The sequence below is a fragment of the Pempheris klunzingeri genome, chromosome 18, assembly GCF_042242105.1.
Source record: "Pempheris klunzingeri isolate RE-2024b chromosome 18, fPemKlu1.hap1, whole genome shotgun sequence".
NCBI lineage: Eukaryota > Metazoa > Chordata > Actinopteri > Acropomatiformes > Pempheridae > Pempheris > Pempheris klunzingeri.
In genome coordinates this window covers 10,274,188-10,346,276 of record NC_092029.1, presented here as the reverse complement: position 1 = coordinate 10,346,276, position 72,089 = coordinate 10,274,188, and the positions used below count along the sequence as shown (strand labels likewise).

The following is a 72,089-nucleotide window of genomic DNA, read 5'->3' as shown; positions in this document are numbered from 1 at the left end:
TGAAAAACTTAGCTTTTGAAGACAGCCAGGGCGAGGTTTGCATAATCTTTTTAAAGATTCCAAACTGCTTGCTCCAGTAGTGTGGGGAATTAATGTCAATACCCTGCAGGATCAGGAGTTCACATTGAATAGTTAATGAGTTGCGGGAGAGAAAGACTCAAATAATTCTGCGAATCGAGCATGCCATGCATACTGCCTAATTTAACATAACTGCAGGCAAAAATCCACTCAGGCAGGAAAATTATACTGCTATGATTAGTAAAAACAACATTACCATCCAACACAGAAATTGCTTATAGCTTTCTAACAAATTAGTTTACTCAGGTTGGAAGATAAACTGAGTCTATATTAAAGAATTTATTTTTGCTTTCAACAATAAATGCTGCACTTAGTTATTTATTCTGCACTGAATGTGTCATTTTAAATTGTGATTTGGAGCTAATAATGTTTTCATACTCTTTACCAATGGTACAATACCAGAAAGTGTTTTTTTCATGCAATGGCATGAAGGAAGTATCACTCACAACATGTGAGGCAGAAGTCAAGATATGCATGTGTCAAAACTACTGTCAAAAACTGCACTGCACTCAGTTGAAAGTTTCATTTGGTACACCTAGGTAGAAGTACTGCAGTCAAACACAACAGCTCAGCAGTAAAGACTGCCTTGAGACTGGAGGAAAATAACAGACTTTGCCAGGCAAAATTTTGCTGTTTGTTGCCTGAACACAGCTTTAGACTACTTAAGCTGACAAACTGACAACTTAGAGTAATTCAAGACTTTTAAAATTCAAAATTTTGGGAAATGTGCATATCGGTTTTCTTGCTGAGAGTAGGAAGAGAAAGATGATGCACATCTAAAGCTCACTAATTAATATGTCATATCTCGTTTTGTATGCGTCTCTGCTGGTTAGCTGGCAACCTCGCTAGGACAACAAGGCTCCAGGGGCCGGTTGCACCAACAGGGCTTACGTCTGGTCTTAAGCTAAGCTGGTCATGACTTGGTGTTCTAAGCCCGACCTAATAGTTCCACAACACAACTGAACAATGTCGAGCCTCGTATATCGATTTAACAACGAGTGGGTTTGCATGTATGGTAGAGAGTTATTAGGGTCAGAGGGAATCCATTGGGCATATACAATGATAAAATGACGAGGAGGTTTCAGTTCTGAAGGAAAGATCTATTTGAACTCACTGAGGAGCTGCCACCAGACTCGCACATTGTGTTAGATTACAATGCAGTCTTGTCACCCAAGTAGCAGCTGCAACTTTTTTACACGTGTGTTTCAAAACACAGTCTGAGACTTAATCAGCATCAACAAGTCCACTCCTGTCTGGCCATCCGCCGGGTGTCATTGGCACCTTGCCATTGTCGTCGGCTCGCGCTTTGTGCTCACCTCCCTACAGCTGTAATTAAAAACAATGATTCCACCACAAACAGCTACACTGATAGGCAATAGTCATGTGGGCACATGTACACACATCACTAAGAATGGGCGTAGGTAAAGCTAGCCTTAAGTTTGGTCGGTGCAACCATCATAACGTTCCTTCTAAAGACTGATCTTAACAAAGATAAACTTAGCAGTTAGGACGAGGCTTCGTAAGGGCCAGTTAGTGCAAACAACCCAAGGTAGTCACTGCTCCCTGCCAAGAAACTGTTTGGCACATAACCATAGAGTGTCGTTCTTACCCTATGGTTTTTGTGCAGATTAAACAAACAAGATAAAGCATGTTAACTTGTGAGCTTAAGACGTAGGTGGATTTTGTTAATAATTGGACAGAGCCAGGCTAGCTGTTTCCCCCTGATTGCAGTCTTTCTGCTAAGCTAAGCTAAACTGCAGCTGACTGTTGCTTCATATTGAACAGACAGACCTGTGAGAAGTATCATTCTTCTCATCTTACTCGTGGCATGACAGTGAATGAGCATATTTCATAAAATGTTGAACTATTTCTTCCACTGACTCAGTGAAGAGCGTCAACAAGCCTGCCCTTTTGCATTTTTTAATGTGTTGGCATGCTTATGCATTTGAATTAGTCAGCAAGCATGCTCTGTTGTATATGAAGCTGACTTTGTTCCCAAAATGAATTGCTATTAGGAGTCCCCTGGGTCTTTGGTAGCCTGAGGAATTAAGAGATAAAGATCACATTGCATTTAGCAGTTATCACAGGGGGATTTCTCATAGGAAAATGTACTTTTCTTAGATGTGAGTTTGTACCATATACTCTTTGTCAAGCTGAACATTAGCCCATGGGAGTTAAGCACAGTCTACATTGTGTGTGCAGTTGAGATTAGAGGAAGCCTAGCAACCCCTATATAGTAAATCAAGATTGATCTTCAAAGTTGAAATGGGAACAGTCAGCACCCCAAGATATTTTGCAGACGTTGCTGTAATAGGATCAACACTAACCTCTTATTTCCTCCACAGACCTCTTTCTAAATAGGTTGGCAATCTTAGCTTCTCTTTTTCACAAGGCCTCATTAATGTCTGAGAGGGTGACTTAAAGAAAAACAACCCTTGAGGGCCTTTCCAAATGGCCTGGAGCATCCGATGACTCACCTAATTCAAAGTTGTGTTGTGGGGGACCATAAATTCTTCCTTTCAATCCATGGCCCCGTCTTTCACCGGTCTAGGCACTTCTCAGAAGCCGATGTGTGTCATGATTTTGAAGATTTTATGTTTTGTATTACGTCACCCATCCTAGCTACAGGGATTTACATATCCTTAGTTTTCTGGGGGAGATGAGCGGTACACTTTTCTCATCCGTGAAATGACCTATTCAACTTTTTTATTTTGGCCTGTAGAGGATCGCCTGTGCTGTGTTTTTAAAGCTAATTGGATACAGCAGAACACCAAGCCAGGCTTCACAGCCAAGGGGAATAGTTCCAGGAAATAAAGCATAAAGGTATTGTCTCCATGAAAACAGTGTGCGTTCAGCATTTTAAGCACATCACCGTCACCGAAAAGGACTGGCAGGGAGAGCAGAAAAAAATGGAAGACAGGTCTGTGAATAGGGCAAAATCCCCTCTCTTCCTCTGAACACTGACACACACTCTTCCTCTTAGCTTTTATTCCACAGGATGTAGTATTATCATGCAAATAATTACTTTAGCAGGAAACGCCAAGGAGGGGATTAACATATGCAATATTCATTCATGTTAAAAGAAGTCCATAATGTTTGGGTATAAATCTTTCAAATACTGTTTAGCCTTGTTCTTATCATTTTGACATATTAAGTGCATGGTTGCTATTCTGGCACAATTAAGAGCTGAATACACTCCTCACAGAAAGAGAATTTTAAATCATAAAAATGCTGGGAACTTAGCTTTAATTGCATCTCGTTTATTTATTCAGCGCTGACCTATATAGCAACTTTTCCAAAAATCATTTATCAACTCAATCAATTATCCTGTCTTGGATTAGCAGACATAAAAGACCCTCAAGAATTTGACAACATCACCTCTCTGACATGGTTTAGAGATACAGCAACCAAAACCAAGTGAGCAGCTGCTCCTTTCTTTGAAATCTCTCACACTTGTGCAGCTTCCTGGGCAGCCCTGGTGTATCTCAGGGGGGTCAGCAGCTCTGAAGGATCTCCACTGTGCTGCTGAAGATTGCCTGGAGGTATGACAGCCGCCCTCTGATCTACCGGCGCGTCTGAAGATCTGAGGACAGACTTTGCCCATATCGTCAGTCGCAAGCGCTCCTCACATTAAAGCAGTGGCACTTGAGCAAGCCACGCAGGCACACAGCGTGGGCTCTGATTTCCACCGTCTTCATGGAAATAAAGAGCTGGAGAATGTCTAAGAGGAAAAGGCAGATATACTGTAACCAAGTCAGTCTCGGGCATGTTTTGAATAATTTTAAGGTTGTCTTAATTAGGCAGCCATTATCCAGCAGCTCAGTCGGTGCACACTAGAGTGGTGGTGCAAAGCATTTTAACGAACACCCACCATGCTTCACACCTCAAATTTTAGAATACACTGAATGCAATTTTGTACCCCTCAGCAGCGGCTTTGCTGAAATTTGTCAATCGGTGTTAAGCAGTGATCCAGTTACCACAGAGAAATTTTATGCCTGCGAAATTCTATTTTATGGTCAATTGTAAAAAGAAGGAGAAAGATGCATGACTGAGCTGCAAATTAATTTTACTGTCTTTACTCTGGCGTCTTTCCCCTTTTTCCCAGGGGGTTTGCTTTTTGGGTGACTGAGCCTTACACAGCTTTCTGTCACTGCTGCATACAGCACATGGGCAGCAGATGTTAGCAGTCTGTGTGCCAGAATGGTATTGGTACCGTAATACCCCTTGCACCTTTTCAACAGATGTGGTTTCATTTCAGGCAGAGCGTTTGAAAAACCAGGACCACCTGCTTTTGACGACCAGCACATTCCTGCAGCTTGCAGTCAGTGGAATTAATGGGTCGTTCTGTATTCACTGTTTGTGTAGGGGGAATGGCTATATCATTCTCCAAATATTGCTATGACAAAGATTTGAAGGCCGTATGTAGGCACAGCAGTGCTGTGCCAGTAATGTCTACATGCAAGCATGCTCTCTATGAAAGTGCTAACATGCTAATGATTAGCAGATATAATGTTTACCATTTGTTCACCATGTTCACCGTTTAGATGTTAGCGGGCACACATTGCTAATTAGCATTAGGTCTTTGGGGAAATATCAGATATACGTCTTTTCCTCTCAGCTGGCTGGAGGGGCGCGTCGGCGTCTGGGAGGCTAAGCACCGGCAGGGGAATGAGAGAAAAAAGCTTTTGCTGAAGCGCACAAGCCATGGCAGACAATGTCGTATTGGCAGTGGTGCCGAAGAGTACGGTCCACACCAGCATCCAAACAGACCAAAGTTATACTTATGCTGTTTTTTACTGTTAATATAGCAGAAAACTAATGTGGGTTGTTGTTCAAAGTGTGTGTCTCTTGCGCTGTATAGCAGGCTCTATTGAAAAGTTTTATATTTGCATAGAGGGAAAACTAATGGTATGTCAATTAATCACACACGTGGGATATTTATATATAACATTTGTGTTTAAGTCACTTAAGTTAGTTAAGTTTACTTTTAGGTATTACCAAAGTTATTACAATATATCCTGAGGGGGGCTTGAATGACTTTACCAAACTTCACAGCAATCCATCCAAGTGTTGTGACATTCTGAAACAACGTGGTCCACATTGCTAGTTTGGTTAATATTTAACCAAACTAGCTGTTACTTCACCTCAGGCCATGCCGTATCTGAGACATGAGACATGAAGTGGAGGTATACACAGTGATAAAAGCTAAAGATCAATGTCAAGTCAAACTAGCAAACTACCTGTGTTCAAAGCTTGAACATAAAATATGTTAACATAATGAGCTTTGTTCAGGACCTGTCTTAGGATTTTCAAGAAATGGCATCAAATATTTATGACGATGTTTCCACAGCAGATATTTCTAATTGTAAGAGATTTCTCCTCTGCCTAGTTAATAATAGAATACACCAGGAATGCACCTATCTAGTAGTAATGGCTGGAGACATTGTCTTCTGCTTAGAGCGTTTTTGTGCGGATGAAACGATCATCATCCAGGAGTGCTCACACACTCAGACAGCATCATGACAGCCATGCCTTAAATTCAGGAGTTCACAAAGGCGAATATGTCTCTGCCTGATCGAGAGAGGATCCGTGGATTTTGGAGGAGTTAATATGAGCTGCAGCTGGCTGGTCCTCCATAGCCAGCAGGCACAGTCAGTCTCCTCATCTTCCCCCCCAGTCACCATCCCAGGGGAAGCAGGAATTGACGTGCCATTAAAGAGGCTTTGAAGAGAAGCAACTGTCAGCATGACTGCCTCCGCTTTTTAGCCATGAAGGAATTCAGCACAGATCTGGGTGCAATAAGGACAGAGTGAACAGCTTTGGAAATACATCTCACTGTGTCTTGTGTGCTACAACGAGCAAGAGATAGGTAGAGCTGTCTCTGAAGCAAAAACTGTGTGGAGAATTTAAACTTTTTTCCCCAGACAAAAGATAACAAGAACAATATGACACACATCCAGAAGTTATGGACTGGTACCTGTGATTATTTTACAGCTATTTCAATTGAACACAGAGGTGCAGCTGTAAATAAACAGTGTAATCATATTGTAGTTACAGGAGCATCAATGAAGCATATTTTTCTTTCTATATCTTTCTTTCTAAAGCCATCATATTATAATTTAGACCACATTAGGAGTCTGCCCCATATTTCAGTTTTTCCATGACCTTAGTGACATCTCAAAGACATTATTACCCAACGCACACTACAGGGGAGCCAAGCGTAACCAAACCCACAATGACGTCATGTAGCCGGTAAAGTGACTTGGCAGAGGAGATGACCTCATTTCCTTTATGGTTGCCATGAAAAAATACGTTTTCGGGACTTTCTCTGTTAGCCTCAAAGTTGTCATTAAGATTAAACTTAGACAAAAAAACAACATGATGCATGTGTGCTTTGTGTGTCTTGCCTGTGTGAGCTGTTGAACTGTCCTTCTATTCATGCTAAATGAATGAATGAATTGTACAGTATGTTCCTTTAAGGCACATGACTGTACATAAAGAAACATGCCTTCAAAATGGCTTTTATGCATATGTTAAGAGGTGTAGCTACAGAACATAGTATCATTGAATTGGGTGTCATAAATACCCTTTTATGCATGTCATAAAAATAACAGCCAAGAGCCATCTTATCTCACGAGCAACGTTTTTTTGGAAATCACTACCCACATCAAGCAAGTCCATGCAACATGTCATAGTAAGCAATGAAAAAAATGTGCCTGGTTTCAGCAGCATTCGCACTGCAACCTTCACGCCTCATTTTGCATACTGTCCCTTGAATGATTTTGTTTGTCTGCTGAGTCTCTCTGAATAAGCATGTGCCCCACCCCTCCCGACAAGCACCACCGCCTGGTGTGGGATCAAAAGAAGTCTTGTAAACAACCCATGAAAAGGGTTATGTTACGGATGACACCATCACTTAATTACAGTGTCTTTTACACAAAGCCGAGTCTTGCTTGTCGTCTCCATGGAAGGATATACAGCCATGGACCCAGATGATGCCTCCTGTTACTGGGTGCCATATCTTTTTTTTATAGTCATGATCTGTTATAGTTTAATAGAGAATTAAAGCACAGTAAAATGGGTTATGATTGCAGTAATCACAAATCACTTCTGAATGAACATGAGATCCTGTATCTGATAATATGTTTACATTTATATAGCAGATATATGTGTGACTTTTTGAGGTCATGGCTCTTGTATTGCTGTCTTTTTCTATATACTTAACATCACCTGCTATCATAGAGCTTGTCAGCCTGTTGTGGTGTGCATGTTGTATAGATATGAGATGTTTTTTCAAACATCCTGATGTGACGAAGATTGTTGTAGGATCGAAACGTTGTCACAGTTAAACTATGACGCCCGCAACCACAACTTAAGTCACAAGTGTGCTTTAAATGCTGCAGGAGGATTGTGAGCCCCGAGGTCACATGCATTATCTGACCTTTGACCTTGTTTGTGTGGCTGTCCCCCTGGCATGGGATGAGATCAGAAGTGCTTGGCCTCATCTAGTCTCTCTACAAATCTGCTCAAAAAACAGATAAACCAACCTACTTAAGATTTCATAAGAGCTCTATTGCATTTCTTACTCACTTATATTGACCAAATGAAAGCAAAAGCATACACCGCTATTATCTCTGTCTATGGCAAATCATCATCACCTAACAGCGTAAATGACAAGTAATCGTCTTTGCTTTTCCATCACACATGAGGAAGTGTACTTTTAGAGGTTAATTACAGCATGTGCTGTGAAAACCTCATTAAAAACTGGAAGATGATGTTCAACACGTTTTTACTTGTCACTTGGTTGATTTGAACTTTAACCTAGTCATTTCAGAGCAACACCCTGTCATCAACAAACATTTAGAAAACTAAAAATGTCATAATTTATCTCACTTCTTGAATATAATTTTAAAGTGATCTTGTGGTAGTTATTTTTAGTGATGGTTTAATATTTCTATTCCTAGAGATTATCCTTCAGGGCAGCTACTTTCCCAGAAGTGAACCTCATCTGACCAGACTAGACATAAAAAAACTGCCACAACATCTACAACAACTGACTTCTTTTTTCCTGAAAAGCCCTACAGGTTGTCAGACTGATATTTTCTTAGAGCTTTGAAGTCCTCACCCTGATTTAGCAAGGGAAGTGAATGTTTGCTCAGTAGAAAGTCAAAGGAGAGGCACGCGGGTGGACAGAAATAGCTATGAAAACTTTCGCCCCTCTTTTAGGTGGGTGGACAGGGCTTTAGGGCAGCAACGGGGCAAACAATGACATCAGGATCACCTCCCACTCACATATACATACACACACACATTTCAGGACACAGCCTCCGCTCCTGTGGTGAAAGAGGCGTCGACACGTCAGGATTAAGTGATGTCATCCCCTAAGCAGCTCTTCTGTGGTCTCCCTCTGGGACCCCTGTGACCCCTCAGGAGCCACCTGCAGTTCATAAACATCACCCGTGTGCATGTATCAGGGGGAGTTCACAGGAAAGGCCACAGCCCAGATGGCCCACAATGGGCATCAGAGATGCAAAGAGCCTAAACCAGTGCATCACAGCATTCCTTTTACATGTTGTCAGCCTGGATGGGGGAAATCCACCTCAGGAACGATCACCACACTTGCTTTGGCGGTTGAAATCAGTCAGGTCACTGAGTGGGAGACTTATGAATGAATGATGATAGCCTGATAATACTACGGCTGTGCAAACCTGTTAGTTTTACACTTAATTTTCATTAAAGTGAAGGACCTCATTAAAACAGACTAATTCTATTTTAATTACCACTACTACTAACCCAGTAATGTCTTACTTAAAATACAACTGAGTGCCGAAGTTCATTCTTGGAATTAGCAACATGAGTTTGGCACACTCAAGGTCCACTTACTTGATTTTACCAGGGAATACAACTACAACTGAAGATTAAAAATAAGTGGATCTTCAATTAAAGGAATAGTTTGACATTTTCTGAAACATACTTTTCCTCTTTTTCAAGAGTTAGACAAGAACATTGATATCACTCATATTGACTGCCAGCAGCCAGCTTAGCTTAGCTTAGTTTAGCATAAAGGCTCGAAACAGGTGGAGGAAGCTAGCCTGGGTCTAGTCAAAGATAACAAATTCCAGCTCCCAGGACCTCTGTAGCTCACAAATTATCACATTGTATTTCGTGTTTAATGATTACATAAATTGAAGTATCAAAGCAACACATTTTGATTTTATGGAGTTTATGTGTCATAGTTTATGATTTCAACTTATGTTGCAAGAGGAAGAATGTGTTATTTTGTCTTTCTTTTTGTCAAAGATGTTAAAATATCTTTTGTTACACGATACGCAATTTACAGTAATAACCCTTCAATAAGAAAAAATATTTGGACCTTTGTTGCATGTCACCCCTCCACTCTTTCCTCTTACTATCTGTCATCCCTGTTTTTCAATCACTAAAATAAAGGCACAAACGGCCTAAAAACTATTTGAAAAAAAGTGTTTGGGCTGTCAGCTTGAAAAAAAACCCTAAATGGCTAGGTGTATGTATAAACATTTACAACTGGCAAGAAAACTAATGACCCTTTGTTAATGACCTCCTCATAAATCATCAAGTCTGCAGTAAATAATGTTAATAAGTCATTTAAAAAGGTCATGGATCTCTCACTTTCTAATAAACCGTAAAGATGAATTTAAAGGCCGGTAGAGGAAAAGAGGAGGAGGAGGAGGAGGAGACTGACCACTTACTGGGAGTTTCCTTTTCCTAAATCTGTTATAAATGTCTTCCAACTATACCAGATGGCCAATAGTTAAAACCTAATAAAGTATGCCTTATTAGAAAGGTGCTTAATTTTTTCCGTCCACAGAATTAAATTGATTACCTAGAAAGTCTCCCCCAGCAGCGCTGTACCTGCGCTGCACCTTATCTATGGGGAAAACAAAGTACAGGGGGGCTGAGAGCCTTTAGTCTTAGGTAGCTCAGTGACACCTCAGGTGCAGGAGAATATCCCCACATCTTAATTAGCGTAACTACTATCCATCCAGTGTTGGGAAACTGTGTCACAAACAGCCCATGGGTGATAGGAACAAGCCCACTGTACAGACACTAACGCGTGTCTAATGAGTCCATCAGCCTGACAGCACTGCGTCCTGGGGGACCCTCCGATCATGATTACCAGCGTTTCACAGATGAATGTTCTTGGATTGAGAATGCCATCTGTCATCACATCTGAGTGTATGTTTACCACACAGGGTTACGAGGTAATTCATGTGCAAGTGCACCTGTTTGTTGTTTTGGCAAATTAAAACAACTTCCCATCACATGTCACATCTCTGTCACTTCCTCCATATTCTCCACAAGTCAAATGTGTGTGTGCGTGTGTATGTGTCTGTAATAGACAAGGTCAGGGCCATAAAATGTAAGTCTGTGTATGTCAAAAGCCACCAAAATATGAATGATTTACCAGCCATACCTCAAAAGCATATGCAGTATATTAAGGTTTCAATAATTGATGCTACATTCCGTTAGTCACCAATGCAATTTTCACACATCAGGAGAGGTGGTCAAACTGAAAATGATGTATATCAACATAACTTTGCATTTCAGCATTGAAAAAGGGTCCCTGAGGACACACAGGGAGGTGGAATTACTCAAGTAATATGAAAAGGCTGTTGCACGCTACACAACCTTTTCCGCACTCACAACACTTCATGCTGAATGGTTTTAACTCAGAGTCTGTCAACACTTGCAAAATGCAAGCACTTTCCTTTTCACTCAGAGCACAGTAAATATTTCCACCATGTATTTTTGGCTATGAATCTGCACCCTGAAGAGAGCTTTTCATCAGTCGACATGACTGATAGCATGTAAACATCACATTACATGTCATCATTCAGTAATTTTCTTTTATCTCGCACTATGTACAGGTGCAGCTCTCTCTACAGCGGTGCAAAATCTTAAAACCAGGTCAATAAGATGAAAAAAAATAGTGTATGTGTGAGTGTGGGTGTGTTTGATTTCCCAAACATGATTTAAACAAGCACACTTTAGCTCTTAGACATCTCACATAATGTTTACATCTCAAACATGTATCTATAAAAGACACTTTGAAACCAAGAAAGCTAATCCTGCAGCCTTCTTATTAAACATATAGTCAGTCATTGGCTAAAACCTAATATCACTGTATTACTGTTATGTAACATAAAACATTTTTTAATGCATTTCTAAGGCTTTGCATGCATGCTAATAGTCTCCCAGATACTCAATATGAACCTGCTGATGTTTAATGTACTGCAGTCCACTCTATACATGAAAGGATATGATACAGGAATAATAACTAAAGAATAAAAGAAATCATTAGTACATTATGAATTTTCACAGCTACAGTTGGCTTGTCTTAAAGACTGAATAATAGTGTGCCATGTGTTAGATTTCCACAGTGTTTAGCTGCCATGCAGCCTTGTTATTGCTCCTGCTCATATTGTGCACACATTTGTGGACAGTTGTTCTTTCTACAGTTGTAACATGTGCTCTGGTTTCTGGTCGACTTCCTCTAGGTGTGAAGGGAAGCCTTCTGTGCCCCGTGATTCAAGTGTGTGACATACGAAAAGCAATCATATGATAAGACAGATGCTTATGGTTTCAGAAAGCTCTTTTTGCCCAGATACAGCCTGAGTGTGTGAGTGTGTGTGTGTGTGTGTGTGGCGGTGTGGGTGGGGGGTGGGAACTTGTTTACAGCTCACACACGCTGCTTTGAGTCCTCTCGACAGGGGAAGAAAGACAGCGTACCAGAACTTGGCAGAGTGAAAGTGCAGTGCACTAGCGGTGAGTTTTCAGGGATAAAAATACTGCCGGTGAGCAGCCTTGAGCTCAGTGGTGAGACTAAAGGTACAACAGCCTTTAGGCTTTGAAGCAACACTATCTGTGGCAATCAGCCCAGTGTGCTGAAGTAGGTTAAACTGAATCTCCATAATATGCAAATGCCCAGTATGTCTTAAAATTAAACTTTCTGGAAAGCGAAGTTGCCTTTTTATACCATATTGAAGTCATGTGCTTTTGTTGAAGGTATATATTATGTATTATGTGCTCTTTCACACGTTTCTTGTTTCTGAATCCTCTTTGAAAAACTACCCCACAGCAAGCACATTTTTACAGCCCACATAGGGCTTTGGAGCGGATAAAAACACTTAAGCCTTAACCACTGACTGTAATATAAGATATAATACATTTCTGGAAAGAAATGGGGTTGTGTGAAGTCAGGGAAACCTTAAATGAGCAGATCCTCAGGGTGAGGAGCTGAGCGAGGGACTGCCAACCAGCCCTGCAGCCTGGCAGCTCTCTGCTTGATTGGTCTCAGTGGGCAACTGGGATGGAGGGCAGAAATCTCATCTACATACACATGCATGCACACAGGCAGCATAAACGTGCAGGCCATACACATGCTGCCACAGGAACACGCGTAAAGCGATGCAAACAAACACTTGGACCTCATGCACAAGTAGCCATCCTAAAAAGAAATGCCAGTTAAGAAGCGCAAAAGAAAGCACAACCACGTCCAAACGCATCCACACACACTCCCACATTGTAAAGCACGTAACACCCACGTTCGAACACATGACACCCACACACATTAAGAGTCCCACACATCACAGCTATGAGCACAGCACGGGGGGCTGGGTTCGCATTGCCTGCATGTTCTGTGCCTATTCAAAAGCTAATTCTTCTGCGCTGTGATTCAAAGAGACTGGCCAGCCACCTGCACTGATGATGAGGAGAGGATGAAGGGAGGGAGAGGGGGAGGGGGAGGGGGGAGGACAGGAGGGAAAAAGGGAGGGAGGAGGGGAGGTAGCAGTGGAAGAATGACATCACCTTCCCTGAAATGTCACCATTATCTCAAGCCTCAGCTTAGCTGTCTACAGGGGTGACATCATCCTCTCTTTGCCCCTCCCCCCTCTGTTCTCCGCCAGGATGTTTGTTTGTGTGCGTATGCATGCAGGCGTGTATGAGTGTGTGCAGGGAAGTGTTTTCAGTGGAAGCATGAGTGGATGTTTGTCTGCTCTCCCTCTTTCATGCCTTTAAACTGACAAGAATTACATCCTGCATCAATGACACTTGGATGCTTTTTGCCTCATTTAGTGTCGATGCAACTGTTTTATGGCAACAAAAATCTGATTCACCTTTAATAGACATGCTGCTTTGCAAGCTGATTTGCACATATTACTTAGAATCTTTAATCCATGTAAATGAAATATGAAGTCACCCTATGAGGTCATTAAACCAAATGTTAAAGGGTTAGTTCCAGATTATGTTTCTCTCTATAAAACAGCAGACAACACACAGTGAAATTTTAGGAACATCAGTGTATCTAATGCTTTGGCTTAACAATCTCAAATAATACAGCCAAATGAATATGAAACACTACAAACAAGTCAGAGTCAATCTATAAAAACCTCATTGATGTAAGTAGAACACTCCAGAGGTTTGCTGCTCTCACAGGATGTGCTGATTGACAAATTTACTGCATATGAATATTTAGCTAAACAGATTTGGCTCTGGGATCTCAATCTCTGAGATCTCTGCCTCCACCACAATACAGTAGAGATCAACTACATATTGAAATCAGAAAATTTGCCAGTGTTTTTCTATCACTAGAAATTTCAGTATTGCAAATGTATTTCCTCTAACTAACTCTTTAACGTTCCTTTTAAATATTCCATACTGTGTTTCGTGCACGCTATCTGCTCATTTTTCCTCAATGAATCAGATTTGCCAAAGCATTCAGTAAGAGGCAGACAAATAAACACATTTCTCTAATGGAAATTGACGTTTCTGGGGTGCCCTGGTGGCTGAAGGGTTAGGTTCTACTGTTGGCTATCTAACAAAGTCATGATATGACCCTCAAAGTGTATTTCTCCTCTAAAAATCCTCTATGGTATATTATAAGGCCTTAATGATACAAATACTTTATATATGATGTGTCACAAACCTTATTTACAATGTATGACGGTGCACAGATGCACACACCCAGTGGGCCACTGCTGCTGTCCTCTTCATGTATCTCAGTAGACCGCTATGAGGACTGACCTCTGTCATGTTATTACACTATCTGATGCCCTCAGCAGCTGACGCTCGTGAAATCCATCGAAGCATGCCAGCCATGCCATCACTGCCCTTTGTACATGTCCCAACACTCCCCCAGTACACCCGCTCTGGATGACATCCCACAAATGCCTCGTTAAGACTGTGTCAAAGGAGAATTGGGGTGACAGGTAAATGTGTCATCTCATCTTAACATCTCATGTCTAATTGGAAATAAATAGGTTCTCTGGTTAGTTTGTAAAGCCTGTAATTCATACTGTCACAGTGAAGAATTTATGTTCTGTTACAGTCACTACAAAACGTAGAGAAACCACTGATCCAGCGCCATCACTGGAAAGTAAAATAAAGATCTGAAAAGGGCGTTGACTTTGTACAACCAGAAAGTTTTAAGTTACCGCACCAAAAATAACTTTATATTCAGGCATTTATAACAGGTGTATGACCTGGAATTTAAACCTCATTTGAGAGCGAGACATCCCACAAAAATGTCATTGGTCATCAAAATCACTGCCCCATTCACATCATCATGTTTGTGGAGCAGTGGTTACTGTACGGTTTCTAACTTGGAGCTGCTATGATCTATATTTTTACATGAATCATCACTGTGCGTGATGTGAAAGATGTTGCTTGTAGTGACGAACCCACAGAGAACGATCCCCAAACTCTGCAGGTCTCCACAGCTCTACACAGCATTTTAGCATCTTTTGGCTCTTTTTTTTTCTCCTATTTTTTCTTTTTACTAGTTTGGTTCCTTCTTATTGCTCTTATAAGCTACATTACCAGTAGCAACACTGGCTCACATGGCTCCATTTTGCTATGGCATGATTGTCCTTTGTCTTATATCTAACTTTACAACTTAACAAATTAACAAGTAAAAGTAAAAGAAAAAAACAATCAATGTGTTTGTGTTGCAGCCTCTTTGTCTCTTCACTTTATTTGACTATTTTTGTCTCAATACCTTGCATTTTTGTTTCTTCGTGCTTCTTTTGTGAATTGGGGATACTCATGGTGTATATAGTAGTGTATTTATTATGGTACTTGTGTCACTACCTATTTTCTATCTGTGCTTACTGCTCTCAATATCTCTGCATGACATCAATAAAGTTTAGCTTATGTAATTTTATTGTTTTACTTAAAATGTTCAGTACCTTCCTGTTTCCTTTTGTAATTTTGAAACAACCGAGACCATTTGAATAAGTGTTTTGCTTGTTTAACAATAGAATCAACGAAATACAATTTTAAAAAAAGAAAGGAAGATCATTTAACACTTACATTTGAAAGTGCGTGTGTGACCATTTAAATAGCTTTTTGTGATGTTATCAGCGTGGTCTAACCTGTGTTGTTTACCAGTCTAACCTGTCTTTAATGACCTGGTGATTTTTTTTGTCTTTTTGTTTTACTACGGGACCCATTTACGCCCCACTGTGACCTTTACTCTTTCTTCCAGGAGGCTTAATTGTATATCATTTCAAACAGCGGGTCTCTATTCACAATACCTCTATAAGGATACGCATGGGATATTCTTGTGCATTTTGTCTTGTTTGCTGAGCTGTAATGTGGGGCCCCTGCAGTTTCTCACCTCTATTGTAATGCAGGCCAGGTTTATAATCCACTCCTGGCCCGGGCCACTTCACACCTCAGTGAGCACTGTGGACTCCCGCTGAGTTTAGATGGGATTCAATGACCACCGCTTTAAAGAACACACACACGCCCACACCCACATATAAACACTAGAGACCTACACACCTGCTACCCAAACCAAATAACTCCCCTGTTTCTCCCCCAGCATTCTGGTGTCCGATCTCTTTGTCTTCCAGGTGTCCGTTCACCAAGTCAAAAGGTGAACAAATAGAGAAACGGGGACAGGCCATAGCTAACCATTACTCAGAGAGGTGATGTCAACAACATATTGGCCTCAGAGGTCACCGCTGGAAGAATGTGGACTTAATGACCATCAGGGGAAAGATAAATATTCCAGACATTATTAAGCAGACAGAAGGTGGGGCAAAAATTTCTATAATGAGTTGGAAGGAGGTGGGGGGAACAGACCTATTAGATCAAAGCATACCATGTCAACCATTTGCAGAGCAAGCTTTCAGGGTGGGGTCTTTGGCCATTAGGGTGGGACGCTGGGACAGGAGTGGGAGTCATCAGAATTTTTTTTTTATAACACTTCATCCCTCATAAAAGAGCAGCCTCTAAAAATAGGTGCAAACCAGAGTGAGTCAACACCAAAACGTCTCTGGCGAGTGAAATAGCAATATTTGCCTTTTTGGTAGCTAACGCCTTCATGGGGCTGTGGGCAAAAGTGACACTGGTAGGATACAAACACTCACTAAGGTTTTCAAACATGACAAACCATATTTTGTGCATCATCAGATAATTTGTGTTATGAGTCCTCTGGTGGACGGAGACAGAACTGCTGTCAAAGCATGGTGAAAGAGAGAAAATACTAAACTTCTAAAACTTCACTTTTTTCTGTCCCTCTACTTGTAGTACTGTGACTTTATTTAGGTTCCTAGTACTTTGTCCATCACTGCACTTAAGAAATACTTGCTAAAGCATTACACCTATAGTTCAAATTGAAGTTTATTTACTTGTCATTGCAGCTATATAGTATAGTATAAGTGAAGCTGAGATAAAATAATGTCTCTGTCTGTATATGGGTATACAGTCAACAAAAGCAAAACATAACTGTGCAGTCTCATCATGTCACCATCATCACATTATAAACCCACAATGACAGAATGACCAGAGTAGCGGTGAATCATATCATTAGCTCCTTTGTTGCCATAATGTATCTGATACTTTTCCCTCAACACCTCAGACTCCCTGGAGGAGAGACATTCTGCACGAGCTCGCCACAGAGACACCTGTGTGCCCCGAGTTTATGTCTCTGAATTCTTTACGCAGCTCTATACAGGGAGGTGGCACCCAGCAGAGGGCACACGTGGAGGAGGAGGGGGGTGTGGTGGTGACAATTTAGGGGTTTCAGGGCAGGAGGGTCTCAAAACGTCTGTGTTAATGATCAAGGATGAAGCCCAGCGAACAGCAAAGCCATTGTACCACCTCTAAAGCTAACCACTGCAGAGCCCGTGCCTGCTACTGTATGAATGCATGCAAATCCGAGCTCGGGGGGCACCTGTTGTGGATTCTTGCCCTTGACACAGCGCTGGTCTGCTGAATGGTGGGTGTGGTTTGGTCTTGTTCTGACCCAGACTTGAACTCCCTTACAGCTGTCACTGCTCCACACAGCTATGCCAAACCCCCCTGGCACAGAAAGCGGCACTGGATGTTACAACGTGGGGAAGGGAGGACTGAGAGAATAAGACGTGTCACTGACAAATCTAGAAATGAGTGCAGTGTGCATATGTAGCTGCATATACATAAAAAGGTTTATGGCCCTTATTTGAAAATATGTTTCTTCCTACATTCTATTGAGAACATAAAAGCTGCATGTTTATTGAAAATATGCTATAGTCTATAGCGGTGACATACAGAGACATACTGTACTTTTTACTCCCTCTTACAAACTTTGCTTACAAACTGCAAAATATGATGCTACAGGTTGAGACACCCAACAGTATATAAAATAGTTGAATTAGCTCCACCTCAATCACCTATAAAACCAGCAATAAAAATCCAATAATATGGATTCAGTCAGGATTATTGATTAATTTAAGATGACTAAATTAAAGTATTTCATTGTACAGTCTCACACTATAGATCAAAGTTTTTGTCTTGTGTCTTGTGTCTTGTGTCTTGTGATGCTGTGAAGCATCTATCAGGACACCCTGGAACATAAACACTGTGTCTATATGAGAAAAAAACTTTCATATAAGTTCACTATAGAATAACTTTATTTTCTCTTTTAATTGTCTCTCTTTAATACTGACTTAATGTCTGCATGTGATGTCTTATTGTATCCTGTTGTCTCTGTCTCAGTGTTTTAAGTTCTGTCCTCTCAGTAAAGTTTCATGGGAAAAAAGCTAGTGATTATTTGTGACACTCACAAAACATTTTAATTTTTCACAGATCCTTTCAATAACAAATATAACTGTTAATAGTTACAACAATGTTGGTTCTGTAAACGAATCCTGTTTCTTTTTTTAAAGCTTGTGGCGCCATCTGCTGTTCAGGTGGTGTAATTACACGACGTTACATCAATTCATATTTATTGAAGGAGACTGAAAATAGTGCGAAATTGTGCAAGGTTGGGTAAAAATTGAAGACAGTTTAAAGTAAATGTGCAAAACGGATGGTATTTTTTTTAAGATAGAAAAATAAAATAACCCTTCACTACATCAATGTCCTCATCTCTAACTTAACAACTTGCAACTTCCAACTAGCAAAGTTTTAAAATCTACCAAAACATTTGAAAAACCGCTCCTGAAAGAGTCCAAATCTCAGCAAGTTTGTCACAACGACAAAAAATTTTGGTTTTATTTTTGCGAACCTCGCAGGTAAAAATATGACACGAGCTGCCATTTTCCGTGAGATTGAAGAAATGAGGAAGTGAACCCACCTCAGAGCTGCAGGAAGGTGAGGGAGTGGCCACCTGCCGTCTCCTGTCCGACTCACAGCCAGCCTTGGACTGTCTGAGGAATAACACCTTCTGTCAAGCTTTTATTCTCAGAGGACGTCAATCAGAATCAGGTAAAACTCCAGATTATAAAACATTGATGTTTATTTCAGAGCAGGGATTTCTGAGATCAGCCGAATGAGTCATTACGACTAACACAAGTTTATGCTGTAGGCTCGCGTTTATAGAGGTTGACGCAACAAACAGACAGGCCTGCGTTTAAATAATTGCATGAGCTTAAAAGCGCACATTTAACTGTCTTATCTGGTTATAAACATCATGTGTGTTTCCTTTTTTAAAAGATTGTGTTTTTTTTACTGGGATCATGCAAAATGTGAAACTTGGCTTTGAGGCTTGAATGATTGTCTTTTAAAGGGAATGAGCTGATAATAATGGCACGATGTGAATTACAAACTGCTGTTTTCTCAGAGAGAGAGGACTTTGTTCAGTGTCAGAGCAAGTCTGTGCAGGTGGTGCAGCAGCCAGCCACATTCCAGCGCCTGGGGTCATGACGGTGCAATATGCAGACCCTCAGCACAGCAGAGTTTGGAGAGCAGGCCCTTCTGAAAGCCTGCCTGTGTTGACAAGCACCTACCAGGAAAACAAGCTTCACTGTGGCTGCAGCACTTTTATGATTTAAAGCACGGACCCGTCTTTTTTAATTCAGTGATGTGTCAACAAAGCCCAGATTTCCAGTTGATGCATCGGCATCTGATTTTTCTCAAATGACCTTTGAGAAGAAAACACAGTGTGACAAAGAGCCGCTTCAGTCGTTCAGGTGGCATCAGTGTTTGATGGTTTCTTTCAGTTTTCCTGTTTGCCAGAAATCTGATGACACTTCTTGATGGAATGGATATTCATGCAGACAGCAGTGCATGTCATGACAGATGCTGGCAAAGACAGTATGTCCTCCATTGCACCAGTGTTTATAGAGACAGTGCAACAGTGAACTGGTACAGGAACTTTAGCCAAACAGACACTGGACTTTAGTGGCAGCTTCTGATATTTTGGATATTTTAAAAAATCCAATAACTATATATCTGCCTATAGTCATGGTTTTTGTTTTTTTTTACATAAACACATGGTCTTAAAAATGTCAGAAGACAGTGAAAAACATACATCTTGCTATTCCAGAAAGCCAGTGTGACAAATCTAAATATCTTGTTTTGTATGACAGTCCAAAGATATTCAGTTTATAGTGATATAAAGCAGAGCAAAGCAGCAAATCCTTACTATAGAACTATGGGGTGTTTGGCATTTTGCCTAAAAATTATTTCAGTGATTGATTAATGGTGGACATAATAGTGGTTCCTTTGATCAACGATAAATTGACTAATCGTTGAAGCTGTAGACATCAATACAGAAATAAGAGCAATAAGCTAACATGGAATATCATTGGTCTATATATAGTCGGTACTTTTTGAATGGCCTTGATGTAATTATCAGGACAGCCTTGGTAGTGAGATAGTTTGGCAGAAAGTACAGGAACTACCATGTAATTATGTATTTGGAATAGAGCTCAGCCCACGAGAAGAGTGAGAGTATTTCAAAATGTTTCTAGCCTCTCTGCGTATCCTCCTCTTTCACTCAAGTGCAGCCCTGTTAAAGTTACTGTGGAATTTCAGTCTCATTTGTCACAATCTGTCACCCTGAGTCAGTCCCTGTCAGTCAGAGCTCACACAGCACTGTACGTTTCTAACAGGGCACAAAAACACAGAAATAGAGGAATGTCTGCAGTAATACGCAGGAATAACTCCTAATCTAGACCAACGTGTGGGTGCTCAATATTCCTGTTTATTGTCCCGCTGCAGCGTTTGTTGTGGCTGAGTGCTGAAGGAGTTTAGTTCACTCCACTTCTCCGTCTCTGATAAAAAATAAAAATTAAAAAAACTCTCCCTAGGGAGCAGTTGTTACCATAACAACTCAAGTGCCAGCATGACAGTGTGCGAGAGAGGCAACAACACTGTGAGCGTAGAAAGTGTCACTTTTTGAGAGCTTTTAAAAAACGACTAGAACAAAGGACCTCAGAGCTGTCAGTGATTTTACGCTGTCCTTTTCAGCGCCTTGTGTTTGGTCACTTTTTGTGTGTGCCGGAGAACACTGCCCTGCTTACAAAGTAACTTGTATTCTATGGACCCATAAGACTATAAGAAAAGCTCAATATACTTTAATGAGTTCAGTTTAGTGGAAGTGAAATGACCACATTAAAAAGAGAAGAGCCCTGGCTGGGTAGCATTTGAACATTTTAATAGTTTTGATGTCGATACAAAAAAACATTGGCGTCATCCATACTCCTGAATGAAAATGAAAATGAAAATGAATCAAACTCCTCAGATATTAAATGTAAAAAAAGTCCTATAAAAACTACAGTCTAACCTTGAACTTGAATTGCGATTTATATCCACTAATATCTGAATCAAGTGAACAAGACTTTAAATCTGACAAGGGGTTCACTGCAGGGCTGCAACTATTAAATTAATTATTGAATTGATTACCAGTAATTAGTTGGTCTACAGTATGTTTGAAAAGACTGAAAATGTCCCATCCTAATGTCCTGAAGTCTGAGGTGTTGTTTTGTCCGACCTTCAGCCCACAACCCAAAAATCTTTAGTTTTCAATCACATAAGAAAAAGAAAAACGGCAAACTATTACAGCGAAGAAGATGGATTTAGGACATATCTGGCATTTTTGCCTGGAAAATGAATGCTCGCCAATAAATTTCATGCCATTTGACTAATTTCGGATTAATTGTTCATTTCATGTCATTTGATGCCAATTTTAGGTCACTGACAGATTTTAATACTCAGGGCTGCAGACATATTAGGGTCAGATTAGACTCTTAAGCACAGGTTTGGTTAATAACATTAACGATGGCTGTTTTCCATTTATGTGAGCCAGTTGCAGGGCTTGGTAGTGTGGAAGCTGGCCCACTGGAGAGGCTCCCTGGTGACACTTATTGGAACAAGGCCACAGTTGATGCTGGTCGTTTCAGCTGTGCTTTTCCTGCTGTTTCAAGTCAAAATTTCTGCTGTGAAAAAGGTAAACTGAGATTTGTTTCTCAGCCCTGTGTTGACCAGAACCAGTCCTGCGGTATCTGTGTCCCATTGTCTGGGGTTTTAGTATTTAAGTGTTAAACTAGACAAAAATCAGGTCTCGCATGCTTGTTACCTGAAAGAGACTAGAGGTCACAGGGACAGGAAAACATGTCCTGAGCTCCACCACAACCACTGCTTTTTAAGGTGCCATGCACCATTCTGACTACACCTTTTCTGTCCTTTTCCCCCACACTTTGGTCTCTGATGTTTTACATAGCTGACAAATTGTCAGCTAAAAGCCCTTCGCTATCTATCCATGCGAGTGATTTCTCAACAACTCCCCGTTCATCTCTTTGTGTCGTTCCTCATTTCTCCGAGAGACTTGATACATGCAAAATATTTTAGTTTTGCAATGTTGCCCGAGCGTTTATTGCAACCTGTAACGTACATGTGTCACTAGGTTTACTCATAGGTTCTTTCACCTGAAGCAAAGGATGTATTTGTGTATCTACAGCCCCACATACTTTAAACCACAGACATTTTTATTTTCTTGGAAGTAATCTTAAACTTTACCCTCTGGCTCCTCAATCCCCTCTTGTCAGGCCTCCCACACCCAGGTGATGGTGCAACATGCTGGCCGCGCTGTGCTCTCATCTTCTCTCTCTCTCTCTTTCTCTTTTCTGTCCTTCTCACTGCACACACACACACACACACACACATACATGCTGACACAAACACACCCACACGGCCCTGCTGGGGAATTCATGGCCTCAGGCTAACTAAACACAATCCCGTCCAACAGCGGCAGAAAGCCCTGAGAGAAACTAACACAGCTCAGCTCCCTCGCAGCCGACTATCAGCATGGTGCTTCGTTTATGAGAAAACACGTTAGAGCGGCCACTTTTCTGATGGATACTATTATGAGGTGGGTAACTGACCTCAATTTCTACCACATAGCTTGGTGTGTTGTCAAGGTTGTTTTTTTAAAAAGAAACATTTATCTCAGAGTTTTGATTGACAGGCCAGAACATTAGCGCGAGGAGTGGAGAGTCAGACTTATGGTTGGGCTCCCTAAGGCGAGAGCAGCTCTGGATGTATTTTCCAGATTTTATTTGATGCATCAGTAGGTTGCTGCCCTTCTCAATGTCAAATGTAACATGAAAGTTCAATTAAAGTGTGTGCAGGTTTTCAGCTTGTTCACCCAGTGAAAAGATTCCAGTTGAGAGTTTCCAGCTGTGCAGTTGTGGCAGTGTTTGTGGCTAGAGTTTCTTTTATTTCATTTTTATGGCCGCCACCATGTTTGTTTAAAGCTGAGCGGTTGGAGTGAAATCCCCTGTTGCTGGGATGTAGCTCTTATTCATGTCTTAAAGGAATAGTCCCACATTTGGAGATTGGAAATAGCCTTGCCTGGCTCTAAGGTAACAAAGCATTCTTGCTAATAAACTATATCTTTCGTTTAACCCTTCGAAAAAATGACTCCAGAGACGCCAGGAAGTCACTGCACTCAAAGAAAAGAAATAGTCTGGTGCATAAAACACAAATTGATGTTTTTACTCTTTGGTTTTGTACAAGCAAACATGTTATTAACTTTGGTGGTGCTGGTAGGCCGATTTTGTCTGCTTTTCTCCTGTTTCCAGTCTATATGCTAAGCTAAGACAACCATGGCCTGGCTGGAGCTTAACATCATACAGACAGATATGAGCATAGTATCATTCTCTAACTCTTGGCAAGAAAGTGAACAAGAGTATTTCCCAAAATGTCAAATTATTGCTATAACAGGAGAGTTTTTTCACCTCGAATTCTTGCCTGTCGGACAAATCAATACAGGTTGCATAATGGCCCAGAGCTAAGAAGCTACTACACGGGTCAGTTAGTCATCATTGTGTTTGGTTTCGGATTGATTTAGCTGTTGTTTCAGGTTTTGACAGTTTGCCGTCCCTGTCAGCCTATTGACGGGTAGTTTCCCCTTCCACAGTGCATTTTCACCAAATATTCAATGAATTTAACTCAGTTTCAAGGAGTTTTCCTGGTTGATATAAATGATACAAGTCTTATGAATCACACAGGCCCTCACTTGAAATTACGGTGAGGAAGGAATGTTATCGGCAGATCTCAGAATGAAGTGATGTGAGTCATAGACTCCACATGGCACAAGATCACAGCATCAATGTGAAGTGTTGCATGACTGTACTATGACGAGGAAAGCCACAGAACAGTGTGTACTCTTGTGTCACTACAGACCTTCAGTCCATATGCAGATTTTTGGATTTCCTGGATCACCCTTTAAAGCCAGCATCTTGATATACATCACAGACTGTCCTCTTCCTTGTTTCATTTGTCATTTTAAATCTCAATTAAAGTCTTTTTTCTTTCTGTGTCGAAAGCTTGATGTGGATATGATGGTACCAACCCAGCCTTGACAATGTACGAGGTGATGTCCGGTGACACCCTGTCCTGGAAGGTGCCCAGTCCAAGACAAAATAGCACAGAGTCCAGCCCCGAATCACACTTCACCGGGGACGGAGGGCCTGTCAAGATCCTCAAAGTGTGCTTCTGCACCAACAACAACCTGGGCAAGAACTTCAAGCTGGTTAAATGTGACAGCTCCTGGCAAATTAGGGTGAGAAGAATAATCCTAAAAAATATGGTTTAAGGGAGGGGACATGTTGAAAAGCTGTGATTAAGGGGGAAAATCTTAGTTCATGTGAGGGAGTTTAGATTACAAATTCGAAGATCTGTTTTATTTGGCCTCCTCATCATGCAGGAGTTAATAAATCCTTTATCAGCAGTAATCTTTTTCTCTCTTTCAGTTTACAGCAACAGGCAAAAATAAAAGTTAAACATATTATGTCTTCCTCTCCTCATTTTTTACGGCTAATTTGTGAGCCCTGATTCTGTGTAATCCACAAAGTTCAATGAATGGAGAAAAAAAAAAAAGAAAAATTCTGTCTCCTTCAGGCGATCATTCGTTCGATTCTGATCAGCGGTCGATTGGGGCCGAACATCGAACACCCGCGATGCTACGGTCTCCTGCTGAAGCACCTGAAGTCAGAAGAGCTTCACTGGCTGCACCCTGATCTGACTGTCGGGCAGGTGGAGCAGCGCTACGAGAGCCATCACGTGGAAGCAGAGTGGAGGTTCACACAGTTTACTGCAATATTTGTATCTGGTCTTGTAGAGTGACTGTTTGAGTGCAATCTGTTGAGAGACATGTACAGTATTTGATATTGAAGTATGGCATTTGATATGTACATATTCTTTTAATGCAGGTATGACCTTCGTATCAGATATGTTCCTGTCAACTTCCTGGAAAAATTCAAAGACGACAGATCAACGTTACTCTATTTTTACCAACAGGTAACAAGCTACAGTATATTTTCTTACCTTTTTGGCAGATATATAAGTCACTTCTTGTTTTCATTTTATGTCGATGGATATTCGACAATAAGAAGAGTTGTTTTCTTACTGCATAAGAAAGCAGCTGTCAATGTGTTCAGTATTGCGATGTATTTTCCCTCGGGGTATTTTGTGGTGATAAAGTTTGAGATTCTGTGGGAGAACTCAAATCTACACATACTAATGTAAAATCTTCAGTGGTGTAAGACAAAGAGAAAGAAACCACATGATTCTGCAGAAAAGCTGAATAATAACTCAGAAGTGTAATGTAATGTAATAGTGTAATATATATGTTGGTGTATCTGATTTCTCCGTTACATTGTGCAACAGGTGCGCAGTGATTACATGCAGTTTCATGCCAGTAAGGTCAGTGATGGCATGGCGCTGCAGCTCGGCTGTTTGGAGATCAGGTGAGTCACTGCGTTCCTCTCATTCTTTTGTTCTCGCTTGCCAAACATTTAATTGAGTTTGTTTTATTGAGTGCAGTGACTTGATAGAGTTGGCCCGAGTTACATTGTGTTACCACAGCATGTGGTAACCCTCATGTTTGAGTGATTTGAGGAGTCTTTAATAGATGATATCCAGAGTAAATTGATTTATTGTTTAAGATGAAGAACGTTTGGTTCAATAGAATTTATTAGTTGCTGAGATTTTTCCTTTATACTCCTTTATCTACAGGAGGTTCTATAAAGACATGAATGCAAAAGGACTGGAGAAGAAGTCCAACTTTGAACTGCTAGAGTAAGTTTTTATCTTCCCTTATTCTTGTGACTGTAATTTTGGCAACACAGTTTCTCCGAGTCAATGACATTACTTTTGTGGGGCTTTTAAAAGCCTCTGTGGATAATGTTAGAAATGCCTCGTAGCAGCCTGACTACCACATGCTTAAACATATGATGTTTTAAACTTTTTTCTGAATTATGCTTTACAAATGAAGAAAAGAAGTGGGCCTGGACCTTTTCTTTCCGCAGCAGCTGATTAACAGCATGAAGGTGAACTATCCAAACCATGATTTCATTTTTAATGACTAAACAAATGTATTTACTACTGGGTGGTGGATGTGTACATTTAAAAAAACCATCACACTAGTATTACCACTGTTTCATTTCCATGTTTGTGGTTCAGTCAAGGCAGCTACGGAAGTTGATCCAGCAAACGTTTCAACAGTATGCAACACTCAAGGAGGACGACTGCATGGTCAAGTTTTTCGAGACCCTCAAAGATTTTAACAACTATGATGAAGAGGTTTTCCCATGTGAACTAGTGGTGAGTGAGACAGTCATGGTTATAAACATCAGAGGCTCCAACTGTGAGTCCGCTGTTATCCACATTAGTATTCCAAACACTGAACGGCTCTCACTCATCAACAGCAAGGTTGGAGCCTGTCAGTGGAGCTGGTCATCGGTGGGAGGGGAATTCGGCAGCGCGCACAGAAGAATTCAGCGGTAAGCATGATGGAGATTGATGATGATTTAGGTAACACTTGAGAGGGCTTTGCCCATTTTAGGCCTCTCATCACACAGTACATTGTTTTGTCTTGTATATCCAATCTATCTAGCCTAGTTCCAGGATTTTTGTTAAGTAATCTGGTTGGCATATTTATTGTACAGACATGAGTGGTGTCAGTCTTTTCATCCAACGCTTGGCAAGAAAGCGATGAAGCATATTCTGCAAAATGCCAACTATTCTTTGAAGTTATTCTAATTAAATAAAATTAATAAACTATTATTTTTAAAAATACTTTTGTTGTATTCTGAAAGTTTTATTGTGTGAATTAATTCATGCTGGGTTTTTCAAGTCTAGACATATTTGACAACAAAACTAGTTCATATCTCTTGCCATCAGTGGATGCGATATCATCAGTGTGTCAAATGTAATCAGTTGCATCGAGATCTCAATTATTGTGTTCCTCTTTTTTTCTTGTGCCTTAGCCTGTTTTTCTAGCCGACTTCAAACAGATCAAAAAAATACAATGCTTACCTCAGAGCAACGGCAAGGCTCTCATGAACCTCAACATAGAGGGAGTCAGACAAGTGAGTACCACAGCAACGCCTTCCGCCTATTATTCAGCATTACTTACTGTGCAGTGTGTAGAGTCAGTTTTGCTAAAATTTAGCAAATATTTTTACTAGAGAGAGAGTTTGCACAGGAAATTAGACCTGGTACTTGTGCTTACACTGTCATTGTCCTCTCTTCTTCTCACATATAGTGTCTATCAATCAACGTGGCCACAGTCCCTATGGCGGAGAACATGATGGACCTTATCGATGGCTACTGCCGCTTGGAAATTGACACAGATGAGACTGTTATCTTCAGGCCAAATAAAGGTGTGTGACTCAGCCGCTGCCCTTATTGCTTTCTCAAACATCACTGTGATTAAAGCTTCCAATAAAGAGCATGGTTATTTTGGTTTTTAAGGATAGAGCACAGTTGGAAAGATTTTTAAAATGTATGATTTAAACTTAATTGGGATAATCATTACTAATTGTTATTCTAGAAACCAATGCACGAAGTTCCCTACCTGAGATTCCTACAGGGTGAGTGGATTTTGGCTGTTATACAACTTTGAATGATATGTGCCCTCTCTCAGCTCCAAGTTGCATTCATTCCCTCTTTGGTTGTAATATGAAATGAAAAGTTAGTTACTGATTAGAGGCTGTTTTATTGAATCAGTCTGTCAGCGCTCTGAGGAGCCATAATAATAACATAAGTCTTTTCTCTGGAGCAGCAGAGACACCAGCACAATCAGACACAGTATGGGTGAGCTGACAGTTTTCATAATCACATAACCTCCATGTATAATACAATACATAGCATCTTCATCTCCGATTTTAAAAACCTAAATATCATTATCGTACAAATTTTTTTTTTTCCAGGGTCAGATATCTATTGTGAGATTCTGGATGAAAGGCCGAGATCAGGTTTGTTTGAAGTTTGTATCGAGGTATTTTGCAGAATGATAACTGTGGGAACTGACCTTTAAACTTTCATGACTTTTGATCTTGTTCTGTAGTTGTTAAGTACGGCATCGACCGAAGCGACATTGTTCTCGGCCGAATCCTTGGTGAGGGGTTTTTCGGGGAAGTCTACGATGGAGTCTACAAAAAAGATGCAAGTGTCCTCCTGGTCGAATTATATCGTTACTAACAGCAAAAAAGGATTTAAAAAAAACAAAAAACTGCAAAACTATCTATTAGATAATTATAGACTATAATGTTAGGAAGGTTGTTGGAGAAATATAGATTCATAAAATATATTACTGCATCAAATATGTTATTACAAAATATAAAAGATTCTTAATTAATATTTGATGTTATTGCTTGAAAAATGACTTAAACTAGTAATTTTTTATGTACATAGTTGCCACCGATTAACTAATCACTAATTGACTAATTGTTTTTCATCTCTAATCTATATTATGGTCACGAGGCCACAGTGTGTACAGAATGTGGTATTTGCATAAATGCTCCCATTGGCTTCCATCAAAATGTTGTTGTTTCGGTTGTTGATTTAACAGAATGGCGACAGGGTTAATGTGGCAGTGAAGACCTGCAAAGACTGCTCACCTGATGTGATGGAGAAGTTCATGAGTGAAGCAGGTACAGTGGAAAAATGTGTAGAAGGTAATGAAATAACGGTGGTAACAATAACGATGACTATGGCATTAAAATTTGTGAATTTTGTGTATTTGCCAGTAATTATGAAGACCCTCGATCATCCACACATTGTCAAACTGATTGGAATCATAGAGGAGGATCCTGTGTGGATTGTCATGGAGCTTTATCAGTATGGAGAGGTCAGAGCTAATTTTAATTTCACGACTGGTTTTTAATTTTTTTTATGCTGGAATTCTGCACAGTTCTTACAGTCATGACTGATCAGGCTTGCAGCCAGATTCATTCTTCTCAGCGTGACAGAAAGTGTGACAGAGACTCTGCCAGTGAATTCCTGTCTTACCTACATTTTGACGTTTCTGCAGCTGGGGAACTACCTAACTCAGAACCAGAACAAGCTGACAAATATAACCCTGGTGCTGTTCAGCCTGCAGATCTGCAAAGCTCTCGTCTACCTCGAAGGGGTCAACATGGTGCACAGGTGAGACTCCTTTAATTTTTTACTGCTGTTTTCTTTCGTGTGTGCTGTCTTTATCACAGGAAAAATTGCAAACACAGAATATATGCACATTTAAATGTCTTTTCCTGGCTGGAAAAATGATCACATAATAGCTGTGACTCATGAATATGGAAGTTGTAAGCTCATTACTCTCCATGAAGTTAAATAAACTGATCCCAAAAAACGTTGACACGAATATAATTTTTTGTAGCCGCTTTGACAGCACTACTAAGTCACTGTGACCAGCTTACTCATGCCGAGTTTATATAAAGTGATAATGTTTGCACAGCATGTCAGTGTTGAAACTAATAATTTCCTTGGGTAGGTGTAATAGCTCTTTTATATAATAAATGAGGTCCTTTGTCACTGTCATAAGAAAAGAGGCCCAACCTGTAATTTTCTGGGCCAATTTTGCAGAGTTACAGCATGTTCTTGAAATAATTTGACAAATCTGAGATCAGATCAGATTTCTTTGTGATTTTCTGCACAGTGTTAATTCACAGAGATGAAGATTCACAGAGAAAAGGCAAGCTGACAGTTGTATCGATAGATACGGTTGGAAACATATGAGCAACAAAAGGCCTAAACAGCATCTGAATGTAAAGTGGATTCATGTTGTGACAGTAGAGAACTTTTTTTATTCAAACTTCAACTATTTGTACTAAGATACGACATTACAGAAAGTTGATGCGAGATGAAAAACATGTTTCACTCAGTTGTTTCTGGAGAATGTTATCAACAGTTTCCAGGCAGCAAAGCAGCCACTCGTGAATTCAATTTGCTGTGAAGAAAAAACACAGACAAAGGGAATTAGTTTCTGCCTGTGTGGAGAATGCAAACATTCCTATTTTCTGCTGCAATCTCGGCAACACTGCAGTAATCAAGAGGCAAATTCAGATCAATCAATAAGGGCTTAAAGACATTTAAGACATCCTGCACTGCAAATAAAAGACTCCATCATGTTATCATGTTAAATTTGATGTCTGACTTGTGTGTGTTTTGTCACAGAGACATTGCAGTTCGGAACGTGTTAGTCGCTAGTCCAGACTGTGTCAAGCTCGGAGACTTTGGTCTGTCGAGATACATTGAGGATGAAGAGTACTACAAAGGTAAGAGAGGCACTTTGGAAGATAAAAGCTGATTTGACTTTTCACACAGAAAAATAAAATAAAATATTATACATCCAAATAGACAGACAAGTACAGAAGGAACATAAATATATATATTGCTACATTTTGAAAATGCACTTTTTTATGTTGCCCACGAAATACCAATTTCTCCAATTTCTTTGCAGCGTCTGTTACTCGGTTGCCAATCAAGTGGATGGCCCCAGAATCCATCAACTTCAGACGTTTCACCACATCCAGTGACGTCTGGATGTTTGGTGAGCTTGTGATACACCAACATACAGCACAACAGTTTTTGCAAACACTTATGAAATAGTGAAAAAATGACTTGACCTACCAGAGCTTGGTACATGAAGGTCCAGAGTTTCCAAAGCACCACAAGCACACAGACTTCCTAAGGGACATAAGAGGGATGATGAGTTAGAAACCACTTTACTGACATGATTCAATAGTAAGTTACAGTGTCATCTGTCATCACCTGTTTCTCTACCTATTTTCACTCTTAAATCAGCACCATCTTGTGGTCCACTTCATAGCCACACTGTGATGGTCCACTCTGTTGCATTTGATACCAGTAGATTTATCATCATCAAATATTTCATTAGATCTAGTTCTTCATGTGTACTTCTACTTTTCTCAGTGGTCGGGCCTGAAGTTATAACATTGGCTTATTCTGACCTTTGATGATGGATGATTTGTCTTTTGGCCTCACTATTCATATTCCCTTTGTATAAAGGACTGTTTTACTTCATGATTTCAAGGCGCAGATAAAAGTGAACTGTGTCACTCTGGATGCTTTTGAACCAGGAAACACACTGCAAACATAAATTCAACACATTTACACCTGATGGAGAAGTTAATTAAAGAGTTAGGCATTGATTCTTCACAATGCTATTTGAAATAAAAAGGTTACTATAAAAGGCCTCCATGCTGCTGGTTTGTCTGGCCCCTGCTAAAAAAAACAGTCCCTGATGTACAAACATGGATTCATCCTTGATGCTTAAATTTGCCCTTTTGTTTCTTTGTGTTTGCTTTGCTTGATAGCTGTTTGTGTGTGGGAGATAATGAGCCGTGGGCAGCAGCCATTTTTCTGGCTCGAGAACAGAGATGTAATCAACCAACTGGAGCAGGGAATCAGGCTGCCCAAGCCAGAGAACTGCCCTCCTGCCTTCTACTCACTCATGACGCGCTGCTGGTCCTACGACCCCAGAGAGAGACCCAGCTTCACTGAGCTGGTGGTCAAGATCAGGTATTTCATATTCAAATATAAAAAGAGCTCCATAAGCACAGAATGAAAAGAAATTAGGACCCTTTAATTAAATCCCACATAGAGGAGCTTAGCTGGGATGATGAATCAGAACACATTTACAAGCTGGATCTACAGTTAATGGCCTTTCTGTAATGATTTTCTCCTCTGTTTGATGTATGAAAAAATTCTGAAGATCAGCAGTGCACTGAATTCAATCTATTCATTTGAAAGGGTTTACCGTAGTATGTATGTAGCCCCATTAGGTGGATTTTGTACCTCTTTTATTACCGACCTGATATAAAGTGTTGTCTAAAATCCATTAGTGATGTCCACAAGATGGAAAAGGAGCAGGAAGTGGAGAGAGAGCGGGACAGAGTGCGCTCCACAAAATTTTTCGACCCCAAGTTCAACTTACACGAGCCGCCTCCCAAGGTATGAACGCCTGTCAAATTCAGCCACTGGTATGTGCTACAAAATAACACATTATCCAGATTTAATGCATGCATTAGTGCATGTTTTAATATATCTTTTCAACGTTAACTGTAGCCGTCAAGAATGAAACCAGGACGGTTTGGGAACACTCTCAGTATCGGTCTACATATTCAGGTACAGTAACGAACGCAAGCAACCCTTAAAGATGTCCTGTTTCCTCCAAGATGACTTTACTTCTAAAAGATTTTTGTGGAAATGATGCGTATGTGTGTATCTTTGCAGCTGAATGAGGCTTTGTGTGCCAGCTCACCTGACCTGGCCAGCCCTTGTGAGTATCAGTCCCCTGTCGACTCCATGAGCACTCTTGCGTTGCCAGTCAGGTCCCCTCGGCGTCGAAGCATGGGGGTAAGAAAGATTTTCTTACATTTGAGGTCACGTGTTCAAATGTTATTGAACCCTTATTACTAAAGCACTACATGAAAGGTAGAAATGAATGCCTAAAGAGACCAAAAAAGACTTGTGACTGTGCTCTGATAATCTATAATAATCCTATTATACCTCCCTGAATCTAGGAGAATGAGTTTCCCCGAGTGGAACTGAACAGCAGGGAGGAAGCCCAGCGCCTGTGGCAGAGAGAGAGACGGCACATGCAGGACACTCTCCGGCACCAGAAAGAGCAGATGATGGAGGATAATAAGTGGCTGGAGAAGGAGGAGAGACTCCTGGTGGGAAACAGAGCATCATTAACTTTTGTCAACCCCCTCTCTGTGTCTCTGTGTCCCCCCACTTCTGAATTCAGTGTGGCCCTGGAGGCTACACTGAACACGGCATCGTTAAACAATAGCAGCCCACTCGTTCACTCTCGACGTCCTGCTAGTCTTAAATTGAATGTCCCTCTGGTAACAGTTCCAAAGAGGGGGTCCATGTCCGTATTTTATAAAATGAACCTGCCTGTTTTTTTACAGGACCCCATGGGACCAGGTGACACTGCCAGCTCAGTGGTAGGTGTCTGCATGTACAAACTGTGATTTTTGTGATAGATTTAAGAAAAGAAATAAAAAGAAATCAACTTTCAAACACATTGTTGCCAAATGAATAGCTTTTAGCGACCTATCTCGCATTTCTGAGCACAGTTTGTTTGCTTTGGCTTCTTATTCCCATTGGACAAGTGTCCACATGATCTGACACCACATGTGACAGTTTGGTTAGTCTATCTTATTGTGCAGCAGTTTCAAGTGCAGCTAAAGTTGAGCTAGAAAACATATTTTCAGCCTAAAAAGAAGCTTATTTGTTTGAATTGGAAATCAAATCAGTTTAAGTGCGGTGATGACAGTTTGTGATCACAGTGACAGAAAAAATAGCTACAAACACTGACATTAATATTTTAAGATACATTTCTTATTTTTAATTACACATTTACATTCAAAAATGCTAAAAAGGCGTAAAAGGGCATTTTTGTCTCTCTCTTCCAGTGATCATGAATATGTGATCCAATGGGTTAAGAATATTAAAATAAATTGGAAACCACCAAATGAAGTACTGAAGGCACGTTTAGTGAAAGTGTATACACTGAAAAGATTATTACAAAGATTTAATTAGATTAGAGTTAATGGATTGCCGCAGACTTTTGCTTTTGTAGCTTTGTATTTATGTTTTTAGGCAAAATCTCAGTTATATCACAGAACAGGTTTTGTGTGCAGTCAGTTCTTCTGTTAACCAGGATCACCTCTGTCTGTAGCGTCTTGTCAGTGACTGTATAATCAGCATTGCTGTATTTTCTAGTCCTCATTAGATTGATCTTTGTCTATTCTTTTGTAGCCCCCTGAAGCAGACACAGAAAATGGTAAGTGCTGAGAAGAAACTGACAAATTCACATTTTGTTTCATGTCATTCTGTATACTATTATCTCTGTCTCAATCCTTCTGTGTTTCCCTCTTTCTCTGTCTCATTTTCTGCCCTGCAGCACCTCCAGAGAAGCCCCCACGGCTCACAGCACAGGTAATTAAATTAGTTCATTTTTTCAATGTAATATCGATTAAGCCCACTGAAAAGATCATTTCATTTTAATAGCTTTGGTTTTGAGCTGAAAAGACTTTATAATGAACTCAGTCATCTCAGAAAAGTAAAATTACCCTTTAGTTGAAATGACATTGATGCCACCGTGCATTTAAAACGGTGTCTAGTGATTCTTAATAGTGAGGAGTGTAATGTAAGTATGTAATTATTAAACCACATTATTGCCTCTTACTTAGGCTGCACCCACAGCTGAGCTGGACCGCTCTGACGACAAAGTCTATCACTCAGTCATGGACCTGGTCAAAGTTGTTGTCCAACTCAAGAATGACATCACCGAGCTTCAACCAGAAGAATATATCACCATTGTCAAGGTACACTGAGACACATTTCTGTTTTTCACTTCAATGTTACAGTTTGTTGCTGCTCTAGAGCTACATTTAAGGAATATGTATATCAACAGTAATGGAAGAAAATACAGCTGATAAACTGTCTGCACTAATCTCTGCCCACAGTCTGTTGGGATGGCTTTACGAGATCTGATTCGCAATGTTGATGACATACTGCCCACCTTACACGAGTCTGTCACGACTGAGGTACATAATATTGTCTGCAGCTTGTTTGTTGTGTTTTCTCTTCTCTTTACTCCCTTTCCTCATTGACCCCTACCCCCCCAAGCTGTTGCTGTTGCTGTTCCCTGAAACAAAAAGTGACAGAACTCCTCTTCAAACACAAACAAAGCAAAGAGGAAATTACCATTTTGCATTTACTCCTCTGGCCCAAATGCATAGCATATTGCATGCTAGAGCAGTTTCTACAAAGCCATATTTTTAAAATAGGGTATACAGAAATTTTAAATGTGATGCCTTTTTTGCAAGCAAAATACTAAGTCTGTAACAAAATACACACAAGGGACAATTAATGTGCTGTATGGACAAAATAGCATGAACATGCCGATGCCTGTATATTTGTATTCTACTGTATTCCACGTGTGTTTACTGGCCATTTTCTCAGCAGGCATTTTCACTTCATACTATAAAAAGCACAAGTGTTTCCAATAACATTAACTATTCTATTATGGTGTCCCAGAAAACCATGCCATTTGGAAATCTAAATGGATTTCTTCAGCCATTAATGTTATTATTTATACATGTGCTTCTCCTACTATGACATGCCAAAATGCCATCCATGGAAAAGGTCAATAGAGCCCATCCATGATGTTTATTTACCCTCCCCACAGATTGAGGGCACGCAGAAGCTGCTGAACAACGACATGGCGGAGCTGATCAGCAAAATGTGGCTGGCCCAGCAGAATGCCATCACCTCTTTGAAGGAGGAGTGTAAGAAACAGATGTTGGCTGCAGCACACACTCTGGCTATGGACAGCAAGAACATGTTGGATGCTGTGGACCAAGCCAGAGTCAGGGCCAACTTAGCCAAGCCAGTGGCCCCCTAGTCAACGGATCTTACTGTGTTTACACAGCCATCTTAAATCAGAATTTTTTTTTTTTTTCTTTTACATCCGTCAGTCTGAAATAACATTTGGACACAGTCGTTTTTCCATTAAGGCTGCTGCACTTCTTTGGAGTCATCATACCTGTAAATGTGCATTAAGTTTAAATATGACACCACAATTCAGTGGATATAGACAACTATATCGGAAAGAAGTGGATGTGTATGCTTACCAAGATAGTATGTATACTGAAATTGATAATGGTCTATTGGCATCATATTATTATGCCATCATTTCAGACATCATTGACACGTTTTCATTTGATTACTTTATTATTGACTCAATTATCTGCTCAGAAATTTAATTATCCTTGTAAATATAATATGTCCTATGACAAGTACAATAGATTTTATCACAGAGAAAAAGAAACTAATGTCATGCAAATTAAAAGACAAGTAAATGGCTTCCTCTTTCAGACCTGTCAATAGTAAAATGAGTGAAATGTAAAGATGACAGAGCCAAAAGGTTCATCAATCACTCAATTGTTCAGATGTGTTTTATACAGTATACAGTACATATCTCAATTTTGAATATGCATTAATTCTAATGTAATTCCACCATGTAAATCAAGTGATTTAAAATAAATATCATGATGTATGCCACTGTTCATTAATGCCTATTCAGTGAACATGCCACTTGTTGCTGTTGAGTATCTAAAATCTAGATGTTGTGCTTTTTCTCTTACTATGACATTTGTTATCATATTCTAGTATAGCAGAAACATTTGGAACATAAAGTTTTGTATAGGTAATAGACAAAATAGACAAATACAGTAACATTAATAAATGGGCAAAAAGTGAATCTGCAGGGTTTAAGATGGACAACTGAAGGAATTACATAACCTGCTGCTGCCTTTAGGTCATTTTCACACCACTCAATAAATACCACAGTTTTTAAAGGTTTTCATGAGGGTATTTATTACATAGTATGATCATTCAAAAATAAATAATCATGGCAGCATGGCCAGAAACAAAAACCTGCAAAAAAAAAAGTGTCCAGCACAGCATGCCACAGTTGGAGGTATTTAGCTACTGTCCATCAACAGCTAACCTCAGTGACCTCTGAGAGTCCAGTCCAGTAGTTTGGAGGCATACTTCAGGAATCCTAAGACGACACGTTTACCAATAGCCATTACTGTTCCCGATGTTAAAATTAATGTCATGTAATAAAGGTTAATGCATTTTCAACTGCAATTCCTCAAGCTACTAAAAAAGTAATCACATTACTGTAAAACCTTATCCACCACAATGGCACTGGCACCACACTTTTCAACAAGCGTATGATACCCAACATGCTAAAGAGACAAAAAACACATTAGCATGTTAACAGCCAATAGTTTGTTAACATAAGTTGACAACTGCCAACCCTGGGCATGTTAACGTGCTAATGTTAGCATTCATGTCAAACACAACCCGAGCAATATTCCAGGTGAGGCTGAGGAAACACCTGAGGCTGGCAAAGTACAGATAAGACAGATGAAAGTTAAACCAGGTCTTTAAAACTCAGCCTGACAATGTGAGTCTGAGGCATCCTAAAATGGCCTCTGTACAGGAGGAGGATAATCCCCAATCCCCCCCTGTTTTTTCCCCCAAAAACAAAACAATTATAAGGATTAAAAATGGCAAATTATTTGTTTGGTGGTGTGTAAAGACTCATATAGCATCATGAGGTTGCGTGCTACACAAGCTTGAATCACATTCCCAGTCTTGAAGTAGAGTTCAGCTACATTTTGAATGGCAAACTTTACTAACTATTGGTGATTAATGGATTTTTCATACTTTCTCACAAAAGCTAGATCATGCCAGCTAGCCAAGGGGGTAGGAAGAGGCCAATGGTGCCAAGCAGGCACACAATAATGAACATCCACAGGAAGATGCGGTCAATCACCATGGCGACATACTTCCAATCCTCTTTCACCTGTGTAAAGTCACAGAACAGATGGAGAGAAAACAAGTCATGAAAAAGTTAAATATGAAATTCTCATTATGATGTACATACTGTAATTTGCTTATCATCCTATCAAAATAAATTATAAATTATATTTTGGGTGTCTGCAAATAATGACTAAAACAATAACTTGATTAATCCATCTGCAAAAAATTGGCAGTAATTTTGATGGTTGATGAATTAATCAAGCTAAAATGCCAAATATTCTCCAGTTCCAGCTTGTCAAATGTGACTTCGCAGTCTTGAACAGGACTTCACTGGGCAGGAGCGAAAACTATGACTTGATATTTGAACTAAAGCTCATTTTTATTCAATTTTATGCATAATCCAACACATTGGAAGAAGTAAATGATGGACCTCTGCAGGAAAATGGCAAATGCCATTCTGATTAATAGTAGATGTGGTATTTTATGGAGGTACGGTGGCATTTCGTGGATACTCACACTGAAGTCAGCATCCTCAGCCCTCAGATGGTCTGCAATGTAATGCACTCCTTCCAGAGCACGTATAACACTTGGTGAAAGCAGTAATTTTGATTCTGATACTGTGTTATCAACTTTAGGTGGCCTCTGAGTGGGATTGACTCTGCTGCCCGTCAACTGTCTGTTTGTCCCTGTGGCTCCCTCCTGTCGGTTGTGGCTGTTCTGTGGGTTTTTCTGCTGTGGCGGAGGAGTCGACCCTGGGGGTCTGGGCGAGGGAGGACGGAAGGAGAAATATGACGTCAGTGTTCCCAGCTCTAAATCCTCATAACTGCTTCTGTCGGGGTCTTCCGACGAGGTCCCGTCTCTTAACCAGTTAGCCGAGGTGCTGAGATAGTTGCCAGATTTGTGGCCGCCTATCCGGCCCTGCCGCCGCTCTGCCGCTGCTTCCTGCTGCAGCAGCAACAGCCTGCGACGCCGGCCATCTGGTGCGGGCCGTCGCATGAACAGCCAGCGTGGGATCAGGTCCAGGAACACGGAGTGAACCCAGCGGGGCATCTTGTGAGTGCTGGGAGAGCGATGGTGCACGTTGAGCACAAAGACAGTGATGACAATGGAGAGGGTGACAAAAATCATGGTGAAGAGGAGGTACTCGCCGATGAGCGGTATAACGAGGGATGTGGACGGTATGATCTCTGTGATGAGGAGAAGGAAAACAGTGAGGGACAGCAGCACAGAGATGCACAGGGTGATCTTCTCACCACAGTCTGAGGGTAGATAGAAAACCAAAACTGTGAGGCAGGAGATCAACAAGCAGGGGATGATGAGGTTGATGGTGTAAAACAGGGGAAGCCTTCGAATGATGAAGAAGTAGGTGATGTCTGGGTAGATCTCATGGCAGCAATCGTATTTCTTTGTGTTGTATGTTCCCACGGCGTTGATGATGGCCCATTCACCGCTCTCCCAGTAGTTGTTCAGGTCCACAGTGTTTTCAATTCGCTCCAGGTCGATCTTGGCCTTGTCATACGTCCAGGAGCCAAATTTCATCTTACAGTTCTGCTGATCGAAGGGGAAGAAGGTGACGTCGATGCTGCAGGAGCTCTTGTAAATGGCAGGAGGGACCCAGCGAATTTTTCCATTGTGGAAAAGGTGAGCTTTCGTCATGTGGGTCACAGCGAATTCACCGTCAGCACTGGAAGAGCAGAAGTTGTCATAAGAGTCATAGTAACAGACAGTGTGAGATCTCATCTTTAGCAGATGAACAATCATATTCTGCACTGTGAGGAGTTCGAACACCCTTTTGTTCAGAAAAATCTTTTTTAGTGTAGAAACTACACAAGCGAAAAAGTGTCATAATAATAATCTTCCCCAGTAATCTCATCCCTTTAATGGTGATAATGGCTTCTGCTGAAAAGGCAGTGATGAGTCCTTATCATTTCATCGGTCTCACACCTTTTTTAATTTCACTTACAGATTACCCTGGCTTGATGAAGCAGAACTCCATCAGCAACTACCTCGATTATATCTCCGTGAGGTGAATTTAGCAGAAGGGAGAGGTTTCTTAAAATCTCTCTCATATTAGATGCACACTGAAGCAACACAGATGTGAAGGTTGACACTAAGAGCAATGAACCATACAAAATTATTAGAAATGTTTTAATAGCTTACAAAGTCAGACTGGAAAAAATGTTCCAAGGTATATCATTATTTGACCTAGAAATTAGACATTTCAACAGCAGTGCAGAATGTTTCCACTAGAGTCCACTAGATGGTGCCATCATCATACTATATACCATCCATTAAAGAGGCATCAATTTGAGCTTATTCATCTTTGTATGATGAGCGTAGCCTTAAGTTTGTCTGCAGCTCTGTTACAAGCATCAACTGTAGCATGTTATGATAAAGAAACCAAATAAATAACATGCTTATGTTTAGAGCTGAATAGATTGGGATGAACCTGTTGGCTGATTGAGAAAATTAATCAATTTATCATTTGTGAATTCTTTTTTAAAGCAAAAATGAGCAAAAACTCTTTCTGGTTCAAGCTTCCAAGATGTGAATATTTGATAGTTTTGTTTATCCTTTCTGACAGCAAACTGAATGCTGTTGGATTTTGGGCTGTTAGTTGGACAAAACAAGTAATTACAAGAAGTCAGCTTAGATTCTGATTATTGTTCACTATTGTTTATGACATTTGAAAGACTAAACAAAATTATCAATTTAAAAATCGATTTATCAAGAGACTAATGGATTAAAACAATAATGAACATTGCAGGCCTAATGTTAAAATTAAATGTCATGTCATATCACACTTACTTGTTGTAGAGGACGATGTCTGGTACCCATATGAGCTCTGATGGCACTCTTATTGACGTCACATTGTCGTAGTCAGATGGTCTCCAGCGAAGTTTGTAGTCATTCCACTCCTGGGAGAAAACAAGCCACGGAGATGCTCTTTGGGAACTATCATCCTTTACTTAGTTGTCATACAAGTCCTTCATTTCTTCATAAACTTTGTCAAATGAGTGATATAAAAAGGTATATGTGGAGTCTATCACAAAGAGAAAATAAATCTTAATAATAAATACACACTGACTCAAATGTGTCTGACCTGATTAAGCCACACGTTGGTTGTCATCATTTGGTTCTTCTCATCCTGGCAGACAGACAGAGAGACAGAGAGACTAAGAGTTGAGGTTGTCAACTCTGGGTGCAGGCCAGAAGAATACATACGAGAAGTTCTTGGAGGTTTGTCAAAGCAGAGCCAAATATAGGTTGGAGAAACTTTACTTCAATAACTTGGTGGAAGTGTTCTGTAACAGTGTTTTCTGTGGCGGGGAGAGTGTGCATAACCTAGTTTTCCTGAGTTTGTTATTGCTACTGTATATAAAAACACCAAAACTTGCTGCTGAAACCCCACATATAGTGTAAAACTTACAGGGTGAAAAGGGTTAAAGTTGCATTGCCTTAAGCTTTGGTAAATACAGATAGGACAATGGAGTATTAATCATACTAAGTGATGCTCTAGGAATACGTTCCTGCACTTCTATTCAGTCTGACCTTGAAACTTGTAGCATTTTGATCACATGTAACCAAATACATGTATAAATAGTAGAGACTTAAACAGACAAAATACTTTCTTTCATAGGACAGAAACAATCCTGTTCTGAAGCTTCAACGTCACCATAAAGAAATTGTGTTTAAATATCACCTCTGTTAATATTTTCATGCACTACATGAGTTGGACAGAGCGTGACGACTCACCACGTCAATGAGCTGTGCTATGGACAGCCCAAACTTGACAATGACCACGTCAGAGATGTTCGGCACGGGTCTCGACCACTTGTTGTAACCAGCAAACAGCGTCTTGAAGAGATCATCCTCAGCGTGCGAGTGGGTCTTCTCGTGGCAAAGAACTGTAGATGCATTATTTCTTGTGTTAAACATTTATATATAAAAAAAAGGGGCAGATAGAATATGAGAGGAATGGAATTTAGAAATTGGTCACATTCATTCAACACTATAAATGAAACTACATTTCATCCTATTTTCATTTAATTAAATACTCAGTTTAAAGATCTATTAAGTATTTCTTGAAACTGCAATATGGAGCTTTTCAATCTCTAACATAAACCCAAATGATAGTGTTAAAACCACAGTAACTGAATGCAGATGTCCTTTTGACAGCTTTTTCACATCAAGGTCACTTGGACAATAGTAGCTTGTGACTTTGTGCTGTTGCTATTCAGCAGTTAATATTGAATGCATGATATGTAGGCTAGAGAATGGGACAATTAAATAGAAAGTGAGCATTAGGGAAGAGGTCAGGAGTAAGTTACACAGTGAACTCTGGGATCATATCCATGTTTTCTCATCCGTGTCCCCCCCTAATCCTTACTCAACAAACAGCAGTAAATCAGACTGGCATGATATTGTGGCTTTTGGGAGGGAGAGCGAGTGTTGCGAACATGTCATGCTTCAGCGCAGAAGCCCACTGCAAACATCTAAGACTATTCTTTGTAAAGTCTTATTGACTTTTCCACATCTTAGCTAATCTTTCGATCCCCGTGTGGGTCGTCCGATAAAATCTCTGGAGGTGAGCAGGTGAAGACCGGGGAAGCATCTCTCTTCCCTCGACAGCAGCACCATTTCAGCTGTAGCCCATCGCTTTTGTCTCTAAAGTGTGTTATAACGTGTGTGGGGCTTAATCAAATTGATTTTGAATATGCAGTCTAGACAGATTTGTGTACAGGCTCAGGCTGCGTCGCTGTATTATTTTTCAGCAGAATGAATAGCATGGAACTAGACAGGAATCCCATCCCTCGGGGATTACCGCTTCCTCCTTCATCAGTGTAGTCAGAGCCAATTACACACATCATTACTTGCTTGTGTTAAGTGGAGGTGAGCTAATTTTTCACTAGTGAAGGGTGTTTATTGTCGAGCTGTCTGTCACTCTGTGTTGCAACTGATGCATAAAACAATTAACTGACAGTTTTTACTTGAAGCAGATGCTGACGATAGCATACGTTTGCGTACTTTATCCTGATTGACACAGGATATTTGAAACTAGTGTTTGATGTTTCAGAGTTTAAAAATCAGATTAATATCCAGTATTAACTAAAATAAGTTATGTTCTAGGTGGGACACTATGCATTTACCCCCCAAAAAATGCACTTTGGTTGACAAGCTATGTTCTAACCTATGTGATGGCATCAATGTTTCTAAAGTTCCTCAAACATATCTTTGGCATTCCTGTACTGTGGCTACAGTTAAGACTGTATGAAGCTGGAGGCAGCAGCCAGTTAGCCTAGCTTAGCATAAAGACTGGAAATAGGTGGACACATCTCTATTTGATGAAGCAAAATCCTTAGCTAAATAGCTAAATCAGCTAAAACGTTATATCATGCTTTTTTATTTATCCGTGCAAAAACTGAAGTGTAGAAAGTGTTCCTGGCAACTAGTCAACAAATAAGCCCAATCCCAATCTCACACACGGACTCACAGGCTCTGAGGCAAGTTCCCGCTAAGTCTGCGAGTGCTTAGGGCCGCTAAGGAGCAGCTATTAACAATTTAATGATACTGTTGACAGAAGCTAGCACACTGATTGTTTAAGCATTACGTCTAGTTCACTCTGTGGGGCAAGGGCCTGGACTGTGGCAGTGAAGAAAGCAGAAAACATCAAATAAAAAGTTCCAAACCCACAACTGTATGCAACATGTTTGGATCTGTTGTCACATAAAAACAACTGTGGAGTCAACTGTCACGATTTATTGTTGCTCATATCTATCGCCTGATATATTTATTTTCTTATCTCTTTTCTTGAGCAAAATGTATAACTGCTATAAGCCTTATTAAACTCTCTTTCTTTAAATGTTTTTATTACAATTTAGTCTCCCTGGCATGTGTAATGGCATCGAAATTTCTTCAGTACCTTGAACACATTTTTGGCTTTACTGTGCTGGAATTTGTTATTACTTATAGACATGTTAAATATAAACTGTACATGAAAATGCTGATAACTGCAGTAAGCTAATAATGGCTAATTTATCTGCCGTGTTCTAGTGACAGATATGTTATAACAGCTTCTATTTTGAGATTGATGTAAAGATGTGGCTTTAAAGGATTACACCAAGCCTCAAGAATCAATATCAAAAAAAATCTATTGAGACTGGGTTTACATGCCATTAATACCCACTCCCTCTGGATCTGTGTTTGACACTCTAAGGGTATCATGCAACTCAATGAAGTGTGCTTCCAAGAAAAACAAGACCGTGGACCACCTGCACCGGGCAGCAGTCATGGTTGCTAAGCCAAGGCCACATCATTACCTGTCCATCCATGGGTGAGCTCTAGTTCTAATGACTAATTGACAAGCATTTTCAACCCATAACTGCAGGACAGCCCAGTGGAGAATAACCAGATGAGGAACTTAATGGTTGCACAGTGCTAACCTGAGGGATACATGCAAATCAGCTTTAATGATTTATTGCCTGTGCCATTACAATGGCTTGAGGGTCTTTAACAGAGAAAGGCTGGACAAATATGCAGATGCAAAGCCAAACGTGTGTCCGTGTAACACAACGGTCTTGCAAATGTGGTCTATGGATATCATGTGTAGTGGTGAAACAGTTGTTTTTAACATAGTTTGTTTAAAAAAAGCCGTTAGATGAGGTAAATAGTATGAATTCAGATTTAATTTGTCCATAATACACTAGGGCTCATCTCCTGCCATCATGAAGTAATTCCATTCTGGCAAACAAGCAGACACCAGAGACTTCTTATCTGTTCTCTTTGACAGTCAGGGCAGTGCGCGTTCATCTGCCCGTGCACCTGGGAAGGACCAGATGTGGGGCTTGAAAAAAGGCTCCTGGGTGCCATAGATCAAAGCCTTCTGCCGGAGGAGACTTGAAATGAGATGACACCTCCAACATCCAGCACACTGGGCCGTGGATGTTGGAGCGTGGCCAAGCCCCTTGGCGAGGTGCATGAAACACTGACCAGTTCGAGTCAGCAGCTTCTCAGGCCAGAGGCGCTCTCGTGAAATTGGGCTGTCAAATACTTAGAGTAAAAAGTTCACTAAATAAAAAAAACAACATGCAACAATTTCGCTTGAGTTGACGAAACCTGCAGGACTGCCAGTGTCGTAATGAGAAGTTATATTGGCACGAGATCAAGCACCTGCACATCTGATTGCTGTAGCGTGTCAAGAGGGAGGGAGGGGACGTAGAAGCTGCAGCACATCTGTGTTTTTAAACCCTCTTGCATGCAGGTTACGAGAACACATATGTTATCTTAGACCTCTAAGTGAGTGTGTGCACACCGTATTTGCTTTCATTTGAGTGATGAGTAGAAGCTCCTGAATCTATTTGATGGATTTTACGTTGCACCGAAATTAACCATCATCTTCCTCAAATACACCCACAAAAAGGCCTCATCACATTGAAAATGTCCTTTATAGATAAAGAATAATAATGGATTATATTTTCTGAAACGAAAAGTGAGGAGAATCAAAATTTCAGTTGAGCTTTAAGGTGTTGAACCCTGAAACCGACATGAGCATCTTTTGTTAATCAAAAACGTAAATGGATAAAAGCCAATCTGTGACCATTAACATGCACTGAAAATATGGCTGCTGCAGCACATAGTGTGGAATATATTTTTCCCACTGTTCTGGTGACTTTGTTTAGTGCACTGCTTCTCTTTGGCAATTTGGACGTTTGCATAGTAAATGACACCAAACTCTGTACGTTGTCGTTTCATCAACTTTGCATTATATGCTTCATTAAAAACTACAAATACGTGACCGCAGACTGCTGTGGAAGTGAAAGACAGAGGGCTCCACAGTGCTCAGACACTGTATCACGTTGGCAACATGTCAAACAATAGAAAAGGCTCATTTTTGTAGCCTGAAGCAGACTGTCTCCAGGCGCTGCTTATCTAAATGTGCGAAAAGCATTATGGGAGGTGCGGAAGTGCGCAGGTGTTCAGATTGAAAGGTAAGCTAACAATTTGCCACTTTTTAAGCCCGGCACTCTTTTAATTAGCCGAAGTCTGTCACTCATCACCGTGCGAAGAAAGAGATAGCACACTGTAGAGGTAAAGTGTAGACTTGTGTATGTACTCTTTCGAGGCTACGAGAAGATATTTTTAAAAAGTGCTCACCTGTCTGACAGACGAGCAGCGAGCAGAGGAGAGCCGTCCTCACTGAGAACAGGTGGTTGCGTCCCATTTTGCACTCGAGAAGTGGCGAGAAGTCCAACTTCACCGCAGAGCACGGAGGTGTTTCCGTCCACCGACAAAAAGTTACCTTGAAACCGTGGTGTGTGAGCAAAATGTGTCATCTTCGCAGCTGGGAGGCATATCAGGACAACTTGAGCTCCACTGTCGCTGCAGCCGCGTTTATATGTGAGGGCGGGGACGTGACGACGCACGGGCTGAATAAGTTCACCGAAGCTCAGCATCGATGGACGCGTCGGTCCTTCTCACTTAGGCGCCGCTTCGGTTGCATCGGAGCGACTCATGCACCTTTTTTTTTTTGTTTGTTTCCGCGCTCCAGCAGCCTGTCCGCGCACTCAGCCGGTGAGCTTTCCATCACCCGGTGCTGAATCAGGGAGTGGCTCCGTAGCACCGTAGCTTACCTCTGGTGTATTTGCAGACTTTAGCACCACTTCAAACGCTGTTCTCGAGGGATTCGTTCACTCTTGAATGGTCCAGTTTGTTGCTGTGTACATGTTATCCAGAGAATGCCGCGTTTTTATGCATGGTGCCAAGGATTTACGCGCCCTTGGTGAGCTAATCAAAGACTTGGATGTCCATTTTAGTTTTTTTTAAATTAGCACTTTTCCATGATTACAAGAATTGTTGGGTGACCAGTTTGGTCCAAGAGGTCTGCAGAACCGCAGCATCCACTGTGAGAAGATAGGACACACATCTCAGTACTTGGCTCTTTCATTTGGTACCTTTAGCAGTCCCTCCTCCTTTTCTCTCTCCTGCTCTCTGTCACACACACACACACACACACACACACACACACACGCACGCACGCACGCACGCACGCACGCACAGCATTCACTGTAAAAGTAGTAAATGGCACGTATGAAAAAGATCAGTGACTTTAATGAGATGCTGTTTGCTCTTAGATAGTAAAAACAGGCTATTTTATAAAACAATATAGGATGTGTGAATTAGTGGCACATGCAGCTCATCAAACGCTCATGGGATATTTCTAAGGGAAACAGCTAGAGGGCAGACTAGGTGAGTTAATATGCTTGGTGAAGTTTTAGCTCCCCTGAAATATTCATATAAGCAGAACACGTATGTATGGTAGCAAATACAGAAAACATGTAATCTCTGAAGAAAAGGCTGATTGTTTGTTGCCGTTTGCTGGATAAAACACATCTTATACATTGTGCAAATTTATATTATTACATATTTTATGATTACAAACACGAGAGCTCTCTCTCTCTCAGGAGTCCTGGCAGGGTTACAGAGAGAATAACACAATGGAGCTGGACACACAACTAAAGCAGGATTCACACGTTTGAACACCTAAAGTCCCCTGAGACCAATGGATCCTTTTCTGGTCCGGAGGTTTACAGTCTGTGTGCAGCAGTCTTTTAAACAAGATTCAGTTTCTCTGTTTTAAGAGCCTTATCTAGTCTCTTATAGTGTGTTTTCTGCGTATTTCTTCCTAATCACAGGAGTTGCATAGTTTCCTCCAAACAGCAGGTAATAATGATGTCCCAGTTGCAGTCTTCTACTTTATTTGTTGCAAAAAGAAATTCTCCACTGGAAAACAGCAGTCATCCTAAGCGTATCCTGGCCTCCATCCTCACCCTGGAACCAGATGGCCGATGCGTAGCCTCCTCTGGAGAAGACTAACAGAGCTATTATGTTTGGTCTCTGCGGGCCAATCTAGTTTGATCCATAAACACTCAACTTGGCTTAAACCTGCACCACATACTGTTGCTGCGTTTGACCTCACCAAATTCCACAGATAGTGTCTGGATGGAAAATAATATTTTATGGATTATGGGGGTTATAACATTAGTGAGAGGAAAAACAATTTTTTTTTCATCCAGCAATTTCTCTCTGCTGTGTTCCCTTATCGTTAACATGTCTGTCATCTTTGAACCGTGTTGATTCCTACAGATTCCTAATGGTTGACTTTGACACATATTGTATCTCAGTGCTTTAAAGCACGTATAGTCCAATTCATAAAAATATACAACTCTAGGAAGGTTTATTCCCTTTATTTTTGGTCTCACACAGGATACCAGACCTCATTCACAAGTTGGAGGATAACATGTGAGCAGTGTAAAGAGTCTTTTCACCACTTCCTTAGCGGTGAATTTTGGCAATGTCTCTCAGCTGCTTGGTGAATGAAGCATGCAAGGCCTGTGATGAGCTCTCCAGCCTGTTGGCGATGTCTGCTGCAGCGCGGAGCATTGCTTCAAAGGCCAAGGACTCTTCTCTGATTCTGCTCCGGAAGACGAACAATCCAGGTCACCAGGTGGAGTGAAAGGAAGAAAGAAACAGGCAGATGTGGAGAGAGAGAGTAAGTGAAAGAGGCGCTGAGGACATTAAATACATTATAAGCGGGGTAGTACATATGGTTCCTGTTAAAGCCGGTTATATAATAGCAAGAATGTGTAAAGATGGAGACAGAATCATATATAAAGCTAAAGAAATGGAAAACATTAAAACATGTCAATTCAGAGCTGCACCATACCAGTTATAGTATCTGTGTGTTGACATGAATGCTCCTTTGTAGGACACTTTGCATTTATATATATATATATATATATATATATATATATATATATATAAAAATGGCTAGCATGGTTTCTCAGAGCCCAAGGTGAACTCTTCAGTCACAGAGAAAAGCAGCAAATCCTCACATTTGAGAGGTGGGAACCGGTGAGTAAGTGGCATTTTTGCTGCATATGTTAGAGCAGCTGTAGGAAGAGTAGTAAACACAAACCTTGAAACCAATCTGGACTGCAAGCAGAGACACAATGCAGGAGAGTAATACGTTCTCTCATTTCCTTTTGATTGACGTGTATTGTGAGCAACAGGACGCAACAACAGTCATGAGCACACTCGCTTATGCTCTAATAAAAGGCAAAAGATTGCCTCTCTCTGCCATCATTTGAACACAGATCTTCACACACATAATCTCCAATTTCTACGTCATCACCATTCATTTGCTTGCGTCTCCAGTACACCTGCAAACAAGAGCTGTTTTTATAATTCACCCTTTACAACTGAAAAACTGATTGATTGTACTCACTTCTGCATCCCAGTGCGGGTGCCCAACACTTCCCCCTCCAGCTGCTTTTCAAGATCTTCTTCAGCTTTCTCCACCACCTCATGGCAAGTTTTCTGGTCCTCTTGGATGCCAATGATATTTTCCTTAATCACATCTTCGTAGCTCTGATCTCCCAGCTCTGCCCCAACAAACTGTGCCAAATTCTCCATCACTGCTTTGTTTCCATGGTTGATAGCCTGCAGGTAGGAGACCTCTTCTCTCTGGGCCTTCAGCCTTCGAGCTGAAACGGTGTTTGTGCTGAAGTGGACGGTGCACCTGTCCGGCTGAGGCTCATGCTGCAGTGAAGGTGACGTAATCCAGTCTTGGTTGTTTGTCATCCTCACAGGCTCATCACCTACTGCCTGCGACGTGTCATTGCTGTCCATTACCGCAGAGTACATGTCAAAGCCTGAACCCCAGTCTCCACTTTGACAGAGCGTTGGGGTTGCCATGGATACCCAGGCCAAGATGAAGGGCATCCAACAACGCCACATGGTAACCTGGAAGGATGAGTAGGTGAGTGACACTGAATAACTTCTGTGAACTTGATCAGCAGGCAAAAGGCACCTTAGAGGAGTTATCTGACAGGGAAATGCGCTTATTCGCTTCGAGTGAGATGAAAAAAATGATACCAGCTAACCTGGCTCTATGCAAACATAGCAAACACCTCTAAAGCTCAATGATGTTAAGTATTCACTGAAAAGTCCAACACAAACCCCCTTCATTAAACCATATGTGGTGTTCATGCTTGTGTTTTTGTACGGATGAAACAAACAACACATACTGTGCTCATTACGGAGCTTTAGAGGTGTTGTGTTGTTAGACAGAAGGTAACCAAATTCACCTACCTGTTTCCCTCTGCCGTCTTAATGCTATGAAAAGCTTAACCAGCGGCTGGCTGTAGCTTCATATTAAGTCAAAGGTATGAGAGTGGTATCCTCTCATCTAACTTTCTGCAAAAAGTGAATAGGTGTGTTTCCCAAACTGCCAAATTACTGCTTTTAGTGAAGCGCACATCTAAGGTCCTGATTTTGCTCAGACAGAGTACAAGTTACACTTCTGATGTAATATCTATTTAAGCAGCACGCTAGTCTGTAGTAAAACTATGGACATTAGTGTAATTGTTATATCCTTCAAAATGAACTCATTCACTCATTGTCTCTAGTGTTAATCACCAAAAAAGTCATGATGCACACAAACACACAATGAAAAAACTTCAATCATGTTTAAAAGCACCTTTAGAAAAGTCAGTGTCTCTGCTTTGGATCATTGAAGGAATTTTCAGTGTGGACCATCATTTGCCCACTATCACCTTTTGTAAATCGCTTCTCCTCCCTTCTCTCTCAATCACAAACACTTTCTATATGATCCAGCTGGGAATCCAAATAACCACAAACTTTTTATTGGGTACATTAACAAAGCTGAAAGTCTAATCTGCAGGTTTCTTTCAATACTTTTTGCATCTCTGTGTTTTAAACAGCTTTTAATCCTGCAAACATTGTGAATAATTATTATGCCAGAAGAAAGGTGCTGGGGTGGTCTCAAAGGCTAAACTGCATAACGGGGACTTAAATCTGTCTCATGACCTTTAGACATTTATTGTATGCATTTCCCAGCTGTCATTACTTCTGTCACACAGGACCTCTCAGTGATACAAAAACGGCTTCTGTTTAATCTTTAATATAGTTGTGGATCAGAAATCTGAGATTCTGAATGTCACACTGCATATTTTAGCAGTGATAACTTCATGCCAATGTATAGAGTATCAGCTATCAACATTTCTTTGTCTGACATCTTATGTAACATTAAAAAATTTATGGTATTTAGTCACAGAAGCAGGCTGCTTTACGAGTTGAGTCTGCCTTTTGTCAAGAAACAGAATGTACATGGCATAATAATTTTAAATTTTGCAAGCAGCTGAACATCAGTTTGAGAAATGTAATCACCTAATGTCACATACTTAATGTTGAAATTTGGTTTTGTTTGGTTTTCCTTTTGAAAACTGATCTGAATGTGTGAATTTCAGGTTATTTTCAAATTAGAAAATACTTTATTTTTAAGTATATTTTTGGAATTCACAAATTCTGATTTTAAAAACTTCATTTTTTATCACTTTTATTTTCAAGTTCAATTATCAAAGTTCACATCTCAAAACAAATTGCTCAAATTGGGTCTGTGAAACACCAAAATTCAAGATGAGAAATTCAAGTGTGAGCATCCAGGCTACCAAAGATCGATTAGATCTTGTTCTGTTGGGCTATGTTCCAAGAAGAGTATCCTGTGTATCTCAGATGTTAGCGTTAGAATTTTTCATCTGAAAATCTGAATACTTGAATTTTGTTTTTTCAATAATGGATACTTGAATACTTCAAATCAAGTTAGTGAAATTGATTAAAATTGCTTTAAATTATGTAAACAGAGTGGGTAGTTCAAATGACATACAGTCAGATAGATGGTTTTCAAAGTATTATAAAATTCAGTGCGTATGTACATTTCAACATTAAGAATTCCATTTCTCAGAAGATTTTGGTTATTACAGCAATTACTTACTTACCTAACTGTGCTTTTGATTGTTTTTTCATACTTTTTCTATTCGTTTCTAACAACAGTGCTGTAAAAGTGTTGCACACATGTACTGCTAGTATTAAGTTTATATCCTGGAGCGGGCCTCGCACTCTGGTTGGGCCATGGCTCACTGTAGCAGATGAATGACTTTGTCACGTTAGTGCTGTGAAAGCTGACATAGCCCCTTGCAGTGCTGTTTTTAATAATTAGCGGCTGTCCGGGGATGTCTAACATCTATTCACCTCGTAAATCCTTGCAGTTTCTGAGAATACAGCGATGGAGTGGCTTTAGCAAAATTTCAAACATCAGGTGGGATTTTGTCACAAAGGAGGTTTGCTTTGTCAAAGTGTTTGACCCTCCTCTACGCATGTGCTACAGTGTTTAGTCATTCTTGCGTCTCTCCCGTGCATCTGGAAATATAGTTAAAAACCAGAGTTATGTCTGTGAGGTAGAGGCATTGCAGAGCTCTTTCTGCTGTCTGAGCACATTTGGTTTCAGCTTTGGTTTACTTTACAGCAGGCTTTAAACTATTTCAACTGCTCATAGCCGCAGTGAAAATGTAAGTTGGTCGACTTACACCATGTCCATTGTGAAACACAGAATGAATGCCCAGTGATTCTTGCTCGAACAGACACCGGAAAATTGTCTGTTTATTTTGAGATGAGTTGTGGTCTGGTCCAAACCCATAAAACAACCAACTGTTGGCTGCTCTCCCCTCCCTCTCTCTGTTTCTGTTTACTTTTAATGGTGACCTCACATATGTTACAGCAGCTGTAAGACTAGTAGTGAACAGAAACCGTCAAACCAATTCAGACAACAAGGAGAGATGCTGTCCAGGAGCCTTGCATCATGATGTTAGAATAATAAGTTGCTCATTTCTTTTGAGTGCATTGTAGCAAACAGACTGATATCACCCAGTGGAATGAAGCAGATTTAATGAGTTTTACCAGAGGTGACACATGTCATAATGAATGAATGAGGTTTGTTATTTGGACAGTTTGAATATTACAGATACTATTTACTCATGAGCATTTACAAACATCTTTGCACTAGAATAGATATCAGCTGCTTTCCTGTAACTACAATGTTTGTCCTTGAAGCCAATTCTCATGTAGTGCATAGTTTATCCTCAGGTTTACAAATCTGTGAAAAAGTTACAGATTACAAATTGCATTACAGTTAGTAATTTTGATATGAGTCCACACAATTCAGAAAAAAAACTAGTAGGTGAATTTAAAACTTGTCATAAGGTGAATGCTAAATGGCATTTTTATCTTCAAAGACATTTAGAGCTCCCTAACTGGAGAGCTGCAGAACAGCACGTCCAAAACTTTTTATTACGCTGAACTTTTACTGCACTTGTTCAGACTTTATTAAATCAAAACCTTATGGCATGGAGTGACAACAGCCCCAGCCTAATGACAGAATACAGCCAAATGGAAATGTAATTCATCTTAAAATATAACTTTATTGTCTCTGTGTTCAGTTGCAATCACAGCAGTAAAAAGCACAAGTCAAAGGACTTTTAGTGGCATTAATGCAGTCTCTAAAAGGCCTGCTAACTATAGGCACATATGCTCCCCTCTGCATCACAGATTGGCAGGAGCAGTTGCCTTTGTCTTTGGAAAATGTCTGCACAATTTCCACGCTGGCGTTTCATGGTTTAGTTGAAACAGTGTTTGTGTGAGACTCTCTGTGGCCCATTGTGACCTTTTTTGGCTTCACTGTGAAGGATCTGTCATTGTGAAGTGGCTTTTATAGGCTGACTTTTCCTTTGGCTTAAAATAGCAGAAGCTTGCCTGCAGAAAGAAAAGGAGTTCACCACCAATAGCTCAGAACACCAAGAGGATATTTCAGTTCATGTTTGTAATCTTAAAAGAAAAGCAGACCACTGTACCAATAGCAGTACAATGATCACTGATTTAATGTTGTTCATCTAAATAATTTAAATGAATTATTCCATTCCTACTGTTAATTGGATGTCCAACTTTTACTATAATCAATGTGCACACTGGTGCCTCTGAAGTGTAGGCTGCACAGTAACATTAAAATATGCAATGATTGAAGAAATGTGGTGTAATTTTCCCACTTTGATTGAATAAATAAATCAGTACTACTGCTAAGAATTATTTGCATCACTGATTAAACTGCAAATTACTTTCTCAATTACTTGATCAATTAATTGACTAAAAAGGTCATAAAAAAGTATCCAAAAAATGTCCAAGGTGATGTCTGGCTGTTCAACCAGCTGTCCACAACTAAAAGATATACAATTTATGACCAGAAAAGCAACAAATCTACACAATTCAGATGCTGGAATGGGGGAATGTTTAGCACATTTACCTGAAAAAGTTTGACTAATTGTTTCAGTTCTAAAATGAATCGGATGAATTCATGAATTATGCCATTTGCAGAATTGCAGTGTTATACTACTTTTACCCATGAATGGTCTGTTTTCCAGCCTTGTAGAGTAGCTTGAAATTGATCCCTGGGAACATCCTTAGCTGTGGGTCAGAGCTAATCTGAGTGCAGCTCTGCCCTGTGGCCCCGCTTGTCAAAGCCTGAACAGGTGTGTTTCTCTGGCGTGGCGACACTCAACCCCTTTAATGTTGCTATGACAACAAAATCCTTGGCAGTAAGCCAGAACACCATACAGGGGCCTCACAGGTCCATAGGCCTCGTAGGTAATCATGTAAGGTGGAGCATACTTTGCAACATAATAATTTGAGAGGTAAGTAGAGATTTGTTTGCACACACAGGCACATACACATGTATCAAATACCATCTGACATAGAAAAAAGGTCACATCTCTATTTTTCTTACCTACATTTCTATTAAACAATAAAGCACCCAACCTGGATATAATAAGGACATACATAGAAATGCCATAAAAATGTAACAGTAGGCTGTTTGTAAGTTTAAGTTATATTTCTCTACTTTTACAGGCAGAGTGTCAGGTGAGAAATCCCCAAACTCTCATTATACTCTATAACTAAAGTTTTATAAATCCAAAAAACAAACTTACCCAACTCCAGTAATTTTTCACAGCTAAATTCTGCCACCTCCACTTTTTCAGTCAAGCAAAACAATTCAAAAGGCTCAGGACTACCATTCACAAGCACAGTGAACAAATACTTACTTGGTTCCCTCCTTCATGTCAGGGAAAAAAAATGCAGACACACGCACACACAATTAGGGTTTGGCTGGAGAGTGTGGTCGTCTGTGTGCCCCCGTCTGCTGTTGGGAGGGGAAAGTAGGGGAGGGGGATGTTTGTAGAAAAGGCTGAAACTGAATGATTTCTTTCTTTGCAGTGGAAAGAGGGGCAGGCAAAAGGAGGGGTAAAGAGGGGGCGTAAGCTACTTCACATTTGTGGGCTCTGGTGGGGGACAGAGGAAGCCAGGGTGCCTTAGTATGGAGGGAAAAAGACCATACTGGATATACATTTCCTATGTATTCTAGGAATTGTCCCATTAAACTATGTCTGAAATATGCACTTGGGTCATTTAAAATGTGAAAATACAACACCAGGCTTATTTTCCCAGCAGTCACTTTCACTTCCAAACCGTAGTGATAGATTAATAATGCATTGTAAAGTTGAGTTTACTGGTAGGTTGACAAAGTTTAGGAAGCTTAGGTAATGTAGTTAATTGTATTTACTTTTATGAAATGTTTCCATAAAAACACAGAGTACATGGAAGTAATTGGTGATACTAACAACTGATTGAATAAAAACATCTTAGTTTTGTATTAGAATTCCCAAAGAAATCTGTCTTTTATGAAAGAATGAGCCAGATTTCTTATTTGGAGTAACACAACATATAATCAGTGTCTTTGGGTTGAAGCAAGGCCAAGGAGCTTTTATCACATTTACAGCTGGTATTAAAGGGTAATTTTTGTGGAAACGTGTGTGTTTCTATCTGCAATGTACTTCATATTTATTTGAATATATTCTTCCCAAACTGCAAAACACTAAAGCTCCAGATCTCCTTACAGTGTGAGTGTTATTTTGTTGAAACAGGCATACTTTGAGGGGCTTTTGGGATTAATTATTGCCCTGTTAGACTGTGTTGGAACACAGTGATCCCTGCTAATTTAGTGGTAAATAGAGCTCCACAGTCAAAAACTGTGCATGATGAAATTTAACCCAGAATTAATCAGCATGAGAAAAACTCGGAAAGCAAGAATAGGGTCAAAGTTAATGGAATGAATAAATATGCCTTTCATATGGCGAGGTGGAAAAATAAGGTTATAGCACTTTACAGGCCTGTAACCACTATGTGTCTGTTCATTAACTGTAGCATGATCCTTTCTTATCTTTAACCAAGTGTTTTATAGTAGTTTGATAGTTTGAACGTAACCAAACTGTATCATAGTTTCGTTGCCATAACCATGATTCTCTGTCTGTAACCATACCGTAGTTGCTATGTGCAGAACAAACTTTGGTATTAGAAAATACTCTGAGGTTTTACAAAATTGTCAACAACAATCTTGTTGTTTGGTGATGTGATTGCTGATCTTAAGTTTGTCATATTGAGGATGATGTTTTTCTCCCCTCACTCATTGCTGCATCACTTCACCTTCATGGTGAAGGAGTCACAGTTCACAGCAGCTGCACAACACAGTTAGACAAAATGACCATGATTTTAGTCGCCAGAGTCATTAGAGACAATGCCTCCCATTTAAAACAAAATAGAGTTGGCTCAGCTTCTCATCTAATGACCATGTTGGTTTTTTCAACAAAGCTGCATCCACAGAGTGCATTTAACACCAGGTATAAATGGAATCTTTTTCACCTCTCCCCCTGCCTTCACAGATGTTCTTGTCACCTCAATGCAGAGTAAGAAACAGCAACAAAAAAAGAGGAGACATGTTTCTGGGATTGTGCCACAGGCAGGTGGGTTCACTGACGAGAGAAATAAAAAGAAATTCACCTCTTAATCTTGGAGGTACAAATCCATGACAGCCGCTGATGGCAACCAGTAATCCAGATCACCTATGATCTGAATGATTCATGATACCTTTCGCAGAACAATGTTTCACCGGAGGCTGAATTTTAAAAGGGCACGGAACACATCTATGATTTTTATCTACCTCTAATCAGCAACCAAGACATAACAACATTGACAGGGCTCTGGCACAGTTTAACTTATCTAAGAAGAGGATTAAACACATTTCAAGTCATGGATAATCAGATATCTGATAAAGACACATGTCATTGCCATGTCAGGGCTGACATATTTACTTGTTAGGTTGCTTTTGACCTTGGAGGATACTTGAACAACCACAGAAAAGACCCATTGATGCAGCTTGTATCATATCAAACATGAGTTAGCTCATTTGATCCTCAGCTAACTTTGCATTCAGATCACTTTCACAGCTCTGATTCATGGTGTCTCATTCACTTGACAGTTTTTTCCATTGTGATCCTGCATCATCAGCGCTGTATAGACCCACAAGGGGAAATCATATTTATTTTGGTGTCACAAAGAACTCAGGAAGAAGTAACTGATTATTAGAATTATTACTTGAGACTTTAACTCAACCTCATGTAAATCATAATAAAGAAAGAATGGTACCTTAATTACCAAATCCTTTAACATCCAAAAGAACATATTAGTTTACATAATATTGCAATGGTTCAAGTTTATTTTGATGAAACACAACTATTTTCATAAGCCCTCTCATAACATAAACTGAATGACCCCTTTCCCTGAAAATGAAAACATCATAATTTAAAGGCAAATGTAAAAAACACACACATAGAGGATTTAAAATGAGCAACAATGTGGTGGTCTAGTGAGCGGCACCCACAGCCTTTTTACATCATTTCCTTTTTTTCTACTATTTGCATATTTCTTTATCTAATATAGCCACACATTTGAGCCACACATGTGATCCTCATATTGCAGTGGGCCAGATGGTCTTTGTCAAACATCACCGTATGAGAAGCCCTCAGCCTTGTTTGGACATGTATGTAGAGCCAAGATGCTCTATTCGGTCCCAAAGGATAGGAAGACACCATATGGAAGCTGTTTTTTACTCTCAATGTAAACTATGTCACATAACTAACAGGAAAATCCTTGACGGCTGCTACATTGAGTGTACATTGAGTGACGAGTGCTACATTAAATGCAGCAGCTTCTATTACATGTGGAAAATGTGAAATGTGGAGATAGCTGTTTGAATTCTACAAAAAGTAGCAAATTCAGTCTTCCATAACTGAGTGAGGATTTTTTGGTAGGGGAAATGTTTTTTTTAACTAAGTGTCCTGTAAAACCTAAAAGGGATTTGCTAGATATATATTATAACACACAGTTGCTAAACCACCATAATTTTATAAAACAATAGTACAGGCTGTCACATTAGATTGCTGTGACGCAGGTAACTTATATACCTTAATGGCAGGATCTCACTGTCCTCACAAAACAACGATCTTCTCTCAAAAAAGTTACATATGTTGTAGTTTTGGTGCTTTTCACTCCCCAGAATTGGAGAATAGCCAATAACCAAAATTAGAGACCGTGATTTTTGGAAGTCTCTTGGCATATTGAATAATTCTGCAACAGTAAACCTGTTTTGCCAAACTTACTTGCTATGTCATGTCATGTCACCATGCACACCGTTTTGATGTCATAGCTGGTGTGATCACATTGCAAGATGGTCTCTACTTCAAAATATGTCAGAAATGTATATTTTGTCTTGCTCGGTATATTGCAATACAATTAATCGATGTTTATAACAACAATGTCTGTTGCTCAGAGTTTTATTGACATGTAGTTCCACCTGCTCCTATATTAATATTTTCTATCATGAATCTAGTTTTAAACAAAAGCAAAATATGACTTCACACAGCAATCTATTGGAGTGTTTACAAAATACATCGTGGAAAGTGACCATGAATATATTGACCAAGAAACTGTTTCAGCGTTTTCTAATTGACCAGCACCCTGTGTACCCTGAGGGCTTTTATTGACCAAGGCCAAGGACTCGGTGCGCTCTGCAGCCACTTATCCACAGCAGTGCACAAGCAATGAGTGCCACGGTGTGCTGGTGCTGATAAACTCTGCTAATCTACTCTGGGAGCCTGTGCTCCGAACCAGTGTGCCCCACCACTTTATCCATGTTCCCTTTTACAGCACAGATTGGGGAGCTTTGGGAGTAACAGGCAGGGATTTGTGATAACGTTCACATTTTTAAATCTATAACATGTCAAATAGTGTGCAATGATTAATAAATCTGTCACTGGAAATGTTCTTTGAAATTTAGGACTGTTGCCGCTGGATATTCTGTAACAGTGACAAATTTTCTTTCTGAGGGCCCTGACACACCAGACTGACCCCAAATAACAAGGACCAACAAAGGCAAACTAATAAAGTTGCACTTGAACACACCACAAAGCAGCCGACAGCCAGCCAACTCCCATGCACATTCTGACATGCCATGTACACTCTGCGTGAGAGGAAATACAGTACGTAACTAGAAGTTGTGGCAGCTGGTAGTGATACAGTCGGCTAAGTGGCTGGCTATTTTTGTCATGAAAATAGTTTCAATGTGTGGTCAGTGTGATATGGACCATGTTCCAGGTCAGCAAGTGAATCAGTACAGTCCTGTAGACCGCAAAAAACGCACAGTCACACACTTTCTGCCTGTTTCACTCTGATTATACTTTATCAATTCAGTGGACATAGCTAGACAGCCAGAAAATACACTTTTACTCAAACAATATGAATTATACCAGTAAATCAGATTACACCATGGTATACTTCCACTGCCTTGCCTCCATTAAATCTTGTGCATCAGGATATTGTAAAACAAGCAAACAAACTTTTGTGCATTAGGATTTTACACAGCTTCTGAGTGTCTGCAGTGCAACATGTGGTTGGAGATATCTCTGATAAGAACTATGATTGGATTAGATTAGATTTCACTTTAAGGTACATAGTGTTTGTCTGTCAGATGTCTGTCTGTCAGATATGAACCCACACCCCCAGATGAGACTGGCAAAACACCAACAACTGCTATATACTTACGGTTTCAGTTGCTGTATGATCACATTGCACACAGAAACAAGATGAGCTATGATTGGCTACGATTGTTGCAAGCCCCTAACGCACCCACTGCTCCTGTATGATGGTGATCCGCCTTAATCTCACCCAATTTCCAAGAGGACCACAGGTTGCAAAGATACCAAAAACGTCGTCACACCCTCTGCAAACTGTACACTCACTGCATCGTCATCATGTTTCACTTGGCCTTAAACCCTAAACGGTGTTTAATTTGAAATTTAGAGGTTTTAAGTTGCAGCCCTGGTGCAGCCAGAGGGCACTTGGCTCTGCACGTGCTGCCTGGGCTATGTTATGTGTTTCACGACAGATACCACCCTAGAAAAAGAAAACACAGACCTCCAACCAGACCTCATTATATACTATAAGTCAAGCAGCAGGAAATGAGACAGCCAGAGGATATTGTGAACACAGATCAATCAGACTGACACTGATTTGCACCAACGGAAATACAAGTGTCTGCACGTATCAAAGGCAGTGCTCTTTTACATCCCAGTTCTCTTAGCTTATGTTTAATGTAATTAACCATCCCTGGATGAATATAAGATAAATGGTTTGAAGGCAAGCCAAAATTTAATCAGGCAAACATAATTAGTCAGTTTGTATGCTTCCTGGAGGACAGAAGAGATGCCACATAATGGAAATCATAGCGTTGCTTCATCCTCTTACAGTTATGTCACCGCTTACCAAAAAGCTACAAAACAAAATTATATGTAAATTAAATGATAGACACAAGCATTGCATTATGAAATAACAGCATCACAGAAATATATTAAGCTTTTACATTTAAATCATAGCATATACAAGCATTTGTTTGTTGTTTACATCCTGTATGATGTGTTACTATTATCTAAAATTCAGATTTTCCACACACATGTATTTGAAACTAATGTAGCACTGCAATTGTGATTGTGCACTGCGAATTGTTAATCCAGATAACTTGGACCTCTTCAATGGTGTCACTCACCGATCATTGAATTCAAGGGAGATAACGCACTGTTGACTCCTTGTTCACAGTTTTTTTTTGTGGTTATTTTATGGATTTATCTGGCTTAGAAGAGGTATGTTGTTCCAGCAGGAGGGGCATACACAGCTGGAGAGAAACTAGAGGAAGCTTTGATCACCTCCACTAGACCGAGATGTGTAAAGTAAATGGGATGTTGGATGCTACAGATTACTAATTTCAAAATAACGTCATTTTCATGTCAGTAAAATCTTAAGTAGGTCTAATACTGAGTTTTTTTTTTTAGTGTCACATATTGTGGCCTCAGTTTTAGTTACCTGTTGTCAGACTAAAGTGATGCAGTCTTGGAGAGAATGATACTGTGATATAGAAATAGTTGGAAGTTCTGATCCCCCTTTTCTTTTTTTTTTAAAAAAAGGCCATGAATTAGAAATTAGTTCATCAGATTTCAGCCTTATTAAGCCTTTTAAATGGAAACAGTCTTTCAGTACAGTATTTAATTTTAGGCTCATTCATTAATTATTATATGAAAAAAAAATGAAGTTATGTCATTTGTCAAACATAGAAGTAGTGTATTTACATTCTAAACAAATGCGTTTTCCTATATTAGAAACAAAGCACACATGGAAAGCACGTTTGTAGTAGTGATGTGTTTTGTTTACACAAAGAGCTCTGAGTATTAGTTACCCTTTCAAGATTTAAAAAGGTTCATCAGCTAACAGAAAGTGAAGATGGCCAGAAAGTTTTTTTTTAGCTTGACTTTTCATCATACTCATTAGAATACTGCACTGCTGGCATGAAATGGTTTGGCCTGGTTTCACGAACTTCCACCAGTTTAACAGTAACAGATGAGCTTTTTTTTCTATTAAAACCTTATTTGGCTCAGAGGTTTAATGCACAGTCCTACTGTGTGACTTCTTGACGGGGCCATTTGCTTGTTTGATGTGATAGTGTTAGCAGTACTTGCCTCTAGTTAGTTAGCTTGCTGCGGTCCTTAAAGTAAATAAGAAATCAAAGAAGGGGAGGAAAAAAACTCTGAAGAAAACAACATATGAGAACCCTTGGTGCCCATTTGCCACGGTCAAGCACAGCAAATCTCAAATAGCAAAGTAAAACTCTTCAGCATGCAGCACTCCTTAAAGTGTGTTTTTTTTTACTTCTCCAGTGATTTTTTCCCTTCTTTCTTGCTTTTTAAGTCTCCTGCAGTCTCTTACATACTAATCCCCATTTTTGTCCCTATTTTTTTTATCATCCTTTCTTTTTCTGTCTCCCCCTATCTTTGCAAATATCCATGAAGTTAAGAATATTGTTAGAAAAGCGATAAGAGACCTTTAGGCAACATTTTACTCAATATAGCAAGTAAAGAACTAAGACTGTTATAGCATGTAAGTCACAGTTGGAGATTCACTTGCTGAAGTTTTCTGATTAACGTTGGACGCATTGATCTTTTTTTAACCATTACATTATGTTTGATCTTTTCCATACGTCTATTGTACATGAATAGAATTTGAAGTGCCATACTGTATCAGAGAGGGCGGCTTGCATGTGTTTGATTCCATCTGGGGGAAAAAAGTAAACTAAAGGAATGAAGAATGTGTTTTAACTGGACTTGAAAGACTCTTTATTACAAAGTGGAAGTCAGAGCATCGTTAAACATTTGTTAGCAGCCACTGAAGAGCAGGCTTGTCTTTTTGGCGTCTGACCACTTCAAATGAGGGAATGTCTACTTGCAGCCTCTCCCAAGTTCTGGCCTGAGTGACGTCAGGTTGTGAGCAGTTTTCCCTCTCAGATTATTTTATCTGAAGAACTTTAGATGTTTTGTTTGTTTTGTTTTCTTGCATATGTTTTTGTTCATCATTGTTAAAAATCTTCCAACAGTTTGCTGCTGTAAAACTCGATTTCAGAAAATACTTAAAACTAATTGATTTACTCTGGAAAAGGGTAATAGTTTGTAATCTAGAGGTGACATTTCTTAAACCACAACAAGAGGGATAAGAGGAAATGGTGTTAACAGGTCAGCTGAGGTGATTCCCACCTGTATCCACTACATCCTCTGTCCCTCTGTGCCTCTCTGCTAGATAATAGAGGGAGGTCAGTAGGAGGAAAGTGAGAATCAAGACCCCAGCTGTGTCCTCCTCCAAGCAGGGACTTTTAATCAATACCAGGCAGCCAAAAGAGGCATGTCGAGAATAGTGAGGGTCAGGGTCACAAATATCAACCCAGTCTTGTGTGCCAAATTGAACTGTGGGATTCCAGGGGTGCAGAGGGTTTTTTGGTGCTGACCTATCTGAATAGAGAAGAGTGGAAAGAGGCAATTTTATATCTTCCCCAGAGCTCAATAAGCTTTGGCTTCACATTTCAGCAAAAAAAAAAAAAAAAAAAGTTATGGAAGACGTTTTGGATTTTTACCTGCATTCTCTCAACACCGCAGCACACAGGCATAAGGTAAATAACACACTCAATTCAACTGCTCCTTCATCTTTTCTTGATGTTGGTTTTCAAACAGACACTCTTTCTCCGCCACCTGCCATTGGCATTCAGATCACGCCGGTGCCAAATGCACTCAAGATAGCTCTGAGGGAATCAGGCTGTCCTTCAGGCTCTCGTCAGTCTGCCTTAATAATGGGATTTCCACACATTACATACAAACTCAGTGGGCGCTAATGTGGAAGAATAATATTTCCAGGAAAAGCTGCACTCAAGTCCCAAATTTAATTTACAACGTTACATTGAGTTTAAAAAGAGGCTGCGGCACTCGTATTGCCCAGGAAATAAGATCCTGCACCAGCCAAGCAGCGGGCAGAGGATTAAATGATTTGCCACACACTCGGACATACTTAGTACAGTTCAAGCATTAACTCTGATTTCAGCAGATCTGCTTACTGTAAATATGCTATAGTAAAACACTCCTAGTGCTAATATCCAGAAAATACGCTGGGTCTGGAATTTCTGTTGTTTTGGCTTCTTGCTCCTTGCTCTCACCTTTGCACACAAGCACACACCCAGGAATACTCACGCACGATCACTAGTGACACAGTATTTCATGAAATTTGACAAGAGCTAAATTTGCTCAGAGATCACGTTAACACATGGACATTGCCTGTCTACAATGTTCTGTATAAAGCATCACACAAATGTATTGCATAAAATTCATCTCTTGCATTTTAATGAAATGCTTGATCTCTCAAGGTGAAAGGGACTATTTCCTGGACTGTTGAATGTGAACTGAATCAGCATAGATATTGCTTGATTCAGACGATGAAAAAAGCAACCCCCCTTTTGTCTGACTAAACAAATATCCACAAGCAATTTCTTGATGCTGCCTTTTATGTGTGTTGCATTATGTTTATAATTACGGACAGTGTCACTCCTGCATCTTTCATGTCGTACTTGTGAATCCCCAGTGCAGCCTTCCTGCTAGAATCCTAAGTGCTGTTGTATACATGAGCAGATGGGCTGGTGGTGCTGTGTCCGGACACCTCCACCTGCTCTTTGTTTAGGGAGAAAACCCCACTGAGGCTGATTTAGCTGTTTATCAGGTTGTTGCCTCCCAAATTCAAAGATGAAGGAGACAACAGGAGGAAACAGGAGACAAACAGACATCAAGTTTGTCATTTAAAATATGTTTTGTGGCTACATTGGTCACACAAAACTAGGAAAGAGAGAGACTAAACTGATGATGCAAGTACATTTGTGTGTGTGTGTGTGTCTGTGTCTGTGTCTGTGTGTGAGTGTATCCTGAACTGCTGAGTGATCACTCTGCAGCCCATTACCGGATGATGAGACACCATCACAGCCGGTAATAGTTTTGACTCTGCTAAAAGTAACTGTACATGCATTTCTGTATCAGTGGACTTTATTCAGTCAGTATTTTTTTCTTTCTTTTTTTTGGTTTATTTAGTATGGTAAATTGACATCTTAACATTAGCAGGAAGATTAAAAAAAAGTCATTTTATCATGGAGTGTGAAATACAGTTCATACAAGCAAAAACTCTAATTTCATCCATCTATTTTCAGTGGTAGGGCAGTCAATCACAACTCATGTTGGATTCATGCTTTTATTGTAACAAATATTAACATGATTCTCATCTTATTCAGCAATTTTTGTGTTTCTTTAGGAAGCATTGCCAATTTGTATAAGATCTGTACAGAAATACCTTTCTGTAGTACTAAGCCAGCTTTTCCTAATAAAATTTTTTAGATTATTACTTTTTTTGTCAAACTGTTGTTTCTCAGGTCAAGAATGAACCTTCGAGCTCCATGTGACTATGTTGTTTGTTCCCTGTAAGACTATTTTATTGGCTGTTGTGAGTAACTGAAGCCTCTACGTGCTGCTAGTACAGCTTTACACATTTAATCACATTCATTCACGTCTCACGTTTTGATATGTCTCGATTTCTGCAGCAGTGTTGCTTGTAGAGCTGTCTAATACGTGAAGTGCGAATTCATTTGTTAATGCTGCAGTGAAGCTGCATATGTCAGGGCCATCAGTGAGAACCTAATTCAAAGTTGACTTCATGTGGAAAATGTAAATAAGCAGTTCTTCTATACCTACTACTTGAAGTACAAATACAAATAACAAATAATAATCTGTTATTCATGTTTTGCTTTAAATGAGGCCTCCGCTGTGGCTCAACATCACACAGCAGAGGTGTTTGCTATGAAACAGTCTTGTTGAATCATTGTCAACCTGCTTCCCAAGAATAACAGCCTCTCCTCGGCTTGCTGTGAAACCATCTTCAGAGAGTGAACATGTTTTATGGTATGTGTGATTCCTTAGTTGTAATCACATTTACCATTGTAAAGCCACATGAAAAGCAAGAGCTTGCAAGAAGTTAACAAAGTAGCTGAAACTTTACTGATTAGCCTTGTCAGGGATGGTCTATTCCGTGTTAGTTTTGTGAAACATCTCACGGAAGATACCAAAGTATAAGTGAATATCTAATCTAAGTGGACAAAGAGTAGAATTTCAGTGTTACTGCCTAGATATTTTTCTTTGCAACTGTCTGCACAAAGACGTGTGTCAAAAGAAGTTTTTCTGCAAATGTATTTGTCATATTCAAGGACTCCCCTCCGCTGCATTATCCTTGAACTGGGCTTCTCCTTAATACCCTTGTTCACTAATGGCAGTTATACAACACATTTCCTAAGCAGTATGGTCAACAGCTCATTTGTGTGTATACTGTTCTGGGTCAAGGGCTCAGTTCAGGACAATGCTGTCTTGCTCCTCTCACATTACTGCGCTTAGTTACAAAACAAGCTGATGGCATGGCTTTAGTCAGGGTCAAACACTGTCGTCCATCTCTTTATATCAAATTCCATGTTGACTGCAGAGAACTATGATTTAGCTCTTATTTTCGGCCCAACACTGGTGGAGATTACATGCACTGAACCCCCTACAATTTGCTTAGAAATCACACAGGGACGGAGGATGTGACTGTATACACTGTATAGTGGACCAAACAGCTAGACACCAACAACAGCCAAAATCCTTTACTCATGTTCTTTTCATTGATTTAAGCTCAGATTTTAACACTATGCAAATTCTTAAAGAGACACTTTTTAAAATGGATTTGAAAAGTTGTCATTCATAGGATTAGCAGCGCAGAGGGTCTTGAATTTGACTAGTTTTTGGCATAAACTTCCAAAGCAATTGTTTAGTTTAGTTGTTTTTAGGCACGTCACCTTTGGCTTCACTTTTCAGACTGGGAAGCAACGTCTACTTCTTTTACACACTCTTTTAGTCTGCTCAGGTGAGCTTGGTTCAGATACTGGGGCACCACAAGAGTGATCTTACACCACCACTGTTTTCCATCAACACAATGACTGTCTACAGCAGTAATATGCTGATGATATGGGACTTGTTGGTGTCCTCCTCCTGTGCAGTACATTAGGAGACTTTCAGCCAGGTCACTGTACTTAAGGATTGGTGCCAAGTCAACTGGATATGAATGTGGGCAAAACAAAAGAACTTAAAATACAAACAAAAACAAGCTCTCTAAAATTGATTGGTGATTGGCAAGTCACAAAAACAACTTGGCAATATATTGCACAGCACTGTACACAAGTAGGCTAAACATATAATTACAGCCACCATACACCCACTACACTCAGAGTATGAACTGCTCCCATCTGGCCGAGTCCTACGGGGCAGCAGCACCATGTAAAAGAAAGTCTTATAAACCCTATGAAATACAGGTATTGAACTCACACTCACTACAGCAGAAATTGCTGTTATTTATTTATTTATTTTCTTTTAGATTTGTTCTCTTGTATTATTTATCTTACTAATCTTATTTTTACTTTGTCTGGCCTCTGGGAGAAGCCAAAGACAAATTTCCACTGAGGTGGACAATAAAGTCGGTGTATCTACAGTACAGGGCACTGATCCAAAGCTGCACAACAGTCAGTTGTCAGCAATTGATAGCTTTTTTGTGCTTTTACCTGTATCCTCATTCAGCACCAGAAAGATGGGCGCTATGAGAACATTGGGCTCATATTTCACAGATAGTGGAAAATAAGAGACAAGTTGGAGTGTCATCATCGGGCCTCTGTATTTCTTTTTGTGTGATGTAGAAGAGCTTGTTGGTCTAGTAAGAGTTAACAGGCGGTGGTTTGGTTATTGTCAGGACTTTCTGTTTACATTCCTCACACTGGCAGATTATAGCCACTAATGGTTCCTGCTGGACACTTTGTGCCTGGGATCCTCTTCTCTATTAGAGTGATTATTGGGACGGAGGGCATTGGCAGGCTTTAGTGTGGTAAATGGCATATCAAATTTGATTTACTATATTTGGTCTCGTTAAAAACCGTCCCCATTTTCTCAAACTCTACAAAATGATCTAAAGCCATTCTGTCAATGGTGTGTTCATGCCTGATAAGTTACAATAAAGTTAAATGTTGGTATAGTAAGAGTGATCTTACAATGGCTGTAACAATTTTACAGCATTTTTATAATTTATCTCTCGTCTGCACTTTTGATACGTTTATTGAACAGCTATGTTTTGTTTAAGCGACATTAAGCATTTTGTATATATGCCAGGCATCAAGCAACCAACTATTTAAAATTATAAAAACAAAACAGGACCTGGGAATAGATTGGATCTGTTTATTGCCCACTCAGAATCAAAATTTAAAATAATATTTGTAATCCATGGGTTTGTTCACATCGCTGAGATAATTATCTTAAGTGTGTTATGGGAAATTTGCATGATCGATCCCAAAAAATGTTTTTTCTTTCCTTGCCGTCCTGTTTTCATGTTCTTCTGGATCATTGGTTGCTTGGATACGATTTTTTACGTGTGCTCAACACTGATTACAGGGGTGCAGAGGGTTCCTTTACTAGGCTTAAAGTACTGACGCGTGACCAAAAACAAAATAGTCTCGTTCCAATTAATGTGTATGAGAGTTATCTAAATGTCTCCATCAACACAGATGCAGTCCACAAATTATTTACCGTGAGATTTTTACAAAAGTGCCTGTGCCATATGATAGCACGGATTCTACACTGGAAACCAACCAGCGTAAATGCGCCATTGTAAAAATAGCCGTGATAAGTAAATGACTCATGGGTATGTTTTTTTTGCCAGAAGTTTTTTAAATTCACGGCTGATTGGTGCTAAACCTGGCAAGGTTACCATACTTTGTTCGGTGTCATTTCTGTTTACAAATATTTTTCCTTGCTTTGAGCCCTTGGTTGGAGTCACAGAAAACGTTCCAATTATGCAAATAGGGCACAAGCCTATTAGTTTGAAGGGTATGAACTGGGTTTGTTTATAGAATGTCAAATACCGAGATGATGTAGTGGTAAGAGGACCATAAGCTTGCTGGAAATAATTTTTAAAAACAAAAATTACTCATTAAATCAGTTTAAAACTCATTTATCTGACCATGATTTGTAAGAAAAGAGTTTGCCTTTTCTTTTTAAAGCCTGATGAAACCTACAGGTTTATTCACTCTCACATTACATTATAGGCAAATGATAAAAGCATGTGTTGTTAACATAAAAATGATAAGCTGATTAAGTGATTATTGAACCGACTGAAAATGTGTCTGCAACAATTTTGATAATTAAATATCATATAAGTCTCTGGTGCCAGCTTCTCAATTTTTTATGGTCTCCTATGATAGTAAACTCATTTTCTTTGGGTTTTAGTTTGTTAGTTGGACAAAAGATATTTCGAGACAACGCACTAACATATTGGTATGTTCCTTTAATACACTTCTTCTGGGTTTATACATTTACATGGGGGCTACTTTTAATATCCTCTACTTCATATTGACAGTTCTTAGTCACACACTTTATAGAGGACTTTCAGGGAGTGGTCTGCAGCACTTTTCAATTCCCTAATTCATTCTCATCACAGTAAGTGAAAGTGAGACGACATTTGAGTCCCTTAAACAGAAAGTCAATTAAGGAATCCCAGATGATTTATTGTTTGCTACAAATACATTTTCTACTCCCCATTTGACACCAATTTTACAACTTATTTTAATTAACTCTTTTTTTTTTTAATCATAAGAGCTCCTGCAGTACTGCACTGTTGTCAGTCTCACAGTCCCCACTTAAAAAAGCCTATGACAGCATAAAACACAGATTTATGATACCTGTTCAATATTTGAGTGAAATATCAACCATCAATCAAAGAAAACATCTTGATTCTATCAAGACGGTGTCTGAATCACTTTGACAAATGAACTTAAAGAAAACAAACTATGAGGCTTGCCTAACGTATACCAACTAATTACAGCTCTTGTACACAGATAATTGCTGTTCTTACAGTAAATGTGTCAAATATTATTATATAGACACGAATGAAATTTGCACAGTAAATACAGTAATCCTTCAAAGTACAACTCATTCTGTGTGTGCTTTGATTTGTCACTGGTCAGGGTTATGCATAATAAGTAAAAATGTAAAAACTCCAAGTAACAATAGCAAAGCACTGTGATACAGTGGCAGTGTTATTGGAAGTAAAAAAAAAACATTGTAGAAAATGTTTAATTCATATGTTGACAACAAGAGTTAAAAACATGGGTAGCCTACTTCTTGTAAAGCTGTTGAGGCTCGTTTGACATCTGTCGAACTGCCTGCTGTTTTAATGCTTATTTTACTCTGTGTTACATTAAAGGGACGCTTCAGCACTTTGGTAGAGACAACCGTTTTCACTTGGTTGAGAGCCTGTAACAGTTCATACCATACTGTAACCCTCCAAAAAGCACACACTGCAAAATTACTATCCAGTGACAAATGAATGACCAAACAAATGCAGAAATACACAGTATGTAACATTATTTTGAAATGAATCTTCTAGTTGGAAATTGAATCATTGGTCTATCAAATCTCCCAGTAAATGGAGACCACATAGAACCAACAACTGCTATTTTGAAACAGATAAATCACAGTCTATCAAAGGTCTCCATGCTCCTGTAATGTGACAAATGGACCTATTAGGTGCTAATTATGCCTAGATTAAGGTGATGGAAAGCAGTGACAGAGTGAGAGATGTACTTCCACTGTGAGGAGAAACAGGGGGCATGACTAATAATGTTTTTAGCCCTTAAGTCTCGCTCGTGACTGACAGTTTTGATAGCCTCCAGTGTTCATCATCAATAGAGATAACGCCCCAGAGAGGTAATTTCTTCAAAGGCTGAGAAGTGAATTAAACTCAGAAAGGGCCTAATAACAGTGTGGAGAAAAAAAACAACTAAACAGGTCTCTGTCTCTTGGTTGTGTTTGTTGTTCTACAATTTTAATAACTAAACAGGCTGAAATCTCGTTTTTATCTGTATTGGGAGGCCTAAGGCAGCCCCCAGACTAACAAAATGAGGCACTAGTGCACACTTTGTAGCGCTTTTCTGTGACCTCATTGTGTAATAGCAAATTATGTAGGGCATTTGCATAAACATGCTAGATTATACTCAGCATCTCATCACATCTGCGTTTTTTGGTTTTGTTTTATTTATTTTTACAACAGCAAGGGAAAAAGGTATTTTTAGACATGCTAGATGCCACGACACTTACAATCCACTCTTACTGGTGTTTTACTGTACATGCACTGTTTCCACCAGTTGTAATTGAACTTAGATGATATAAGATAATAAGAATAAAAGGTGACTATTAAATAATTGATCAGAACATATTCCTGAAAAAATGTTTGACCTTACTTCTAATTTAATTTTGCTCTGACAAGATGACTCTGAACTCTTTTGCAGTGTGGCAAACTGATCTTTCCTGTCACAGTACCTATGCCAAATGAGCCTATTTAGAAATATTTCTGCTGTTGAGGTGCTGCAGCTGTGCAGTGTGGTGAAGTGGTGCTCCCCTCAATGAGGCTGCCTGCAGAAATTCATTATCTTGAAAGCAAGCGTGGCAAAGACCATGGGCAGGTGGTACGGGTGATTTCACATTTCTCCTGTGCCCTGTGAGTGAGGATGCCATTTTGTATTACCTCTCTGTAGTGGAAGAGCCCATCGGTGTGGTCTGTCCAACTGTCGGTATGTCTGAAACGAGCCAGTGTTGATAGCAAGCTGATTAGATGAGGAGCTCTAAAGTCCTCCGCAGTAATTAGTCTTCAGTTTCGAACTGTAACTCAGATTGGAACTTGGTGGCACGTATGAAAGTGATTAGGCTTCATAACTGATAGCATAACTGCTATTGTCAAATACTGAAGGTTTCAACAATGGGCACAAACACAGTAGGACTTGTGTCACTTGTGAAGTGAATTCATTAAATCTCTCACTTTGTAATCTCCCAGTGAAATCCCAACAGAGGCATGTGGAGTAATGTGAGCCGTATTGATCTTACGGCCAAGACATTCGTGAGCCATAGAACATGGGGTCATTGCACATTGCCAGCAATGAGGCTCTACCACTGCTTTGCAGGTATACTGATGCAGAAGGAGAAACTCTGGACAGCCCTGGACAGTGCACAGTTACACAGATATAGTGCTGTTAAAAAGTCTGTTTGAAAGGAAGTGCCTCACAAGAATTGTTACAAGAATTTTTATGTAGTTGCACCTGTTACAGATAGTTTCTGTATGTCTGTTTTCAGTGGGCTAACGACATTTCTAACACAAGAAAACCTGCTCAAATATGTGATTAACTGCCTCTACAGAGCCCCTGTAAATATTCCCCATATTTTGATCTTACTATATTTGGCTCTGCACACAATGGATCTCTCGACACAGATTTTATCGAAGATTTTCTCAGCTATCTTGAAAGCTGTTTCCTGAACAGCATGACAACACTTGAGTTTACCTCAGGCACATGCAGGGGAAACGCATGTACACACAGTTCGTGACAGGTGGAACTTTATGTGCTGACTTTCGCCATAACTCAAAGTCAACTCTGAGCCTCAAAAACACACATACCCAAGCACAGACTGTGCCCTCTCTCCCGCTGATGCAGGGTTGACACCATTAAAATCCACTTTGCTGTCCTGGACACTTCTCCTTTCCATTGTTTATACTGGAGTACTGATCAGGTGTGGTACCCTCAACACCAACCGTCTCTGCTGCTGAGGAGTCAATGAAGAAATTAGAGGACAATACGTCCCAGCTCCCATTGCTCGCTATGAACGGCAATCCAATTTCACTTTAGATAAAATGCATAATTCATATTGTCTCTTATACACAAACATCAATACAAAGTCTTTGCGTTGCAGTATGCTGCAGCTTTTTTAGGTTTATTAGTGATGGTGTAA

The 72,089-nt window shown here is 39.9% G+C and overlaps 3 protein-coding genes across 4 annotated transcripts; 1 reads left to right on the top strand and 2 right to left on the bottom strand.

The window, feature by feature from the left end:
* Window positions 1–18,701: 18,701 nt before the first annotated feature.
* Window positions 18,702–36,207, top strand: ptk2bb (protein tyrosine kinase 2 beta, b). The gene is made up of 31 exons (XM_070848860.1): window positions 18,702–18,813; window positions 24,159–24,394; window positions 24,733–24,911; window positions 25,044–25,131; window positions 25,501–25,580; window positions 25,849–25,911; window positions 26,108–26,162; window positions 26,296–26,436; window positions 26,541–26,615; window positions 27,102–27,203; window positions 27,380–27,497; window positions 27,668–27,707; window positions 27,899–27,930; window positions 28,047–28,091; window positions 28,184–28,281; window positions 28,688–28,769; window positions 28,866–28,966; window positions 29,150–29,265; window positions 30,292–30,392; window positions 30,578–30,667; window positions 31,455–31,659; window positions 31,983–32,091; window positions 32,206–32,265; window positions 32,374–32,496; window positions 32,664–32,816; window positions 33,057–33,092; window positions 33,910–33,934; window positions 34,055–34,089; window positions 34,344–34,478; window positions 34,620–34,700; window positions 35,345–36,207. Exons 2-31 carry the CDS (start codon window positions 24,197–24,199, stop codon window positions 35,558–35,560), a joined length of 2,982 nt encoding a protein of 993 aa, XP_070704961.1. The 5' UTR covers window positions 18,702–18,813; window positions 24,159–24,196; the 3' UTR covers window positions 35,561–36,207.
* Window positions 36,208–36,995: 788 nt separating this feature from the next.
* chrna2b (cholinergic receptor, nicotinic, alpha 2b (neuronal)) lies at window positions 36,996–45,874 on the bottom strand. Its single transcript, XM_070848850.1, has 7 exons — window positions 45,646–45,874; window positions 41,248–41,399; window positions 40,595–40,639; window positions 40,300–40,409; window positions 38,008–39,175; window positions 37,299–37,534; window positions 36,996–37,268 (listed from the first exon to the last, which is right to left on the bottom strand). The coding sequence occupies exons 1-6, from the start codon at window positions 45,710–45,712 to the stop codon at window positions 37,409–37,411; spliced, it is 1,668 nt and encodes a 555-aa protein (XP_070704951.1). The 5' UTR covers window positions 45,713–45,874; the 3' UTR covers window positions 36,996–37,268; window positions 37,299–37,408.
* Window positions 45,875–47,719: 1,845 nt separating this feature from the next.
* Window positions 47,720–54,549, bottom strand: LOC139218348 (uncharacterized). Of its 2 annotated transcripts, none has more exons than XM_070849908.1 (3): window positions 54,498–54,549; window positions 48,776–49,293; window positions 47,720–47,962 (listed from the first exon to the last, which is right to left on the bottom strand). In XM_070849908.1, exons 2-3 carry the CDS (start codon window positions 49,285–49,287, stop codon window positions 47,824–47,826), a joined length of 651 nt encoding a protein of 216 aa, XP_070706009.1. In that variant the 5' UTR covers window positions 49,288–49,293; window positions 54,498–54,549; the 3' UTR covers window positions 47,720–47,823. The 2 variants fall into 2 exon arrangements, with proteins under 2 accessions (XP_070706009.1, XP_070706010.1); XM_070849909.1 differs by lacking the exon at window positions 54,498–54,549 and adding an exon at window positions 54,384–54,467.
* Between the last annotated feature and the right edge of the window lie 17,540 nt (window positions 54,550–72,089).

Excerpts from the sequence above, each read along its gene's own strand:
- chrna2b (XM_070848850.1), bottom strand. The coding sequence starts at position 45,712 with ATGGGACGCAACCACCTGTTCTCAGTGAGGACGGCTCTCCTCTGCTCG. Across the intron at positions 41,400-45,645 it reads GCTGCTCGTCTGTCAGACAG|TTCTTTGCCACGAGAAGACC; the intron begins GTGAGCACTTTT and ends ATGCATCTACAG. Across the intron at positions 39,176-40,299 it reads GACATCGTCCTCTACAACAA|TGCTGACGGTGAATTCGCTG; the intron begins GTAAGTGTGATA and ends CTGCTCTTCCAG.
- LOC139218348 (XM_070849908.1), bottom strand. The coding sequence starts at position 49,287 with ATGTGGCGTTGTTGGATGCCCTTCATCTTGGCCTGGGTATCCATGGCA. Across the intron at positions 47,963-48,775 it reads ACCCGCACTGGGATGCAGAA|AATCAGAGAAGAGTCCTTGG; the intron begins GTGAGTACAATC and ends CTTCCGGAGCAG.
- ptk2bb (XM_070848860.1), top strand. The coding sequence starts at position 24,197 with ATGTACGAGGTGATGTCCGGTGACACCCTGTCCTGGAAGGTGCCCAGT. Across the intron at positions 30,393-30,577 it reads GGATGAAGAGTACTACAAAG|CGTCTGTTACTCGGTTGCCA; the intron begins GTAAGAGAGGCA and ends ATTTCTTTGCAG. Across the intron at positions 30,668-31,454 it reads CAGTGACGTCTGGATGTTTG|CTGTTTGTGTGTGGGAGATA; the intron begins GTGAGCTTGTGA and ends TTTGCTTGATAG.